The 70000-nt window shown below is 45.8% G+C and overlaps 1 protein-coding gene across 1 annotated transcript; it reads left to right on the top strand.

Moving 5' to 3' along the window:
- The first annotated feature begins 50350 nt into the window (after window positions 1-50350).
- Window positions 50351-62545, top strand: LRRC55 (leucine rich repeat containing 55). The gene is made up of 3 exons (XM_084797415.1): window positions 50351-50697; window positions 51635-53157; window positions 57117-62545. Exons 2-3 carry the CDS (start codon window positions 52458-52460, stop codon window positions 57350-57352), a joined length of 936 nt encoding a protein of 311 aa, XP_084653541.1. The 5' UTR covers window positions 50351-50697; window positions 51635-52457; the 3' UTR covers window positions 57353-62545.
- The last annotated feature ends 7455 nt before the right edge of the window (window positions 62546-70000 follow it).

Genomic DNA, 70000 nt, shown 5'->3' with positions numbered 1-70000 from the left:
GCCAAGATGAGCTTGTACATGGGCATTCTTTCCGGTGGTCCAAAGGCACACCATCCCCTCTGTGCTCCTCCACTGCCCCTCCCCCAACCTATACTTTTCTTCTCCTCTTACTTCTCACTCCCTTTCGTTACAAAACCATTCAATCTCTTTCTGACCCATCCTCATTGTGTACGTGTGCTTTGCACTTAGTCACTGTGGACCGTGGATGACCCAAGATGGCCTCCCTGAGATCTCAGTTCTACAGCATCTATATTATATGGGGTCGAAAATCCACAGAAAGCTAAACAATTCTATGTTGGCTAATTCCAAAACTTTTAGAATAGGTACAATAGGGTTGGTTTCCCTAAGTGGTGTGTCCACTCCTGTCCAATGGGCTATGGCTGGAGAAGGAAGAAAAAAAGAAAGGGACAGTAAAAACATAGCTAGTGAAGTTTATGTCTACGTGATGTGGATAAGAAGTGCAAGGCAGAAGGACTATTCTCAGGGTGCCTGACAGAAGCAGGTGAGACCTCAGACACCGCCAGCCACATGACTCCTGTAAAGTTTTCTTCCACCATGAAATTCTCTAAGTGGGTTTAATGCTGGCATTGTTTTACCCTGCCACTCCATTTCTGTCTCTTCTTTCTTCTTTTTTTTTTAATTAATTTAATCCCTTTACATCCTGATCATCCCAGCCCCCTCCCTCCCCCCTCTCCTCCCAGCCCCTTCATGCTCCCCTCCCCGACCCCCTTTACTTTTTCTCAAAGAAGAGGAGCCCCCAAGGGGTACCAACCCAGCCAGGCACCTCAAGTCACAGCAGGACTAAGCACATTTCTCTCCCACTGGGGCCTGACAAGGCAGCCTAGCTAGGGAAAAGGGACCCAGTGGCAGACGACAGAGTCAGAGACAGCCCCAACTCCCATTGTCAGGGCACCCACATATTGACCAAGTTGCACATCTACTACATATGCGTAGGGGGTCTGGGTTCAGCCCATGCGTGTTCTTTGGTTGGTGGTTCAGTCTCTGTGAGCCCCCATGGGCCCAGGTTAGTTGACCCTGTAGGTCTCCTTGTGATGTCCTCGACCCCTGCATCTCCTTCTATCCTTCCTCCCACTCTTCCACAGAACTCCAAGAGCTAGGCCTGTTAATGATGTTATGCTATGGTTGCAGACAGGAGCCTAGCTTAACTGCCTTCTGAGAGGCTTCATCCTTCATCCAGCTGCTGATGGAAACAGCTCTCTCTCTCTCTCTCTCTCTCTCTCTCTCTCTCTCTCTCTCTCTCTCTCTCTCTCACACACACACACACACACACACACACACACACACACACACACGAGATCACTGTGGCATTCCCCCAACTCCATGCTATTCACTGGAGCCCTCTATTAACAAGACAGGAGACCTTGCCATGGCCAGTAAGACCCTGCATAACCACTCCTGTAAACCCTTTCACTTTACAGTAAGCCCAGTCCATGTTCCTGTCCCTGCCTGACTGAGTCCAGTTCACTAAGGCACTGTGGTGCTTCCAATTCCAGTTCCACACTGACACGCCATGATCTGCACCTCTGCTCCTGGGCCACCTGTATCTCTCCGCTCCTGCCTCTGAGTCACCCAGAGAGCAGCTCTATGAATTCATAGGAAGGACAGACGAAGGGGCTCACTGACCCTAGCTCTGCCTCTCAAGGGATAAGGAGAACTCTGCAGTCTCACAGGGCAGGGAAACGAAGTAAAGAGAAATTGAGATCTGTGTGGCTGACAGAGGAAGGAAGGCTGTTTGGGCCTGTAGTCTGATTGATTATTATCTCAGCGCTCGTTGTAGAGAAGTTCTTACGGCTTTAATAGCTTGAGGAGAGAGCAGTCTGGTTCCCTGAGATGATTGCTGCTGTTCCAGGCGCAGCCTGGGTTCCCATCACAGGGTAATTGCCCTCATTTAGGGTGATCTCATCTGGGATGATGGGTCCTGTGACATCCACTGTTGCTTGGCAGTGGTCTTGGTTCCCTGCCACAAGATGTCACCAGTCAATCCTGTCATTTCTAGAACCCTAGGTAAATGCAGAAGAGGCTGCAATTCAGAGCCAGAGAGGGATGGCACGGAGCTCTTCACTAACCCCTGAATTTCCCCTGCTGGCTGACAGAGACCCTGGGTAAACAAAGGCAGGAGGTTTTCAAGATTTTGAACTTGTCATAGACTTCAGAGGCTTCCGGCGGCTCTTCACATAGAAAATTCTGTTTGGTCCTTACACCATCCCAGTTAGACAAACAGCACTTAATCTCGTTTTGAAAAGAAGAGACATGAGTGATTTGGAAAGATTCCCATCAGCTTTGCACCCACAACACAGGCCATCTTTCCTTCCAACCGAAGTCCATCCGAGGCGGCGGAAAAGAAGCCGGCCTTGCAAGGCAGGCTAGGGACTTCTGGGTTCTGAGGCTCCGCAGCTTGGAGGAGATCCCACAACCAGCAGCCAGCCGGGAGCCGGGAGCCGGGAGCCGGGCCTCCTCCACTCGCAGCAGTGTCCTGACCACTACACAAACATCACTCTATTCTCCTGGGGCCAGCAAGCTGACGCCAGCTCAGCTTCCTTCTGGCCCCAGTCTCTGTCCTACATCTGGGAAGACAGTGAATAATTCTTCCTTTGTTTCTGGAGCTTGTTGCCTTCAAGGTATTTATAGGCCGCTCCTGGCCCCGCTGAGGCATCTTTTCTCTCTGGTTTAAATTTAGCTCCCTTTGTCTTCCTCCCCTGACTTATCTGCTGGTGAAGCCTGGGTTTCCTCTGCTGCCTTTGTTCTCTCGTGTTTGTTCCTCGTCTGACTTTTATGTGCGGGGCAGGAACAATCTCTCCACACGAGTTTCTCCGGGGCCTTATATAACTTTCTCCTCCACGCTCAGGCCTCTCCCAGTAGTCCTCTCTGCCCACTTTCCACTTTCTCTTACAGCCGCCTCCACCTTTATCTTCCCTAGATCTGGCCCATTTTGCAGAATGGGAAACCGAGGAACGCCAATCTGCAAACCAAGTCAGAGCCCAGGCCTTCCCCGTCCTCTCTAGCCGAAGCCTCTTTGGCTTTGAAAACCTTCTGGTTTGACCCCGATTCATTTTTGTCTTGTGTGTGACAAAGTAAATCAAACACACATGTTTGTTCTCCTCGGACTCTGAAACTGACTAGTACTGGAGAAAACGGTTGTTGTCGAAATAAGCCAGAAAGTGAGGTGTTTAGTTCTTACAATTTAATCGTTCAGTTACTGTAAGGTGGGCTGAGGTGAGATGGCCCAAGTTCAAATTGTGAAGTCTCGGGTTCTGATGGCTCCAAGATTAGACAGACAAGCAAGCAAACAAACAAACAAAAAAATCGGCAGGCCAGGCCATGTTTAATTGGACTCTCAGCACACCTGCCATCTACCAGAGGAGTGTGTTACATCACTTGGTCTTAAGATTCAACCAGAAAATGTAAGCTATCTGGAGCTGTCTTGCAAGTTTATACTCAGGGTAAGTGTGTTCAATTGTGAAGGGCAGAAGCTGAAACTGGGCATTTCCGGCATCACTGCCCACGTTATTTACGGAGGCGGAATCTCTGACTTGAACTCAGAGCTCACTCATTCTGGCTAGTCAAGCTAGGCTTCTTGCCCTAGGGAATCTCTTGTCTCTGCCTCCCAAGTGCTGAGACTACAGATAGGCCACCATGTCCACCCAGGTTGCACACGGATGCTAGGGTTCCAAACTCTGGCCCATGCACTTGTACAGTAAGTATACATCCACTGAGCAGTAGGCCTAGTCTTGGACTTTTAAATTATGACAGTTGGTCCATATATTCATGGTTTTTTGGTGGCAGGGTTTCTCTGTGTATCCCTGGCTGTCTTGGAACGCAATTTGTAAACCAGGCTGGCCTCGAACTCACAGATCCACCTGCCTCTACTTCCAAAGTACTGACTGGGATTAAAGGCGTGTGCCACCATGCTCAGCCGCCAATATTTTTAAGTGTGTGAACGAAAAGGAAAAAGATGTGTGGTCAGAATAGAATACAACAGTCTGTTCTAAACATCACCCTGCACATTCCCCATCCAAGAGCAGAGCCTGCAGATCAAAAGGCCCTTCTGGTTCTACGGAGCACCGCTGTGAGTGCTCGATACTATACCATTTTTACGCCTCTGTCATTCCCAGCGTCTGATCCTGAACTGAACACAGCAGGGCTTTGCTTTCGGCTCAAGCGTGCCTTGCCCACATTCTATTTTCAAGGCCATGACTTGGGATGTCCTCAGTAGTTATCAGTCCGGATAAGGAGACTGTGCTGTAGAAACAATAAGCATGAATGCCCTATTAGTTTAGACAAACGAAATCCATTGCCCACCTGTGCTGTAAAGCCGGGACAGTGAGAGACAAGCAGGCCTAGGCTTGGAGAGGTCACTTTCGGGAACTATCAGGTATCACAGGGGAAGAGTGTGGTAGGGGACCCTTTTGCTCAGAAGTCACATTCCCATTCCTCCCAGCCATGTTTCACCTCCCTGTGACGCTTACAGTGCTGAATCTAATCACAAGACAGGTGAAGCAATAGCACTTTTTCACATGCCTGACAGACAGGGAGATAGAGGCATTTGCTGAGCAATAATACTTCTATATATAATATAGACCTGAAAGGATCCCACCACTGGCAAGTCATGTTGGGCTCAGCCATTTGTGCACTTGGCTATAATAGCTGAGCAAAGCTCTGGAGTAGGAAATCTGTTCATAGTGGACCCTGCCAAACAACTGTGACTTGTCTAGGGGACATCTTAGAAACAAGGCCCAACACAGGAAGCACCTGAGGTGATGGAAACAGTGAAGTGAGCACAGAGGCGTTGCTACCACAGAGAAGTCTGGTATCTGAGCAAACCTTCAGTGAGGAGGGGGCCATGAGCAATCCCCACATGTGAACAGCCACACTGAGCATGCTCAACCTCCCCATCTCTCTGTGACGACAACAGAGGATCAAAGGGACCACAAAGCACAACTTCCTGAGTAGTAGGGTCTTTGCCTGTACACAGGATACAGGCAAAAACAGATACACGTCACAGTCAAAGCTGGCCTAGGTATGGCCCCAAGCCCAGACAGGATCCTGCTGCTCAGATTCAAAGTTTACCTCCTCTGTTTACTTGCTAAATGACCTTTGGACAGTTTATTGAACCATTCATGCCTATTTCCTCATAGGTGAAATGGGGGGGGGGAACAATAACACCTGCCTCAAAGGGCTGATACAAAGTCAACCTAACAAGTAAGAGCAGGCTAGGCAGACAGCGTTCCTTGTCTAAGCTTTAGTTAGCTTCCTCAGTCTGGTTGTTGTCCTGTGCTCTTAGGCATTGGTTAACACAGTGTCTCAGGGTTCCCTGGAAAGACATTTCCTCTCCATAAAAATACCGGGTAGAGAGACAAGGTCTGGGTGCCCCCCAACACTAAGTCTGTCTGAGCTCCAGTCTGCCTTCCGTCCCCGGCTCGTCTCCGGTGAACTTCTTGGTAATCTGTCTCTGTGCATGTCCCGCCCCCTAAGTACTCTGTGAACTTAAATCAGTCCCATAGTTTTATTGAATATGCCACAGAATCCAAACCCTACAAGATGGGCTGCAAGGAACCAGAACCCTCCTCTTCTACTCTACGCAAGCAAACCTCCCTCTTGAGATTGAGCAAAGCACGAGGCAAAAATGCTTCGTTATGACTAGGGACATAGCCCAGCAAGGATGCCTCTTTTCTAGATTAAATTCTAACCATGATAACTTCTGTTTGCATCTGTTACACTTTGGAAAATCTCCTGCCCAGGAGAAAGCTATTTCTCATTCACCCACTTATCCACAGAAATATGAATAATGCTTGGGATATAATAGGCATTTTTAAAAGAGTCAATACATTGAACTGGATTTGTTATGTAACCTTGGGAAAAAATATTTCCTTCCCATTTTTTTTTAAGATGAGTGACTTGGACTGAGAGATGCTAAGAGCCTTCCTGTCCTTGGTAACCAGCCAATTTTTCATTAGATGTATTATCTCACCTTCTACCAGGTCATTATTTAGCCTCATTATCCTATTTGAAAAGGAAACAAAAGCAAGACAGCCAACCTTTACGAGCAGGAAGTGAGAGCATCTGAGCAAAGCTGACTTCGCGGTACACCAGGCACTGTTCGGGTGCCTCCCAGAGGCTGCTGTGCCGAGCGGAAGCCTGCTCGTTAGATAAGCACCATTATTATCATTATTTCCATTTTACCAGAACAACAGTGAGGCACAGATAGACCAAGCTAGTGCTTAAGCAACTCTTGCTTGACTCTAAACCTCAGGCCTTTCTTTTTTCTTCTTCCATTTTCATGCCTCTGTGCTTTAGTGCATGTATGGGCGTGTGTGTGTGTGTGTGTGTGTGTGTGTGTGTGTGTGTGTGTGTGTGTGTGCAGGCAGATGTATACCAAGGTTGACATTCAGAATGACCTTCAATAACTCCTCCACCTTATTCACCAAGGCAAGACGTTGTAATCAAACACAGAGCTGGTCGATATGCCTAGTCTGGCTTGTCTCAGTAGTCAGCTTGATCTGGGATCCATGTCCTCTTTCCCAAGCTGGAACTGCAGGCAGGCCACCTCCGCCCTCTTAGCGTTCTGCAGGAATTCTGGGGAGCTGAACTCCATTCTTCATGCAAAGCACTTAAACCACCCAGCCATCTCTCTAACCTGAACCTCGGAATGATTTTTCTGTTTTTGGTTTTGTTTGGGGGTGGGGGTTTGTTTTTGTTTTTCAATGCAGGGTTTCTCTGTACAACCTAGGCTGTCCTGGACTCACTTTGTAGACCAGCCTGGCCTCAAATTCTTGGTGATCCACCTGCCTCTGCCTCCCGGGTGCTGGGATTAAAGGCATATGCCACCACGCCTGGCTTGAACCTCAGATTTTTAACTATTATGCTACACAGCCTTCAGGGTAACGTGGGATGCAAGAAACCCATAGATTCAGGAACTAGACCACACTATTTTGTTAGACAAATGTGTGGTTTGAGAAGTCCTGACTATCGGTTTACTTTCTTGGTTAACCAATGTGATATTTCTCCAAACCATTGAGTCTACCTTTATTTAAGCCTCAGCTTTCATGAAAACATGCAGCGAACAATTGTAATACCCCATGCACTTGATTTTACCTATTACCATGATAACGACAATCATCTACAGCCATTACCATGAAGTTCTTTCCTATTCCCTATCAGACGTGATTTTCACACACACACACGTTAAGCACAGGAAGATAGAATACCGCGTTAATTTAAAATCAAGGAAACTGAGGCTCTAAGAGGTGAATGTGTTTGTCTAAGACTTTAGGACAATGATAAATTGTGGGCCTTGGATTTGAACCTCGAAGTCTCAACATGATGAAGGACACTGGCTTTCAGCATCAACCCAGGCTGAGAGTGAGGAGTTGGCATGAACTAAGGAGGAAACCTGAGGCAGGAGGAAAAACAACCTCTTTTTTCTTTCTTTCTTTCTTTTTTATTAATTTATTCTTGTTACATCTCAATGGTTATCCCATCCCTTGTATCCTCCCATTCTTCCCTCCCTCCCATTTTCCCCTTATTCCCCTCCCCTATGGAAAAACAACCTCTTAATCAAAGGGAAGGAGAGGGGAGCGTCACTGTACTCATCGGTGAAGGTGAGCGATGATGCAGAGGAGCACTCAGGCTCTAAGGTAGCTCACACAGCTGTGGGTTTGCTGATTTCTTCTCTCTAAAGTCCCGCCTCCTAACTCACTTGCCAGATGTCATCTTAGCCACTTCCAACTCATAGACCTGGATCAGTTAGCACATTCGCCCACAGACAAATCCCTGATAGTCTTCTGTATGACAGACCACTGTATCAGGCACAGGAGCCACCAGTAAGCATGAGCATGGTATGTACAAATCATGGAAACTGAGGCAGGCTCCGGGAAGACTTGCAGAGATGGTGGACATGCTCTAACCCTGGATACAGATGTAGGAGCTCTCAAGAAGCGCTGGCATGTACTAGGACAAAGGATGTTTTTCCGGGCCCAGCTACACATGTACATCTTCAGGAAAGAAAGAAAGAAAACACTCTACCAGGTCTTTAGCTCAGTCGCTGGGACACACGTGGTAGAAGGAGAGTGGTGAGTGATCCAAGTCACCCTCTAGCTTCTGTGCGTAAAGCCCCACCTCTCCACACACACTAAGTTAAGTAAGTAGGTAAATGAGAGAGAACAAGCACTTCCCAAGCATAGAAAACAGTGCAGAGATTTGAGTGCTTTCCCGCTGCACAATGGAGGGACACGGAGAAAATGCCAAGAGCAGGAACTGGAAAACAAGCCATGGCTAGGTCTAGATGGAGCCTAAGGGCGAGGGGCATAGCTCAGTGTGCAGCCTTTCCCAAATGGCGCCTGGACTGTGTCGCCAGCATCCAGAACTGTGAGCATTAGGGACAGCATCTACAAGCTAGAGAAAATTCAAATTTGTCTTCATAGTCTTGATCATCTCACGGTAAATGCTTCCAAGGCCTTGGAAACTAATTCACAACTCTCACTGAAGTTACAAAGGAAGACAGACAAGTTTTGTTTTTCTGTGAAGAAGGAGAAGAACAACAACAACAACAACACTACTTAAGGAGTGAGGTACAATGCATGGAGGGTACCCCATGGATATAGGCAGAGGTCTCCATCCATTGCCTGCAGCCCCGAAGGCTAGTGGAGGCATGTCTGCAGTGTGTCTCTATGTATTGAATAATGTGAGTGTTCATCATTATGAACAAAGTCAGCCTAGTCACATGAAAAAAAATTTTAAAAAAAGACTTAACACAGCCCAATTCTCTGAGCAATCCTTCCCCCCACCACTAGGGAAGCAGATATGCCAGTGCTATGCACAAACTGAGCACAAGGAGGCAGTGTGGTCCCATAATCAAACTCTCAGCCCAGCCACCGGGAACCAGAGAATGGGAGCAAACAAAAGAGGAAAATGGAGCCAGATAATAAAAGTAGGAGAGAAGAGTTAGCCTAATGCGTCCATCCAGTCCTCCCGATCTTATAAAAATCTGCCTGAGAGAGCAAAACTCTGTGAAAGTCCTTAGTTCTTGCTCTCCTCCTTGGACTGATGGGCTTAATACCCATGTTCACCTGTACCCACTTTACAGTTTCTACTCTATGCCCTTCTGTACACGTGGGATGCTAGGGAGCCCTTTTCTCTGTGGCGTTACTGTTCTATACCCAAAACAGCCTATTTCAAAAAAAACCTTCACTGGCCCCACGTTCTTCCACCTACCTTCTGTACTAATGATCTGTATGTACGGCCCAAACACAATTTCACAGTATTGCTAATCATTCTAAGCACAGGTGGACTAAACCCCTCACTTCTGATGGCAGAGGGAAAGGGCAATAAATTTTTGCCAAAGAGCAATCATAAATACTAAAAGCAGAGTTGTCATAGCAACCATTGAAGAGCTCAGGAAGTTAACCAAAGACACACATACAAAAAAGAAAATAAGGTAACTACTACATCTTAACTATGAACTACATGGGTTTGGGTCTCAGAACTGGCTTCATACACCCACTAGAGTCCATTCAACTTGGACAACAAAGTAAGTTGCTACAGCCCAGTGGGACCGGACACGAGAACCAGCAACTTAGCTGCTGGAGGAGGCTAACTTGAGACGGAATTATTGTTTACTGCATGTCCAAAGCATCTAAGCAGTCATAGAGACTTGTAAACACAGGAAAGCAACCTGAAATTGCAATCCTGACTGAGGTAACCAACAGACTAAAGGACTAATCAAGAAGTTAATAAATTGTATTATTATCAATAATAAACCAAGAAGTAGCAGTGCCTTAAAGGGGCTTGATAAAGAGTTCACATGCCCCTGGCTAGCCACGACACTGAAACACACACAGAGAAGACACAAGACTTGAAACTACCTAAATTTAGATTAACACCCACTGAGCTGACAGAACTGCGTAGGAGCTTTACTGTCCTGTGATAGTCGGTGGGCAGAAAAAAAAATGCCCCCCACCTGTCCACCTCACAGAGAGGTCCAGATCGTAACCCTAGAACATGTGACTCTGTTACCATGGCAAAAGGAAGTTTGCAGATGTGATTAAAGTTAAGAGCCTTGAAATGGAAAGGAGATAGTTCATCTAGGCAGGCTTGATCTAATTACATGATTCCCTAAATGCTCAGAATGTTTTCATCTGAGTCAAGGAGGTTCGAGAAGAGAAGGACTTGACCTCTGCTGGATGTGAAGATGGGGGAAGCGGGCTGGTGTTACAGAATGCTAGAGCTGCCACATAAACTTGAAGATCAAGAACATGAATTTTTACCGTATTGTCCCCAAAGAACACACCTTGGTGATGTCATGATTTTAGATGTGACCTTTATTTTCCAGCATATTGTAAGTAACATACTTCTGTCCCTTAGCCATGGGATAATAAAACATAGCAGCAGGAAACAACAGCACTAATGACCACACACTGAACTAAGCAGAAGTAGAGGAGCCAAGCTTAAATAAAATAAGACATTTAAAGACCAGAGAGAGAGAGAGAGAGAGAGAGAGAGAGAGAGGAGAGAGATGTGTCTGCAGCCACGCACCACCAGGAAATAATACTTAAGTCTCTCAGTCCAGCTCAGTGATGAAACAAGCCAACAGCAGCAACAAAACTCGGAAGAGATCAACACCCAGCGTTGCTACAGTGGATGACCTAAATCATCCAAGTTTCAACCATAAGAAACTAGAAGTGTGCAGAAATAGGAAGGCACAGGCCAGACATGGAACTGTTAGGACAGGGCTTGCCTAGCATGTGTGAGGCCCTTGGTCCAATTTCTAGAGCTGTGCAAACCATAAACCAGGCTAGGTGATGCTTGCCTAGCAAGCTTGGACGTGGAACTTGGAGGGGGAAGCAGGAGGATCCGAGGGTTGAGGTCATACTTGGCTAAGAGAGTTCAAGGCCAGTCTGGGATGCACAAGACCCTATTCAACCCACCCCACTCACACACCCCAAAAAAAGAAAATAGGGAGGTGTAAAGAAGGAAGAGAGGGAGGGATGGAGAGAGAGAAGGAAGAAAAGAAGAAGGAAAAATAATCTGTACCAGGGAAAGAAAGAATTCCATAGGCATGATGTCTGACTGGGTAAAAATGTTGGATTTTTATAGTCAAAGTTATTCAAATAAAGAAGTATATTCAAAGACCCACAAGAAACAATGCTTAAAGACTTAAGAAAAAATATGGTGACAAAGACTCACCAGAGAGAGAGAAGCCCAATAAAGAGATGGAAATTATTTTTAAAAACTAAATGATACCGTAGGGTTCTAAAGTTCAGAGATTTGTGTGGCATTGCACTCATTTCCTACAGTTGCCATATGCTGTACATAGAAAATGTCATATACTGGATTGGATTTTTCTTTTTAATTAGAAATTTAAGCCAGGCATGGTGGCACACGCCTTTAATCCCAGCACTCGGGAGGCAGAGACAGGTGGATCACTGTGAATTTGAGGCCAGCCTGGTCTACAAAGCAAGTCCAGGACAGGCAAGGCTACACAGAGAAACCCTGTCTCAAAAAACCAAAAAAGAAAAAAGAAAAGAAATTTATTGTTTCACCATTCTATAAGCTATTACAAAATCAAAGCTACGGGCAGATCCTTTCCTTGCCTCTTAGCTGCTATGGCTGCAGGCAATCCTGACAATTCCTTGGAAGTTCATAGCCTGATCTTCCCCCTGTGCTGTGGCCAAACTCCCCTCTCCTTACAAAAGCACTGACCATCAGACTAGAGTCCAAACTGATCCAGTATAACCTCCTCTTAAGCAGCATTGGAAAGCTTTATCTCCAAAACACGATCATGTTATTCAAGGAATGTTGTTTAACCCAGAAGAGCATCATCAAGCATCTTCCTTCTGTCAGTCAGCCCAGTAGCCAACAGGAACCTCTCTTGCAGACCTGTGGGCAGACAGCAATGACATACAAAAGCCAGGCTAGCCACTGTGGTGTAGCACCCTGTGTGCCTAGCTCCAACACCAACCAACCAGGCGGCCAAGATAGCAAGATGCTCAGGCCATGAGTGACTCCAGTATGGAAGAGCTTCCTCTTAGATAGAGCCAGCAATTTAGGAGACATATAGTCAGCAGATCTTAGGAAAGAGGTCAAGGTCAAAAGCCTTGTGGTACACATCAGGGAAGCAGATGAGACCAAGCCCACTGCCTTTTCCTGAAAGTCAACAAGATGTGTAAGAACCTGTGTCCTGGAGCTCCCAGCAAAGCTTGCTGATCTTCCTTCTTCATGGCTGAGGTAACACAGAGATGGTTAGCCAAGATTTGGGTCAAACTGTTAAACTTTGATTACATGGTCACTTCTCTTATTTCTGTGACCAAATAGCTGACAAGAAGCAATTTAAGGAAGAAAAAGCTTACTGTAGCTCACATTTGGGGATAAAAATCAACCATGGCAGAGAAGTGGTCAGCTATACTGTATCCACAATCAGGAAGCAAAGAGAGCTGAGTATTAGTGTTCAATTCATTTCCTCCTTTTTACTCACTCCAGAACACCAGCTCATAAAATGGCAGGATGGGCCTTCCCACTCCAATTAGCTAATCTGCAAAAATCCCTCACAGACATGCCCAAAGTTTCATCTCATAAAGGATTCTGGATCCTGCCAATATTAACCATCGCGTGGCCCATCAGAGCATGTACTAAGATATCAGGGCACAGCATGGCTGCTCTCTATGCAAATGTAGAGCAAAATCCATAAGGAGATAAAGAAACAAAGTAGAAAACATTTTTCAAGAAGTGATAGGCTTACCGAGTAAGTATGATACACAAAAGGAAATCCACACCTAGTCAAAGTCAAAGAGCTGAATTCAAAGACAAAAATCTTGAAAGAAGCAAGTGAAGTGATTTTGCTCATCAGACACATAGGAATAAGCTATGGGAATAGTGGCAAATGTCACATCAAAAGCAAGAGACAGACACTGGGGGGCTCTATGAACCAGACTGAAAAGGACACCCTCTGGCTAAAAGGACTCCCAGTGGAGGGAGGGGAACACCAACCCACCCACAAAAAAATTGACGCAAAATTTACCCTACCTACAAGATGTGCAGAAATAAAGATACAGTAGAGACTGAGAGAATTTCCAACCAATGCCTGGCCTAACCTGAGATCCACCCCATGGAAGAGAGCGAACCCCTGGCACAATTAATGATACTCTGTTATGTTTGCAGACAGGAGACTATCATAGCTGTCCTCTGAGAGGCTTCACCCAGTAGCAGATCAAAACAGATGATGAGACTCATAACATTGGAAGAAGTACGGAAAAGTAGGGGAAAGGTAGAAGGACCTGGAGGTGACAGGAGATCCACAAGACCAACAGAGCCAATTAACAAGGGCCCAGAGGGGCTTGTAGAGACTGAAGCACCAACCAAGACTGGACCCAGGCCCCCTACACAGATGTAGCTGATGGGCAGCTCAGGCCTCATGTAGGTCCCCTAGTAAGGGGAGCAGGAGCTGTCTCTGACATGGACTCTGTTGCCTACTTTTTGATCACTTTCCCTGCTAGGCCACAGGGGAAAAGGACCAGTTCAGTCCCGATGCAACCTGATGATCTGGGGTGCAATGGTAAGGGGAGCTCCCCTTCTCTGAGGCATAGGGGAGCTGGGAGGGAAAAAGAGAGAGGGAAGAAGAGGGAGGGAATGTGGAAAGGGGAGGAGGCTTCAATTGAGATGTAAAGGGAAGAAATTAATCAATCAATTAAAAAAAACCACTGAGACCTCTACATGTCATTCCTTATGACAGAAGGCCATTGGAGAGTCTTGATTTTGTTTGTGCTATAATGTGATGTGCATTTTAAAAAAGCCTTCTCATCTTAGGTAGGAGACTAAGGGCAACAAGAACAGAGGTGAGGTGGCTTCTTGGGAGTCAGGTTATGTGAAGAAAAGTAGACAAATTTACGATGGATTCTGTCAGTAGAGCTAACTTGGTAATGGGCTGGACTGTGTTGGAAAATGACAAGGAGGAATCGAGAATGATTCCTGGGCTTTTGAACCTACAAGATCCCTGGATCCCATTAATCCAACTCATAAATAGCAATGGCTGAAGCCCAGAGAAGAGAATTGACTCACTCAAGATCAATATGTATTAACTGAACAATAAGAGATAGAGAGACAACAGTGGTCTCTCCACTAAAGTCTGTTGTCTGGATCTTGAGCAACTGGGTTGATGATGACACTTTGCCAAATGGGGAGAGAGGGGAGGGGAAATGAGTAGTATCTATTGGGGAATAATAAATATATAAATGGATATGGCACCAGGGCGGGGGCAGGAGTATTTTAGATCTATGAAGTTTATGAGACTCATTAGACTTTTTTGTGTTGTTTGTTTGTTTGTTTGTTTGTTTGTTTGTTTCAAGACAAGGTTTCTCTGTGCAGCCTTGGCTGTCCTGGAGCTCACCCTGTAGACCAGGTAGGCCTTGAACTCACAGCGATCCACCTGCCTCTGACTCCCTGAGTGTTGGGATTACAGGTGTGGACCACTATGCTCAATTTGACTTCTTAAGCTATTTACTAAGTCTGGTCAACAACAACAACAACAACAACAAAAAAGATGGCCAAGACTTAGTCTGAGTCCTCCAGGAATCAATAAATATACTAGGGAAGAAGAATGATGCATAGGAGCTCAGGAGAACTTGCAGGTGACTTGTATGAAAGATAATAAGGGAAGGGTGATACATAAATGGGACCCAACACATTGACAAACAAAGGCGTCTGGGGAGGCTCCAGGCAGTAGCACAGTTTGCAGTTCGTACTCTTAGTTTACATGAATTTGAATTGGTCCCAGTGATGTATCAATAGACTCTAGGAATATGGCAAAACTTAAAACAAATTTCTCTAAAAATGAGCCGCACTCAGGAAGGCTGAGAAGACAAGTATTATTAAAGTTTAGTGTAGGAAGATGTGATACCCCAGAAAAGTGGGGCAAACCAAGTTTTGAAAACCTTCGAAAGTAACCTGGGGTGATGAGCTTTATCTGGTGGCCTAGAGTGGATGAGGAAACAGAAAAGACATTTAAGCAGAAAAGTGACTTTGTTGGAGGCATGTGTTAAGGCAACAGCTTCTGAAAAGTGGTGATAAGGCATGGCAGAGATGGAGGAGAAGGAAGAAACATCACAGGAACCAGTTCAAAGATTAGCCTAAGTGAAGGATAAGAAAGGACTGAAAGGAATTGAAAAATGTGAGATGGGTGAGACCATGGTAGTTTAGTGATAGGGTCTGACAAGTGATTGGATGTGAAAAATAAGCCCAAGATAATCCTAAGATTGGTCATGAGGGTCTGAGGATATCACAGTCTCATGAGCCAAGACAAGGAACCTGAGAAGACAAACAGGAGGGGTTAGGGAACAGGAAGTGAGTTTGGATTTATGTTTATTTGGAGGGTCCAGCAGGAGGACATTAGTTCTGAAGCAGAAGTGATCAGTCAATGGGTAGACATTGTCACCCGTGCTCTGGTGACAGATCTAACCTCATAGTAAACATTTGGAGCTGGTATTAGTAGCTAATTGTGCACAGGAGTTAAGTTAAATCATTTAGGTAATTAGCTCATTTTCTTCCTCATAATATCCTCATGAGGTAAATGCTATTATTGACACTTTACAAATGAGGAAGTTGAAATCCAGATATCTTAAGATCTCCCTCAAGGGGGTCCACCAATTGAGTGGCAGAGTCAAGATCTGAACCGCTGCTACCTAAACAATGAAACCAGGGAAGAAAGGCGAAGTCTGGGAGCTTGTGGGGGTAGCCCTTGTTGATTTTTCTCAAATGTACATGGAACTTTGGGGCCAAGTGGGCTTCCCAGATCTATGAATTTCATTATTTCACCTCATAAATAAGTATTATGGAAGCTCCCAGAGAGGAATCAGTAATGCAAGGATCCAAATGCATTAGACAGTCAGAGGTGGAATGTGTCCTCTGACCACCTTGGTGTTTTTTGTACTTGGCTTCATAGCTTCCATCTGACAAGACACACCCTGAACCTCAGGTTCCGACCAACTTTCTCTTTATGCATTATCATATACAAAATCTGAACTCAAAGTGCCTGCAAGCTCTGCCCCACCAGCCTCTCCAGTCTCATTGGCACAATGCAGTTCCACAAGCCACACTCTAACCCCCACCTCAGATCTCTTGAGGGTCCCTGTCCTCCTACAGGCGGTGCTGTCCCTCAGGAAATCATATGACCACTTCCGGCCCATCAGTAGGCCCCCATGCTAGATGGTCACATCCTGGGAAAGCCCTCTTTGACCAGTCACTACCCCACCACGACTCTCTGACATGGTACAGAACTCATACTTCATGAGAGTGCTGTCCATGTCAAAGCACCTCATTTATGTATTTGGTTGCAAGTCTTTAGTCTCCACCTCCTAAGCAATGTAAAGCTGGTATGTATGCACTGGGCAGCATGTTGTGTTTTATATAGGTGGTTCCTTTCAGGTATGTAACGCACGTTGACCATATTCACCTGCTCACATCCCTTCCCTTTAGTTCTTTCTATCCCATCTCTCTAGTCTCCTCCCTTGCCTTGCTCTACCTCCTGCTTGAAACAGAATTTTTCAATGCAATTATGGGAGAATGGAGTGAAAAGGGAGAAAAGGAAGGATGGGGGTTGGGTCAAATCCTTCCTGTAGATGGAGGGTGCAGGAGAGGATGGGGCCAGGCCTTTTATTCATGGGGTACTACAGCCAGGCTCTCTTCACAGAGTACAGCCTAGGGACTCATTTTTCACAGCAAAGAGATGGAGATGATGTCAGATACTCAGGTTTGTAAAAAGGCTCAGCCATCTGGAAACAGTGACCCTAACCAAACTAACTCTCCGAACCCCCCACCCCCTCCCTGCCTCTCTCCCTCTGTCTCTGTCTCTGTCTCTGTGCATCTCTGTGTCTATCTCTCTCCCACTGTCTTCTTATCTACATCTCTGATTAATGCCTAAGCCCCCTCCCCTTATCTGTCCTGTTCCTCTCCTCCATCACCCAGATCCCAAAAAACATTTTCATCTTCCCCATCCCCTTATCTCATCCTCCCCAACCAGTTACCCATGTCTGCTTCCCTTTGGCTCCCAGCTTCTTATCATATGCCCTCCTCTTCATCGCTGTGTCTTTTATCAGCTAACCTACACACACACACACACACACACACACACACACACACACACGGCTATCTTTTCCCCTCTCACTTCTGGATAGAGGCTACAAAGACTGAAAACCCTCAGCGTTTGCATTCCAGGTTCCTATGGACTGGCTGTAGGACAGAGTGGGCAGACCTCAGGATCAGAGAAGGAGCTTTTGGAACCAAATCCCTGACTCCACATAGGAATCAGGACACACACTTTGGAATCTACCCCTCCCATCCCTCTGGATGTTGAGACATTTTTCTGCCACTAAGAAACAGGCATCATTAGGCAAATGGCTTTCCTCACCCTAATCCTCATCTGTAACATAGGTTTAGGAATACCTCCCTCTAAGGATGACGCGTGGCAGATGGGAGTGTGTCGCAGAGTTCCCAATGGACTCTCACTCACTCTCCATCACCCTCTGAGTTCCTAATTTTTTTTCTAGAATAGCAAAGCCTACCCCCAGCAGGCCCTCTTTTCCCACACAGCAAAGTAGCAGCAACACAGGAGGCTCTTAGCACCTCACAATTTTCTATCCTGATCCTAAATTCATAGCCAAAGGCAATACCAACTCCATCCCCTTCCCTAGAACATCTGTTTCATGCCCAGGACAAAGGGGGAAGAAGGGAATCCAGCCCTCTAAGGAAATGGGAAGGCCAAACTTCCCACAGGACCTCAGGAAATGACTTCAGCGGCTCCACTTGGCCCCAAGTCCTGGTGTTAATCACTTTCTCACACCCAAGAACTGCTCATTGCCACCTCCTGGGCCCTACTCTCCTGGGCTATAATTAAAGATGTCACCTGGGTGTTGCTGCAGAAAGTGACACCAAGAGCCCTTCGCACACACCTGCTCTGGAAGGGGGTATGTTAGCTCTGGGCTCAGAACAGAGCCAGCTGCTGCCAGCTTTCCCAGCAGGAGGTACGGGTGTCATTGCACTGCATAATGCAGGAGCAACAGGCAGAAAGAGCTGCTGGTCACACTTCTGGGGCCTAAATGTAAGATGTCCTTAGGAACCTTCAACCAACCAACTGTAGCTAGGCTGGAGTTGTTACTGCTGGTGGTGGTGGTGGTGTGTCTGTGTGTTTGTGTGTTTGTTTGCTTGTTTGTTTTTTAAGATAATGCCTCAATATATAGCACAGACTAGCCTTGATCTCACAATCCCCCTGCCTCTGAGTCCTGAGTGAGCCACCACTCCCTGCCTCTGGCTGCCTCACTTTTTTTTTTTTTAATAAGAAAACTCAGGCTTGGAGGCAGAAAATATTTTGCCCAAAATCCTGTGACATTTAGTCAAGAGCATGGGAAGCCAAGTATCTTACCTCTCCAGCCTGTCATGAGCAAGGCTGGTTTGGCCACACTCAGGGGATCATCTAGCAATGTCAGGAGACATCTTGAGTCATCTCTCCTGAAGGTAGGAAGGAGGCACGGACGCTACTACACACTCAGATCGAAGGGCGCACGAGTCAGCTTTCCAAGCAGACACACCCTGCCCAGAATATCCACAATCCCAACGTTGACAGACCCTGGAACCAAAATGTCTCTACAGGAGCCAGGAGCCATTTACAACATCCATCAGGCCCTCGCTGCTAACTGTTACGGTTGTGCCACGAACCAGGGCACAGTTCGGTTCATTGGTAGCACTGGGCCCCAGGAGGCCCGCTGTGACCTTGTGGCTCTACGGAAGATAATTTCTGGCATTTCCTAATTTAGTGCCTTTTCTCAGACTGTCACCTCTCCCCTGACCCCATCTCCATCTGCCACATCCTATTATCCTTCCTAGTGTCACCGCCTCGCTTCTTTCTCTGCCAGGATCTGAGTTCCAGGAACATATCAGCAATGTCACCACTGGCGTTTGCTTTAGTTTAATCACTTTTGGTTTTTAATTTGATTTGTTTCTATTATGTAGAAGCATGGGGGGGCATCACAAGTGCCACAGCATGCATGTGAGTGGCAGGAGGGGGGCATCACAAGTGCCACAGCATGCATGTGAGTGGCAGGGGGGGGGGCATCACAAGTGCCACAGCATGCATGTGAGTGGCAGGGGGGGGGCATCACAAGTGCCACAGCATGCATGTGAGTGGCGGGGGGGGGGCATCACAAGTGCCACAGCATGCATGTGAGTGGCGGGGGGGGGGGGCATCAGTTCTCTCCTCCCACCTGCTCATGAGCTGTCAGGCTTGCACAGTAAGCCTGCAAAGCCACCTTGCTAAGCCCTTGTGCTTTTCAAATTAGCATGCACAGTACTGGGTTTCACTAAAGCATTTCCAAAGAAAATTTGGAGTTGTGCCTCCTCCCTTTCTTCTTCTTCACCCTTCTGAGCTCTGCTCATGCTCCCCCACCCATAACCCTCCTTTCCACTTTCATTCACTTATATTCTGTTGCCTGCCCCATTTTCCTGCTCTCGTGGTCTCCTTCCCAGTTTCATAGCCTATACCTGTACTCGTCCCCGCTTACATGTACACATGTAAACAACACAAGCCAGGTACCGCGTATGAGAAGTGAAATGTTAACTTCCCTCTATGAGTCTGAATTGCCTTGCTTAATGTTATACTTTCCAGATCCATCCATTTTCCTGAAAATTTCATTGTTCCATTTTCCTTTAGAGCTGAATAAATTTTCATTATGCATATGCACAACATTTTCACTACTTTCTTATCTGTTGGTGAATATCTAGGCTGCTTTCTTTTTCCCAATGTTGTAAATAGAACAGCAATAAATATGGAAGTGACAATACATTTTTGCTTTGGGTGTGTGCTTGGCAGTGGTATAGCTGGGTCATATGATAGTTTTATAGTTCTGACATAGAAAAGATCCCCTCTTGTGTTGGCATTAGGAAGCAGTCTAATTCAATGAGTCTAGAGCCCTGAGTTCCAGTTCCAGCCAATGTACTAGGTACTAACACAACTTTAAAGAAGTTACTTAAGTGCCCTAAGCCTCACTTAATCTTGTGTGTAGAGCAGGGGTGAGGGTTCACAGGACTGCAATGCAAACAGCATTCCTTCTTCCATGGAAAGTACATGTCGTGATAATAATGGCATGATACATATCATGGATGTCTGTGGAAAGTACATATCACTGTAAAAGTTATGCTAGGGACCATCATTACTGTGTAAGAGTTAACCTTGTTCCTAACTAGAATGTGATTTCTTTCCAAAAAGGATTCTGTAGTCCCCGTGCCCTGCTAAGGTTACCTAAGCCATGACCCTGGGAATTACAGTATTTCTGTTTTTAGGAAAATGAAACTTTTTTATTTTTGCTTATTCTTTGAGAATTTCATTAGTTTTGATCATTTTTTTTCTTTCCCTTCCCCTAACACCTCTCAGATCCCCCAACCACCCACCCAACCTCATGGTCTTTCAAATAAATAAATTTAATTCATTTATTTATTTATTTTTAAACACCACCTCCCAAAAAATGAATCCAGATTTGTATTAGCCAGCTAAAGTATCTGCTGTATTAGCAGATAGGACATGGCCCGAGCAATGGTACTGAGTCAACTGCAGTCACAGACACACCCATGATACCTGAGCTCTGCTCTGGGCTTCAGGAAGAGTTTTTGATTCACACTAACAAACAAAAATAAAAACCTGATTGAGTCATGGTTATTCTTGCTGTAGGTAGTTTATTGTATAGATGTGAGATAACATAAATGTATACGTAATAAATAAATAAGTAAATAAATAAATAAATAAATAAATAAGGAAAAATGAAGTTAAAAGAAAGGGAAAAGTGAGGAAGGAAGGAGGGAAATGTTAAGTTAGTCTGGACTATTCTGAGTATAAATGATATCATCCCCAAGAAAGCAACCAGTTCTTGATGGAGAAAATATCTTACTCATTTTATGTCCAAAGTACAAAACAGATATATGTGTATATACACATACTTATATATAGTTCATTATACCTAAACAGATATAGATATAATCATAATAATTAAAATCCATGCAGGGTTGGGCTTGGAAAGATGGTCCACCAGGTCAACCCTGGTGATCTGGGTTTCATACCAAGGCCCTACATTGTAGAAAGAGACAACCAATTCCTTTGGGTTTTCCTCCACACACACATATACACTACGGTGGACACACACAAACACCATATGCACAGAAAATAAATGTAATTTTAAACCTCTAATCCATGGAGTGGAGGAGACTGGAAAGAAGTAAAGAGGACCGTGCCTGCAAGGTGATCATGAGAAAGGGTGGGAAACACCGTTCTAGCAATTGACACTCTATACAGCATCATCACATGGCACTAAGGGACACTGTTGATGCAGTGGGCCTCCATGCTCCACCCTGTGTGTTCACTGCAGGGAAGCCTCAAGCCTGTACCAGCATGGAAGTTTACAGATGGACACCCTGTTGCCTATAAGTGCCTTTGATGAGACCTGAGTTATACAGCTATGAAAATACAAGGCCAGAAATTTGTGTTTACCTAGTGGCAACCCCAAACCATCTCTGGTTTTCTTTGGCAATCGATTACATAACATTTCCCAGACAGGCCCATGTCTGTTCACTCACTTATGTCTGGGCCTTGCCTTGGAACTGCACGGTAGTTATCTTTGAGAATAATGGCTGGTAATTGTTGGCCAATTCAATTTCTCCAAACTAGATATCTGCATCACTTCATATGTTCTTAGCAACCCTTTACTGTTGATGTTTCTGTGGGTAGAGCTGCCTGCCCAAGGCCGTGAGCTTCCTTGCCAACCTGATGCCCCAGCATAGGAACAGAGGAGCTAAAGCACCTCTGGATTCCTGCAAATGTCAGTGTGTGTGCTTCCAGGACCTGGTGGGCAACATCTCATGTGCCCACCCACATCCTGGTGTGGAAGGCAGCAAGAGCAAGAAGGTGCAAAGGAAATGCAGGAAAGAAACAGAAAAGAGGTGAGCAATGAGGTGGAGGGGATAGAGAGAGCTAATGGGGGAAAGGGGCAGGGATGGAGGATACAGGGAGGGAGGTGGGAGGAGGAATAAGAAGACAAAAGACACAGCAGGAGGGCAGAATGGTCCTGATGCTGCTGAGAGGGAGGAGGGGGCAGCTGAGATATTTTTAAGGACCTGAGAGCTGCTGCTTTGCATGCCTCCAGCCTCTTTGCATATTGAGGTCAGAAGGCCCCAACTCCCCGCGTGAGGAGGAATAGGAATCCACTAATGCTGCCTTCTGGGGAGCTCTTCAAGGTCCCTGTTTCGGTTCTTAGCAGATGGGGGGAAAGGGGGGAGGGGAGATCCAATTGACCCTGCAGAGGTGCTGCCCCTTTGTGGGCTAGGTGGCAGCTCCCCCCCCCAGCTCAGCCTCCACCTGCAGGACACCAGCACCTCGCCCTCCTCACCGCGTCTCCCTAGGAGGGCACTAAGCCTCTAAGGTCTTAGTTTTGTCATGCTCAAGAGGAAGGTAAGTGGGGTAGGGGCTCCAGAGACAGTCAAATCAACTCCAGGAAGGCAGTTAACAAATGAACTCTCAGAGGAAGTTCATATTCCAAAAGACTAGAGGGGGAAAAATGATTAGCAAAGATTTTGGGAGGGAAGAAAAGAGGATTTTGGCAAGCTAAACTTACATGCCCCTTGAGTTATTCTTGTGTTAGCCTGTAAAACAGGAAAACCTAGAAGCCACATTTTAAAACAACAACAACGATAATAATTCCATTTAGTAAATGGGGATCTGAGGTTTGACTTGGTCTTCTGCTCATGGCCTTGGTATTAAGGGACAGAGCTGTGATAGGACACCAAAACAGCCCAAGTCTATAATGCACTCACCTTTAATCTCTCCTAATTATTTCACAACGCTAAGCCACCAGCGGACATATGAAGCAATGAAGGAACCCACCATGCATGTGCATGGGTTGTCTCCCTTTCTTTCCTCCCTTCTCCTTCACACCTCTGTACATCTGCTCCATTAACCAGGAGCCAAGAAGCTTAGGGGGCTGCATTCCACATGCGCACATCTTGGGTAACGTGTAATGAGTTCCACCCTCAGTTCTATATAACCTCTGGGTTCAAAAATGACTTTTAAGTCTAAGCATTAAGTTCCAGTTCTCCAGAGACAGGATGCTACCTGCCTACTCTGCGGACCAGTTCCTCATGGGGGACCTCTCGGATATCCATCCTGTCATCTTAAGAGTAGCCTGGAGACTCGGATATAAAGAGAAATAATGGGAATTAGTAGCTGGGGCTAAGATTGGCTCTTATGGAAGGGTTCAGTCTTAAAGGCAATGGCCTCAGCTCAGGGGAGCCTCTGCTTAAAAAAAAAAAAAGACATTACAGAATCTTCCCTTTGAGCTCAGCTGACCAGAAAACAAAGAGTGGAAACAGAAAGAATATATGACTCCATGTGGAAAGACGCGCTCTGGGATGTTCTGGACCCTTGCTACACATGCTCAGCTCACTGCCAGCCTTGAACTTGAAGAACCCCCATGGGAAATACCTGCAGAGCCCGGTTTGGGTCGTGTAGCTCCTCTGTTCCTATTAGCAGCATGACTCAAGCTGGAAAGAGAGTCAGGAATGGTTTGCATGATTACAGACACGTTCGTGGATGCCATACAGAAACCATGGTTATCTGTCCTTCTCCAGGAAACAGATATCTGGACACTGGGCTAAACATTACCTTCCCCAAGACGCTGAGTCTAACTGTAGCCAAATTCTGAGCAGAAGCCCTGGCTCGGGCGCTTAAAGGGAAAGAGGTATGTTCTCTCTGCTTACTGGAAGCTTCTGTGTGGCATTGGGAACAGAACCAGCTGCGTTATTAGCTAATGGGGTGTGCATCTGGACCAGGGCGGAGCAACAGGCTGGATCCATGTGTCCAAAGCCACTGAGCTCCTTCTCATATTGTCATGTGACTGAGACACAGAGTTTGTCCTGTAAGCCTTCTTGCGCTGTTCAGCTTTCAGCCTGGCAGCCAGTGTTTCCTGGTATCAGTTAAAAGTGGGCCTTGTACTAGTTCCAGTCATTTTGTATGCACAGCTTGGTGGCCTTCACAAAGTAGGGCAGGCAGGACTTGAGCTCAGGTGGTCGGGGGCCCAGATATCTGGAGCCAGGCAAACCCCAGCTCTAAGCCCCTCCCTTCACTGGCCTTACTGTGGAGACTTGATTTTCTGATTCCCAAATCAGAGTCCTTACTCTGACAGAAGGTCTGGAGGCCACTGTGGGGAGCAGGAGCATTATAAGGGTGGGGAGTCCAGATATGGATGCTAAATATTGGAATGCATGGACCAGTTCAAGCAAGAATCCAAACACTAGGTTCTGGAGAGCTCCCTACTCTGGGAGAGCCTCTTCTCCATCCTTCACCTCAGCGCCTCTCATGCTTAGGTATTTATCAGGGATGGAAATCAAAAGTAGGAAAGCAGCTTCCTTGTAGAAAACCAAGCCTGCACCTGTCCTCAGATCTGGTTCAGTCTTCCACTGTTTCTCTAACCATGCCCACACCTCCTGTCACAGGGTCAATGCTCACAGTCCTGGAGAAGAGGTGGCTGTTTGGCTGGGATTAAACATGTGGCCCCCTCTCTTGGGCAAGGAGACAACAGTTCTCCATGTGTTCCCCAGAAATAGAAGAGAAATTCTAGAAGCCGTACCTCCATCGAGCAAGACCCGTGACAGTGGACAACTAACGTGCCAGGAGGATTCAGAGGGTGACTCTAGGGAGACAACGATTCCTAAGCAATTGAGAAGTGGAAAGCACCCCACCCAGTCCTACTTTACCTTCCCGGGAAGCAGGAGTAGAGGCGAACGGTACTCCAGTGAGAAGCTCCGTCTCCAAGACGATGCCCTTCCCCACAGAGACCAGGGCCATCATGAGATTTTTCCATAATGCCTGTGATTCAGCAAACAATAGGTGACACCCTGAGGAGCATAAACCACAAGAAGATATCATCACGGGGTGACCTCCTCTCTGTCCTCTGAAGGGCGGCCTTGGAAGAAAAAGATAATGCTAAACTCCTAGGTGTGACAGCTGGGGAAAAAAAATCCTCCTCCAATCGGCTGGTCTTGCTGTCTTCCCTGATCTCACACCTTCTGGTAAGAGTTCATGCTGCCCTCCTTCCACTTGGACCACATATGATGCCTCCAGACTTGCGTTTCATCTTACTATGCACCCAAATGCCACTCAGTTGTTCTTGTGGACAGAGGGGACCTTGTTTTTAGTCATTACCATCTGGCCACCTGCTGTGTTTCTCAGTAATACCTCCTAAAAGTACCCTTCTGCAGAATCTCCTGCAAATATATGAGAATGCAAAGGGTAAAAAACATTTCATCTCTCCAGGCTTTGCATCAACGCAATGCTTTCTGATGCACAGTGGGGTAGGAAATCATAAGTTTCAGTGACAGATTTGGATTAGAATAATGATAATAAGTGTTTTTGTTATTATAGCTAAAATGCTGGCTACTGCTCTTTTCAATCTATGAGGACTGTCTTGATCCTCTGAATGTGGTAATTTTATTATCCCTGCTTTAAAGATAAGGAAACTGAGACATGAGTAATTTGGCCAGTATCACTTTATCAAGAAACAGCAGAGTCAATCTGACAACAGAACAAACCTGCAATCCTTCTGCAAAATTGCTTCTGAATAAATATGCATTCCTTCCCCATCCTTCACGTGCTTGGTTCAGACAAACCCAGGTATAGGGTGGGAAAGGGAAGGGAGACATAACTTGAGTGTGTGAGAAATAAGAAGCAAAGCCTGGCTGTCGTGAGGCCAGACAGATGACACACAGGCGCATGAACAGAGAAGGCTGTCTGGCAGATGCTTACATTCAGAGAAAGCAGACATCCCACTAAATCAACAGCTCTGACCTCTGACAAAGGCCAGGCAAGGTGGCCAGGTCTAGCCCCAGCACCGATAGTCAGACAGGCACATAAAAGTATGGATAAATGAGGTGGGAGGAGGGAGAAAAACCGAATGCCTACCCACATTGCCATCTACGAAGAGATGGAAATACATGTTGGTGAGAATTCCCTCTCAATTTATTCTAGGCTGAACTTCTTGATAGGGGCGTTGTGGGGGGGGCGGTCCAGGGACAAAGGGCTTAGCTGGTGTAGTGATGTAAAACATCCCTTCTTAGCCCTTCCCACTGCTGGACTCCTGCCTGCCACCTCTAAGACCTATTCAGCATTTACTTCCTGGCAGGCTCTCTGTTCCCATTGGGTTATCACAGCAGGCACATGAGTCCTGTGCTCCAACCAGGACCTTGCCTCATTATCTTTTTCATTACCATAGCAACCTCACAGACCTCATGTCTCAGTCAGGAAGGGTTAGAAAATAAATAAATCACCCAACACTTTTGCACAAGAAAGAAAGAAAGAAAGAAAGAAAGAAAGAAAGAAAGAAAGAAAGCTTTGATTCCGCTAAGCTACTGAGGACTACTTTGTCACTGTAGCTTTAACCTAACTAATATATTATGGTCATGCAGGTTTGTTATGAGAATTGAGTTTACGCATGCATAGAATTTATGGGCCTGGTTGGTATATAGTAAGCACTCCATAAATACCAGTGGTTGTTAATACAAATCCCAGATGATTGAACATTGATACTAATCCCCAGAGGGCTTAAGGTCTTACTGACGTTGGCATTTATTGCTCCAACATGAACATCCGCTCGACGGCTTTTAATAAGAGCAGAGCACTGTCGCTGGGCCGCCGCATGTTTGCAAAGGGCTTTATTGGTTTCTCTAAGATTTATAAAGCATCCCAGACTTTCTCCGTTGGAAGAGGCCTTAAAGGCCACCTTGCCTATGCTCCAGTGGAGGCTTCCGGCCCTTCGCCAACATTCAGACCAAGGGGCGGACCCAAGGGTTCTTACTGCTGTAAGGGTCTTCCTTGGCTTCTGGTGGTATTGGGGGGCTAGGGACACTCCTCAGTTTTCTTTAAGGGGCTGGCCACTGGGAGTTTGACCATGCTCCAGTGAGTATATGGACAACACAAATCGGACTTGATTTTTTTCGGGAGGTGAGGGAATTCACAAGGGTGGCGTTGGACATGGGAAGACTGGGAAGTGAGCGATCAGGGTGCGTGATGTGAAGTTCCTAAATAGTGAATAGAAATATTATGTTGCGGGCGGGGGGGGGGGGGGGAGAGAGTCTTCTTACTGCTCATCTGAATCTATTCCCAGCAGCCCCTGTTCTGCCTAGTGTTTCTTCCCAGAACGTCCATCTTTCCTCATTCTGCCCATTAGATCCCCAAATACAAAGGACCCATTCGGCACCCAGGAGACAGAGACAGGACGATGGTACACTTCAAGAAATTCTGTGCTACCTCAAAAAAGGAAGGGAGGGTGCAGGGGTCAAACATCTACACGTCCAGCCCAGTCAGCCGCAGATGTGCAGCCCTGGCTTTACTTCTCGTCATGGCTCACTCCAGTGCCTCACGCGTAAAGTCAAAGTCATTCATAGAATTGTCTTAGACTCAGTCAGGTGTATCGAGTCTAGTACACACTGTGAGAGTAGTACATACCGGTTTTTGTTATTAGCTCTATCGTGGTTTCAGTGGATTGGGAAAAATAAGAATTGAGGCTATTGCTCAGTGGGAGAGCGCTTGCCTAGTACACATGAGGCCAAAGGTTCAATCCCAGTAGTGCCAAAAAACAAAAAGTACAGAATATTAGGAATGGTAAGTATCAAGCCAGTATTACAAATCTACTAAGCACTGCAAGAGAAAGAGTACATGAAGCTACAGAACAGAATTGATTTGTGGGTTTAATAGTTCCCTATCAAGAGACCTCCACCCCAATAAGAGAAATGCTGTTGGTTAACGAGAGCCATCCAAGAGGTCTGGGAAAGCAAGCTGAGGAAATCATAGCTGAGAGGTCACCAGGTTCCCGCTTCAAGGCCTCTAAACACCCGTGGTAGAGAGCTGTTCTTGGGCGAGCCGCGGAGCAAGGTCAGCAGCGTCAGAAGGATGAAACTGAGGAGCAGCTGAAGGGCAAAGGGGATCCAGGAGCAGACCACAGGCTCTCTCATTTTCGGCGGCACAGAGCAGCCCTAACAGACTGAAGGAACATGACAGGATTAGCAAAGCAGAGAGATGAGACAGCAATGCTTTGCATCACTGTCAAGCCTCCCCACGAGGAAGTAAGCACGGCGAAGGGATGCAGGACAGCAGGTGTGATGAAAACCAGACTCCTGGTTGCAAGCTGGGTTCCTGCTTCTGACCTACAGCTCCCTCTGGCTAAGGAAAGGAGGGCGGGGACAAAAGAGATGACTGAACCAGACTCTACTGCACCTCCCCATCAGGGTCCAGCCTCACAGTGACGTCAGACAAGCCGAATGGAGCTCAGGGAGTGGGAGGTGAGGGGCTCAGCCTTATCCAGTGCAAATCCGCAGCTTCCTTGGATGTTGTTTTATGTAGTCTAGCTGCACTTTTCTTCAGAAAGGGGCCTGGGAGGGAAGCTTTCATCTGCTCCCTGTTCGTGCTGCTCGCCTGCTGCTTCATTGATTGCCCTTCATCTGCCCTGGCAGCCACTGGGATGTGTCTAGGGAGAGCAGGCAGCCCTGGGCTGGATACCAGAAATCCCTCAATCTAGTCACAGAGGACATCCCCCTGCCCCGCTTAATTTTCAATAAAACATAAAAATGTTGTTCTTGCTGGAAAATGGCAAAGAAGCCTGCTAAACCCTGTTTAAAACACTGTTTTATCCTCCTGGCTTAAATGTTGTTTTAATGCTCAGTAGAGAAACACTCTCTATTTTTTCTTTAAGACGCTAAACCATTGACTGGAAGTTCCTTGGCCCTACCAGCAACCCTGAGCTGCACTAACTATAAACAGACATTGTTTTTCTTGTCTCTGTCTCTGTCTGTCTCTGTCTGTCTCTGTTTCTGTCTCTGTCTCTGTCTCTGTCTCTGTCTGTCTCTGTCTCTGTCTCTGTCTCTGTCTCTCTCTCTCTCTCTCTCTCTCTCTCTCTCTCTCTCTCTCTCTCTCTCTCATTTAAGTATGGGACCAAAGACTCAAGTGACAAAGTCATCATCAGGTACCCTGGGTGGCTCGGTGCTTCCCAGTGGGGTCACAGAGGAAGCTCTACCACAACTGTATAAAGACCTTCTGGGATCCAAGAGAAGATTGAGTTAAATGACCAATAGGAGTAGTGGCTGTCTCTGGCTCTGTGCCTGCATTTGGATCTCGTTCCCCTAGCTGGGCTGCCTGATCTGGCCTCAGTGGGAGAGGAGGTGCTTTAGGTGCCAGGGTGGGTTGGTACCCTTTGGGGGCCTCCTCTTCTCTGAGGGAAGGGGACATGAGGGTGGGACTGGGAAGAGAGGAGGGAGGGTGCTGGGATCAGGCCAAACAAACAAAAGTAGAACATGCTAAGCCGAGTATAGGCACTCCAAACCAGCAATCGTTACAAGTCCAGCTTTCACATTGGGTCACGGGGCTGGGGGTGTCCGAACTCAGTTCCTCCTGTTTGCATAGCACTTTTATCCTCTGAGCCGTCTCTCCAGCCCCCAACATGGTGACTTTTCTTAAAGACTCAGTGGAGAGAGCATGAAGCATCTCAGCTGACATTTGCAAACACTTCTAAAACGAGAGGTGCCACCTTTACCAACAAGGTCAGAGGACTCGTGCCTGCTAACCTGGAGAGGTGAGAATTACAGGCAGAAAAAAAAAATCACGTTGCCACTTGAGAACCTGCCAACTGCTACAATCAGGTAAAAATAATTAGAAAAGTGAGCTAGGTGTGAATCAGGTGCACCTCACCGAGGTACAGAAAACTGGTGCTGGCCCCTCCCCCTTCTCCATGAGCCCCACCCTGTACTGGCTTTTAGGATGTAGTCCCTACTCAGCTGTCCTCTTCTTTGCAGCCATCCCTGCCTCTTGCATCATCTTCCACCTTTTCCTCTAAGCCGGTGAGTTTTGTACTTGGAATTTTGATTCTCTTGTTCAGTGCTGTGTTCCTGAAAATTATCACTGTTCTCAGACTTAATCTCCCTCTGCCCGAGTCACTCTGCCTTCAGAAGGCCATCAAGCTAGACTCTTCGGCGCCGATTCCTCTCTCAGCTGCCCACGGCTCACGGACCACCTTTTCTAAGAGACCCTTGGACAAGCCATCTACTCAGTCACCAACTATTTACTGAGAACCAAATACTTACGGTGAACACACCAGGCACTGAACTAGGTGTCAGAGAATCAGAAATGAGGCTGGCGTAATTACAAATATTTAACGATAAAGAAAGAACATTTAAAGAAAAATTTTAGTTGTGAGAAATGTGAAAATAGGACAAGTCCTAAGATACATAAAATTGAGGGTATTAGAGGTCTAAACACTATTACTTATGGAGTGAGACTATACTGCATCAATATTGTTGAACCAAAGACCGAAAGAGTGGACAGGAGAAAGGTGTAATAAGAAAATCATTTTAGAAATATGGGAATCGCATGAGAAAGGCCCTCAGTGAGTAGGTGCAATGAGAAAATCATTCCAGGAATATGGATTAGCATGAGGATGACCCTCAACAATTTGTTTTCTTTTTATTTACGGATGTGTGTGTGTGCGTGCGTGCATAAGTCTACTTATGCCTACATAAGCCCCAACTACATCTTGGGGTTTTGGGTGTTTTTTTTTTTTTTTTATAGATTTCTATAATCAAACTCAGATTGCCAAGCTTGTCAGTAAGCACTTTTACGCACTGAGCCATCTCTCTGGTCTTATCATTTCTTTACTAACAAATTTGACTTGTGTGGGGACATGAAATGTACAGCCTCCATTTTGTTAATTGTCAGGCAAAGACTAAAAGCAGGCAGGTTGCAGCAACTGTGAGAAAAGGTATCCATTAGCCAGACATCCAAATAATTATCTAAATTGTTTCAACTCTGACATTTGTCACCATGTCTCTCCTTGGAGGTATGTAAATAGGGAAATAATGAGAAGAAAGATATTTTGTAATTACCCTGCATGAATTATGATTCCAAGAGTCTATTTCCAGTGGTACTTTAGAGTAGCTTAGTTCAACATTATTGAGGTTTAATTTAGCACATTATTGGTGCAGAGAAACTCTGAAATCAGACTCAGAAGAAAAGGATTCTCCACACACACACACACACACACATTTGAATCCGTCTTCCTGTGGACACCAATCTCATTAAGCCTTCGGTGCCTTCCCTGCCTGAGGGAGGAAGGAATATCTGCTTTACTACCTTCACAGAAGAGGTGAAAAGTCAAGTGAATAATGCAAAGATGCTGTGCTGATTAAGACTGTCCGTGGGAGGAAACCTTTCTCATGCCTTCATGAGTGTTGATAGACTCCCGTGGTCACAACTGATGAAAGAAAACACAGCCTAGTTTAAGACGAGATCCACAAAAACTACACAACGGAAAACATAACTGGGGCTGACCAGCTGTAGGCACTATTTGATTCAGCAAGTCAAATGCTATCATCTGAACCCTGACCTCTCTCTAGCTCTGACGCCTTTCCTGACTGTCTTGAGAGCTGCCAGTTGCTCTAGATTTAGACTACCCAAACTTCAAACCCTTGAAGAAAGTCAGTCAGCTCCTGACCTGCTCTCTGCATGTGTGTGTACGCGTGTCTGTGTCTATGTCTGTGTCTGTGTCTGGGTCTGGGTCTGGGTCTGGGTTTGGGTCTGTCTGTCTGTCTGTCTTTAGGTGAGCCATGTCTCCATAACATCAACTCTTCAGTAGGAAGCACCTTGGGGAAGGAAATCCCTGCTGAAGCTCAGTGATAAAGCATTTGAGTAGTATGTACAAGGCCCTTTGTTCAGTCCCTAGGCGCCAAAAGGTACATGTATCAAAAGTTAAGAAAGAATGGATTTCCAGAGGATACAAGAAAGGAATGAAAGGAAATCAATGAGCAAAAGCAGCAGATATTGACCTCCTTATCATAAGTTTCCTCACAGAGACTCCCAGGTCAGCATTCAGCACAGCAGCAGTAGCTCCAGACACAAGTAGATACTGGAGACGGCGCACATCTTGAGCGAGAGTCAAGTCCTGTGGAAACTCAATGTTGAGCCTTTGGTCTTCTCTTTTCTTGGGTGTCACCTTCTATTCGGATCCAGTCTGCATCTCACGGTCCCCAGGTCATCCTTGTCAGGCAGCAGCTCCAGCCAATGAGAACCTGTACTGTGAACCACGCCCACTTCTCCTGTTAGTCAGTTCTCCAACCACCTACCGGCAGTTCCGTGTCTTGTTGAGCCCTGGCTTTTCTCCTGCTCTACAGCTTTGCTTTCTGTTCATTCCCAGAGACCAAGAACTGTGATACAGGAGATACACAAACTATAATAATAATAATAATAATAATAATAATAATAATAATAATAATAATAATAATAATAATAATAATAATAATGAAAGTCTGGGAAGATAGAGAATGGCAAGGGGCAGAATAGTGGGGAAAGTATTCCAGAGAATTGCACAGACATGTAAGTAATGATCAAGGTTTTGCTCAAAGAAAGATGATAGGCAGCCATTCCAGGGATGAACCTGGGACCTAAAACCACTTTGTTCTCTCTTTTGAACAGCAGAAAACTCTTTCCTTAACTCAGAAGTTACGAAGCAGTGGCCCACAGGCAGATAAGCCTGGTTACACTTGGCCCACATAGCATTTTGTAGAATTCAAATTACTTGCCAGAATTTTAAAATGGTGAGATTTTTTTTTACATAAGGACCTGGATTTCCAGCTGCTCTTGAAAACTCAGGAGCTATGGCAGCAGTCCTGCACACCCAAGTTCCCAGTGGGACAACAGTTGCCTGAGTGGAGTAGCCATGGCCCCCATAGAGTAAGGACACAGGAAGACCTATGCCCTTGTACCTTGTGCCACCTGCCTGGCACCTACAGCGGAGTGTGTAATGCTGTGTCAACCTAAACACTAAGCGTTCATTCTTCAGATCAACTGCCATGATTACATTACTTGCATTTGCCTAGACTATACTATATTACGTATTCTAACAGTCTAATCCATTGCATTATTCCCTGACTTAAAGATTCCCCTGTGGTTCTTGAAGTCAACAGAACAAAGTCTAAACACCAAATGCTCTCTAGGTAGACCTCAGCTACTACTGTACTCTGTTTCATTAACTAACTCATAGGCCAGGAAACCCTCACAGACATGTTGAAACTGTACACATTAATGATACAGCTTTTCCATCTGCAAAGTTTATACGCAAGAACTGCAAAACTGAGTTAAGACCAAAGAAGAAGAAGAAGAAGAAGAAGAAGAAGAAGAAGAAGAAGAAGAAGATATCATAATGGAGGTGATGTGAAGGCTTGGTTGAGTACAGTGCTGGCCTTGCAACAAAAAGGAGGTGAATTTGATCCTCAGAACATAAAGCAGTCAGGTTGGATGATAGCGTATGTTTGTAATCCCAGCATGAGGAAGTGTAGACAAGCAGATCCCTGGGGTCTAATGAAGATAGACAGTGCCTGACAAATGACAACATGACAACACACACACGCCATGCACACCCTTGCCTACACACAAGCACACATACATACACTTCATAATGCTTTAGCTAAGTTTACAGTTTTGTACTGCATATTCTTTGTTATCCTGTGGCCCATGCAGCCCACAAGCCACAGGTTGAACATACAGTCTGGAAATATTCAAAACTTTCTAATTCATCCTTTCTGGTGATGGCATATTCTCAACATATGCTTTTTTCCGCACTGGTCCCCACTGTCAAGCATCCCTGGATCTCCAGAGTCCAGCTTGGAAGTCATGTCCTCTGTGTAGACCACCCTGGTTCTTCATAAAACCACCCCTCCTGGGTGCTCCTGCAACGGCACTAAGCTCCCGCTTTATTCAGTGTAATACCTGCCATGGTTTTCTCTAATTGTCTATTTACACGGCTGCCTCCTCCACACCCACTCCAGGCTGAAAGCCTTGAAAACAGAAACCGCAGCTGATTCATCTTTGTAGATTCAGTGCCTTTCTGTATACCTTGGCAGATATCAGACACTCAATAAATTCTTGTTAAATGAATGAAGAAGGGAACAAACACACAGAGAACAAATTGGCATGTGTTCATGGAATGTCACACCTCTGCAATTGTAATGAAAGAAATCCATTCCATTGAAGCTTTTCCATCTACAAAGAATCGTCTTGTCCTCTGGAGACCTTTAGAAGTAGTTTTGACAGATCCCAGGGAGCTATCAGAGAAAACATATTCAAGGGAAGTCCTATCTCTTGTGAAGTTTATAGAATGACCTTCGGGGCTGGTCTCCTGACATTTCTGACCCTACAAGTTACAGCCACTAAACGCTATGAAACCGTACCTCAGCTACCACCTCTACTCTGGTGCAGAGAGGACAAAAATAAGCTTACAGTTTGGACACCCAAAAGAGAAGTTCTAAGTTACCACTTGACCTCCCATCCATACTAGATGTACTTACCGTTCCTTAGAGATACTGGATAGCCAGCAAGCGTGCTATAGCACACACAGGTGCCACAAAACTCTCTGCTCCCTCTCTCCAGATCGCGCCTCTTCTGGTATTTGCCCAGATCACTTTCTTGCTTTATTTAAGCCTAATATCACCTAAAAAAAGTGTGTCCCACATCTTCCCACCCTTTGCTCTCCATTTTGCTTGAAGATGGAGCTAGAGGAAGAAGAAGCATGGGGACCAGTGAGAGTCCGGACTCAACATCATCAAGACTCTGCTCCTCTAGTCTTTTTCTCTTGTCTTTGTCTCTGCTTTGATTCAACTCCATTTTACCAAAACAAACGATGCATTTGTCATCTTCATGACTCAGTGAAGGACATTTCCCACCATCTGCCATGAGAATACACTCAAGAGAAATAGTCTTATTGGTCTATCTGAACCATCGACACCATGAGAGACAGTGTGTTTTTTTGTTGTTGTTTTCCCCCTCAGGGTTGCCTATGATAAGTCCTTTGAGATTTGGCTCAGCCTCCAGCTTGTCACTATGCCCAAAGCAAAGACTCATCACCCCAACATGCCCAGCTGGAGCTGGGACAGAGCATACATCTCCGTTGCATGGCTGGAAATGAGTAAAAGGTCAAGACCTGATTTGTCTCCACAACAGAAAAGACAACAGAACAATGGCTCAGTTGCACTTTAATTTTTGGGTCATCACCCAAAGTCAAGAGAGATGCTAAGACTTGTGCCTAACGAATAAAAAGAATTTGTAACCCTTGACACCAACTCCGAGGTCCCTTATCACTGTCTCAAGCAACTGTTCTGTCCTCAAGCACCATGGAGGTGAAGTAAGGGAAGCAGACAGAAGCTATTATGGTCCTAGCCACTTGGCGAAAAAAGCCATCAAGCATGCTATAGCATACACAGGACTGCTTAGCCGGTGCCACAAAAACCTGGAAAGCATCACCTGGCAGATGGCAGAGAGAGGGAGCAGCCAATAGGATGGGAGTTTGCAGCCAGTGTGGCAGATGCCAGGAGGCTGCAGCTATTCTGGGATGCAGGCAGCGGCTGCTCCATCACACCAGCCTTGACAGTCCTTTCTTCTCCAGGGCAGGAAGGATGTCTCCAAGCTCCTTCAAGGTCCTAACTAATTAATGTTGAGTCTGCTGCCAAAGACTTTAAGCTAAGCGTTCAGACCAAAGATAACCACCCCATTACAGAAAAGAAAAATTCTAAATAGCATCTCCAATCTTGGCAAATGCTTAGTCATCATCCTCACTGGAACTTGACACCTACTTAGCACTCATCTGGTCCAAACGCCCATGTTATTAGATAGAGAAACTGAAAGCAGAGAAGTGATATGGTTTGCCCCAACATTCCATAGAAAACTTGAGGGAGAGCTGGGGGCATCAGCTGATGTGTCAGTTCAGAACTCCTGAGCAGCTGAACAGTAGGATGTGGTCTGATTCCATTCTTGGTCTCATTCTTGTCCACTTCTTGAAGCATGCTTCCCTGGATGGATCAATCAAGATGTTTATGCCCACATTTCCCAAAAAAAAGGACATGCTAGACCTTCTAGCATGGCTCCCCATTATGTAACCCCTCTTTCCTGCACTGAGAACAGTGCAGTATACACTGTAGCCTTGAGTGTAACCTTGAGATCCCCACTTTTTTTCTGGACATAACTAGAGTTAACAAAAAGAATCTAGCCTCTTTCTATTCCTGTGACTTGGTCCTTCCTTCAGGTCACTTGTCTCTTAGGCAAAAATATATTTGCCATAAATTCTCCCCAGAGAGACATCAAAACAAAAGAATGCTTATGAAAAAAATCCTTCCTCCTCTGCTCTTAGCAAAACTCAGCCTTCTTCCCTCCTGTCCATACCTTCTTTGCCTGGTGGACAACAGAAGTTCACACATTGGCTCTACACATACCAAATAGACCAGAGTTAGACGCTATCTCTGCCACTAGTGACAACCTAGACACACCGACTTCCATTTGCCTGTTTCCCATCTGGAGAAACTAGGTATGGTGATGTCAGCCTCAAAGGGTCGGGAGTGATGGTGAATTTGGCTCCATGTCTAAGATATAGTAGGCTCTCAGTGTCTTTGAGTACCAAGATGAGGACCATGTCCACACAGCACAGGCTGATGGGAAGTGCCACCCATCTGCCTCAACTCCTGCTGCTCTCAGGCCCTTTAGCCCACTTCTCCCAGGAGACCTTCCCTAATTGCTCTTGTCTCTCCATCACTTTTGTTTTGCCAAACTCCACATCTCCACTCCCATCCAGAGAGTGCTAAGCTGAGTTTCATGTCTGATCATTCTGAGTTGGCATTAGTCATGTCTCCTCACCTAAAAATCTCAAACTACTATCAGGAAACACCAATGGCTTTTCTCCTGCCAGCCCTGAAGAACCCAGCATCAGATACATAGAAGGTTCTGGAAAAATGGCAACTGAGTGAAGAATCCGTTAAAGCAAAGTCATCTCAAACTCTTCTATATCTACCTTCTCTTGCTCCTTCATTCCATTGAGTCTCTGGCATCATGACCACACCTAGAGGCCTTCAGTTGTGATCCAAGAGAGAAAATTAGCAAGATGTGTTCAAAGTGCTCAAACCCATAAAATATTCTTAGAAATTTACTAAGGAAGGAAGTGCTTTTTTTTTTAACTTCCACAAGATACCAAGGCTCAGAGAGGTTAGGAAAGTAGCTCATGCTTGGACCAGAATAGAGACGAGCTGGAGCTTTATGTGGCGCTGCTGACACCCCCTCTGTACAGCTGCTACAAACAGAAGCCATGTCGATATCTCTACTTGCAGCCACAGTAGACTCAGCAGTCCTTTCCGCTTAGCCAAGCAGCAGAGTGAGGTTTTTATTTGGGGGGGGGGCGGAATTTAAGGACTGGAACTCAGTAGGTAACAGTGCGTACTGCTCTTATAGAGGATAGAAGTTCTATTCCTAACACACATATCAGGTAACTCACAGCCTCTTGTAACTCACTCTCCAAGGGATCAAGGCCCTTTTCTAGCCTCCATGTGCATGCGTCCTTGAACACCCTGTGTACAAACCCCCACCACAGACACACACATATCCATATACTCAAAACAATTTTAAGATAAATAAATTAACATTTAACTTATAATCTAAAAAAATGAAATAGTGTTCCTTAATAGGAGCACTCTTAAGACTTAAATAAAATGGCCCATAGTCCCTGAGTAGCACTTAATCTCACGCCTAGCATGGAAAGTGCTTAACAATGTTAGCTGTACCTTAATGTTCTCAAGATTAAAGAGCCAGAGGCCTGATCTCCAAGAAAGATGGCGGGGAGGCTGTGAATATACATATGGGGAGAGGTTGGGTTGTACCAGAGCCTATAAAGTTTGGTACAGAAATGGTCTGGACAGCTAGGTTGGGTTTTCTTAATTATCCCAACGCACTTCCCATCAGGAAAAATTCTCTGTTACATTTTGACTTCTCATGGCAAAACATCTGACAGAAGCAACCTAAGGGACTAAGAGTTTGTTTTCATTGGTAGATTCTGGAAAATGCAGACCATCATGGTAGGCCATGATAATGGGGGCTTGGGATGCTGCTCCTCATCACACCTTCCTTGGTAGATCAGGACTTGAAGAACATGGCCAGGACTGGGCCCAGGATAGACTCTCAAAGGCCTGACCGTAGTGCTCCACTTCTGACAGCTGTAGCTCCAAGTCAGACCTTGTGGTTCCAAGCCAGCTAGGACTGGGTGAGAGCAACAATTGTGATGATGGGGAAAAAATGGCAAGGGCTTCACACCAGGAGGCAGGAACAAGGCACCCCAGTCATCTCAGGTTCCTCCACCCTATCTGAATGAGGGTCAGCATGCCTTTCTCCACATGGGCAGGTCAGAGAGAGCAAAGGGCGTAAGTCTTGGAGGTAAGCACGTCATTCTGTCCCAGGGTATTTCTAGAAAAAAGAAAAAAAAAAACTTCCCACCTGGCAACACCTAGTTGACAATTGTCCTATAAATAGTCCCAGAAGGAAGCCTGATGTTCATCCTGATTCCTGCTTCTCGTCCCTTTCTTTCTTAGACACCTAAGCTCTCTTTTCCCAGGAAATCTCTAGGCAAGAGTTGGCCTCCCTCCCACCATCCTGGTCCCAGACTTCTCAGGTTGCCTGGGAGTGTATGTTCACCCTGAACCAAAAGGGTCATGCACACAATTCAGAGTCAGTGGCCATAGGAACAGCTTCTGGGTCCGGAGGCACCCTGAATGCCGTCAGAATCATAAATGAGAGATGGCTGTGAAGGACTCAGCCTCTGCAAACACCCACAGAGGAAGGAGGGAGGGAGTGAGCCAGGAAGAAAGGGTTTCTCAGCAAAACCAACAAGCCTATGACCAATAGCACCTCCTAGGAAGGAAGTCCGGGACGAACATCTTTCCTCAGAGATATAGTCCTCCACCACCCAGCTGAGAATAGTTTCTCCATCTCCTGAAATTCTTATTTGCTTCATTCGTTTGCAACATGCCTCCTTCCCAACTCGATGTCTTCATCTTTTTTTCTTTTCTTCCTTGATAGTCTACTATGCCTAATTAGGGCTATCCTGTGTGCAAGGGTATGGTGTCATCCACCTGATCATAGGAAACTTACCAATGACCGCATCCTCAAAAATGAACGATTCCCCTCCCCTTCTGCCAGTGGTTCCTCAATAACGGACAGGGTCTGAAGGGTATCTTCCTCCAACCTCATCTAGGCCTGAATTTTAGTTGGCTTAATCTTGTGCAGGTCTTATGCAAGTAACCACAGCTGCTGGGAGTGCATGAGTGTGGTAGCCATTCCATTATTTTTGAACAACAATATTTCATATTTATGCGTATCCAACATGATGCTTTGTCATATAGTAAAATCATGAAATAAAGCTGGCAAATGTATCAATTTCAAGATATTCAATTTTTATGACAACTATCTGATATATAATTTCTTTGCAATTTTATTAAGTATAGTTGCAGTACAGTACAATAGACCCCCATAATTTATTAGTACTAATGGAAACTTTGTGCACTTTGGCCAACATCTTCCTGTCCAACATCCTGTCCAGTCCCTGACAACTAGCACTCTACTCCCTGCTCCCATTAGCCTAGCATTTATATATTCCACACAGAGCTGAGATTATGTGTCATCTGCCTTTCTCTGTGTCTTCTTCATTTATCATAATGTCCTTCAAGTTCATCCACGTTGTTGCCAATGATAATATTCCAGTTGCACATGTGTGTACCACACTTCACTTACCCATCCATTTTTCAGTAGACACTTAGATCAGTTTTGTGTCTTGGCTTTGTGGATAGCACTGCAATGCATGTGGGAACGCAGGTAAGTAAACTGACTTCATTTTCCTTAAGCTAGCCTTCCTTTTCTCCTACTCTCCCATCCTGCATGCTCCCTTTGAAACAGTTTGTACCTTTTCAAGGGTCTGTAATCTGTCTTCTATGCTTCCAGCCTCCCAGAACAGGAGCCTATCTGCTTTACCGACTACTGCATCTCCAGCACTCAGCATGGTGCCTGATGAATAGCAAGGGCTCATAAACACGTGATGACTAACTCATGAAAAGCTCTCTTTTTCTGGCATCCCCTTAGGTGGAATGAAAATGAGATTCATGGCCAGAAGCTCCACAGTCTCTTGGTCGCAGATCAAGCGTGTCAGTCAGCCAGCCCTTCAACGTAAGAGGCACTGGTTCTAAGATACAGAATATCAGGCTGCTGACTTAACCTCCATTCTTTTTTTTTCCCTCCTTTATTAATTTATTCTTGTTACATCTCAATGGTTATCCCATCCCTTGTATCCTCCCATTCTTCCCTCCCTCCCAATTTCCCCTTATTCCCCTCCCCTATGACTGTTCCTGAGGGGGATTACCTCCCCCTCTATATGATCATAGGGTATCAAGTCTCTTCTTGGTAACTTGCTGTCCTTCCTCTGATTGTCACCAGGTCTCCCCGTCCAGGGGACATGGTCAAAGGTGAGGCACCAGAGTATGTGAGAAAGTCATATCCCACTCTCCACTCTACTGTGGAAAGTGTTCTGTCTATTGGCTAGATCTGGGAAGGGGCTTAAGGTTTACCGCCTGTATTGTCCTTGGCTGGTGCCTTAGTTTGAGCGGGACCCCTGTGCCCAAATCTGCCTATCATAATGTTCTACTTGTAGGCTTCTAGGACCCTCTGGGTCCTTCTACTTTGCCTTTCTCCCATGATTCTCTCATCTAGAGTCCCACTAGAATGTCCTCTCCTCTGTCGCAGTTTCCTGGTAAGTGAAGGCTTTCGTGGGACATGCCCCTTGGGCTAATATGCAGATATAAGTGAGTATATACCATTTGAGTCTTTCTGCTTCTGGGTTAACTCACTCATTATGATCATTTCTAGCTCAATCCATTTATCCACAAATTTCGGAAATTCCTTGTTTTTAATAGTAACCTCCATTCTTGTGTTTTACTTTGTTTTTAATCCACAGCACTTATCATCCATCAAATCACTGCGTGTTTGTTGTCTGTATCCCTCAACCAAGAATGAAGCAAATAGCAGTTCGTTTGGTTTACCACTAAAGAGAATGGGCAGTCAAAACAATTAACTAGGCCTCCTGGAAACTGACCAGTCAGAACACAGATGCGCACAGCACTTGGGTTATCAAAGTTGACTGTACTACAGCTCCAGAGATGGTTCCACATCTAGTGTCTGATAGGCGCTCAATAAGTAGATGAAGCTAAGCCAGCCTTTCTGAACAGTGGCTGTGTGTATATTGACTCCTTTCTATATCCAGCCTGACTCCTCCAGAGCAAAGATGGCCTCCTACCGGACAGCAGACTGATAGCATGTGTCATTGCTACATCCCACCATCTCACTATGAACCTTTTCATTTATCCCTTCAATCCATTTCTCTTTCCTCTAGATATGATGGAGTCCATCTCTCCTGTCCACCAGTGGGTAACAGTAGTACCACTACATAAACTCTTGGGCACCACATCTTCTGGGGCTTTCTAAGCTCCACATAAAGAAGAGACATGCGTGGATACTGCGGGCCTGATGTTCAAAATGGATTCACTCATTACTGCAGCAAACGCCTATGGTTTCTGTGTGCTAAGCCAGGGAGAGAGAAAATAGAAAGAAAACCCCTATACCTGCCCACAGATTACTCATAGTCTAGAACAGTGGCAGATAAACAGGCAATCACACTGAGAGTAATGTCTTACTTCTGTGTTAGTAAAATTAATTCCTCAGAGAAACATTTACCAGCTCAGATTTGTGTCACTGGGAACATTTCTAAGTCTCAGAGATACCTGGGGTTTACAAGATAGTGAAAGTGGTTCCAGGAAATATTTGGCCAAAAGAATACTTGGCAGTGAAAGAACCTTCCAGCTGCTTCTCATTTCTCGTCTAGCCTTGCCTCCTGGGGAGAGAGACAGGCCTTGGTTCGTGACCATACCTAACACATTGTGTGTGGATGTACCTTTCCTTGAGACAGGTAATCATGAAACGTTGTTTATGCTTCCAAGACAGCTGCCGGGAAAACTTAGAGGGTTGGCAAAGCAGGAGCAAGGGAAAGCATTAAAAAAAAAAAAAAAAAAAAGACAGAGAACTACACCTGGGAAGATGGTTAAGTGCTTACTCCAAACATAAGACTTCAGTTCCCACCTCCAGCACATAAAAAGCAAAGAGCAACAGTGCAAACCCATAATCCCAGTGCTGGGGAGGCAGAGTCAGGAGCATCTCTAGGGCCTGCTGACCAGCCAATCTAGCCAAATTGCTGAACCCCAGGTCTCAGCAAGTGAGATGGGGAGGGATAGAATAAAACAGTTGTCTACCTGTGGCTTCCGAGCACACACGCATGCATGTGTGCTAACACATACACCACACATGCGCATGCACACAACAACAACAACAAAGCCAAAGAACTAGAGTACAGATTCAGGAGCCAAAGAAAAGCAGGAAATTGGAAGTTGGTCACGAATAAAAACCAAGGCCTCATTTGGGTTTTGGCTCCCTGGTCACTTCTACCAACTTCCTCTCCCAAGGAATAGCGACAGTGATAGTAACAATAATTACAAAGATTTGTTGAGAGTGGGCTGTGTGCCAGACACTATGCTGAGTGTTTTGGTGGGTCATTTAATTAATAACCCTGAGTCAGGCATCATCATCATCATCATCTTCGTTGTTGTCGCTGTTGTTGTTATCAGTCCAAAGCCTTTACTTGTAACCACTATATGGTGAGGCCTACCACCGTGTTCTGCTGCCCCCCAAGGTGAAGCAAAAGGCTTTAAGGAATCAACAACAGACCCCCCACACACACAGACACAGTTCAATTCCAAAAACAAATGATAACTGACAAGATGATAGGAGTGTTTGATTCATTCAACTCTTCTAAAGAGCAGAGAACTGTGCCAGGTAGGTGTTGCCCTTCCAGATTCTCCCAGAAATCCTATGGGATATGTACCAAGACTATCCTCATCTTAGAGATGAAAAGAAAATTGAGTAGTAAGGACAGGTCCAAGTTTCAGAGCACGGAGCCAGTACATCGTGAAGTGAGTAGTTGATTGCTGCTTGGTGCTGTTTCATCAACAAGATTCTCCACATTTTTGTTCAGTATCCACTCACTGGCTACAAGTAATTTTTAACTGGTGTTTCCTTCAAATAACCAAAATGTGTGTTCACAGAAGAGAGGGCAGAAAGAATTTAAGACAGGAGGGTAGGAAGAAATGCCATGAAATGCAGCCATCCAGGTAGGACATTAACTTTGCAACTGAGAGCATACAACAGCACGGATGCCTACTCAGACTGATACCCAACTTTCCATCACAGACTGAAGAGATGCCCATGAGGCCACACCCCCTCCTGAAGAGCTTATGAGTGTTAAGAGCTGGCAAAAGGGAGTGTCATTTTCTCTTATGGTGTAGACACAGGGTGGCTAGGTGAGAAGTGTGTGTGTGTGGGTGTGTGGGTGTGTGTGTGTGTGTGTGTGTGTGTGTTTGTGTGTGTGTGTATGTGCACTTGCACACGTGTGCCTGAGAACACATAGAAGCCAAAGGTGAATGTTGGGTGGCTTCCTTGATCTCTCTACACTCTGTTTTTGTATGTGGACTCTCTCACTGACCCTGAAGCTCACCAATGAAGCTGTATTAGTTGTCCCTTGAGGTCCAGGGGCCAGCCTGTCTCCACCTTCCCAGTACCTGACATTTTCCATGGGGTCAGATCCTTACGCTTGTGTGGCAAGTACTTTACAGACTGGGCCACTTCCCTAGTCCCCACCACCCCTCCCTTTGATTAACATTAAGTCTACTTTACATGAAAGTCTACTCTAATATTAAGTAACTTAAACAGGAGTGACATCCCACAATACTCACATATCCCCACCCAGAAGGTGGGCATTCTGAGGACTGGCTTAGTTTTCTATGACAATTGTGACAAGTGACTACAAAACTGATAGCGTTAAAAGTGGAAGAGGGTAGTAAGGTAGGACCAGGAGGAGAAGAAGGAGAGGGCTGTGCTTGGGTTGTAGTGTGAATAAATAAATAAACTTTAAAAAGTTAAAATAAAGTAAAAAATAAATTTACTTTCTCACAGTTCTAGAAATAAGAACATCTGAGAAGAACCTATTTCGTGGTTCTCTTCAGCCTCTAGTGATTACTTGCGCTTCTTGGCTCATGGTCCCTCCCTCCATCTGCAAGTCAAGGCATGGGATATTTCCAGCCTCCACTTCCACAACTCTCTTCCCTCTTCTGATCCTTCTACCTCTTTCTTTGCTCTGTCAGGATCCTTATGCTTTACATCGGAGCCACATGGGTCACGCGGAACAATCCTCCCACCTTCATCTTAACACATTTGCAAAGTCCCCTCCTCTGTAACAGGTCACATATGCAGAGGCATTATTCTAGCTGCCATAAGGATAGAAGGCGGCACCATGCATTTTATTCTGTCTTTGCATTACAGCAACGTGAGTATTGCATCCATTTGTTAAAAAAAAAATACGTGTGGCATTTCTCAATATATTTTGCATGTGTTGTTTCAAATACTTGGGCCCAAAATCCATTTTCCATCCGGCTTCTCTGCACTCCCTCTTGTTTGTCACATTTCCCTCTGTAAAGTCTTGTCATTCAGTGCTGTGTGTTTGACAAACGTAATCTTGTTCCTGATGACACTATTTCCTCCATGCACAAGACGATGCTTCCTCTCACCGGGATTAATGTGCTGCTCTCTCTCTCTTCCTGACTTGTGTTTGTTGTTGTTGTTGTTGTTGTTGTTGTTGTTTTCCCGGTATAGAGAAAAAACTGAAGCATGGGACTGGTGTCTCGATAGCATTTCTTACTCTGAGATTGCCTTCGGCACTGTTAGCTTGTTTTTCATTTTTCATATTCTGCCTGCCAGTAGCGAGAAGCGTGGTACATCTGCGGTCATTTCTTCAAAGCGTTCATACTGAATAATGCCCTTGAGTGGTCTTTAGCGTGCAATCTGTACTTTAACCTTTCAGTTAAGCTAATCCCCCTGCCATTACTCTATACATGTCCCAGTATCTTCACCATTGTCTTAATAACATTGTCATCGTCACCCTTGTCTTAATGACATCATCTGCGAGTCCCTGACCGGCTTTCCCCCAGATGGCTTTGATTTCCAGCTCCCCAGCTTCTGCTTCATTACGTTACGATAATCTAGCAAGAGCCATCTTTTCCCAGCAATATGAGAAATAAGCTCTGCACTGTTCTCCTCTATCCTCCTTCTCGTAACGTGTCATAATTCTCACTGAACGAATTTTGTACATGGTATATTAAATTAATTCTCATCTGTTTAAAAGTTTTCTGTCATTGTTAGAACTAATTTGCCATGCATTCAAGAAATCGTAATAATGAAAATGATGTTCCATTCATTTCATTTTCTACAGCTCCCAGAGTGATTACTACAAAATTTCACAATAGGATAAGTATTCTTTTTCCTTTTCCAGAAAAGGTCTCATGTAGCACGGGCTTGATCTGGTAATGGCTTTGGGATTCTAATCCTCTTGCCTTCACCTCCTGAGTGATGGGATCACAGGCAGGTATTTCCATTACCAGTTTGTGGGGTGCTGCGGAGCAAATGCAGGGGTTCATTCATACTTCTCAAACACTTTATCAGCTGGACTACAACCCGTTGATTGAGTACATTCTTAGCAGTCCAGAATTCCCGCAACTTGCAAGAAACCCTGAAAAGATATGATGTGCAGTGATTCATTGTTTTCCCAAATGAGCACCGACTTTACGCTGTGTAAGAGACTTTTGCCTTGACAGAGAAGCGAGTACCCACCTAGCACAGTGTCTCTGTGTGAATTTGTTACGTATGCGTAGAGGAGTCTCATTTCAGTGTGGAGGGAGAAAGGCCCCTTTTGGCCATTGATAAACACTTGGCAAGGGAAAGTCAGTGTCAGTTGTGTATCCACTGGTAAACTCAGCAGGTTCCAATGAGCAGGTTCACACTGGTGGTGATGGAGATAGCCCTGGCTTAAACTCTGTGGGTTCCACACAAAACAGTACTTGTATGAGGAAAAGAAAAAGAAAAGAGAGAGGTATTGAAGGGATGGGAGAGAGATTAGAGAAGAGGGGTGAGAGATAGATGATAGATAGATAGATACATAGATACATAGATACATAGATACATAGATACATAGTATAGAGATAGATATTCTTAGTCAGGGTTTCTGTTGCTGTGGAGAAAATGCCATGACCAAAAAGCAAGTTGGAGAGAAAAAGGTTTATTTGGCTTACATTTCCAGATCATAGTCCTCCATTGGAGAAAGTTAGGACAGGAACTCAAGCAGGGCTGGAACTTGGAGGCAGGAGCTGATACAGAGGCCATGAAGAGGTGCTGCTTACTGGCTTGCTTCCCCTGGCCTGCTCGGTCTTCTTATAGAACTCAGGACCACCAGGGATGGCACCACGCACAGTGGTCCAGATCCTCCTTAGCTGACCAGTAATTGAAAAACTGCCTCACAGCTGGATCTCATGGAGGCATTTTCTCAGCTGAGGCCCCTTCCTCCCTGATATAAGTAGACTTATATCAAGTTGACACGCAAAACCGGCGTATACATGTGAAATTGGTTTGCTATAACCACATAGGAGAATGAACCATGGTAGATAGGACAGTGTCAGTGAATAAATAAACCTAATCAAAATTAAATAACGAGTTCTATATAAACCATTGCTGAGGCTAGATTGAAGACAAAAACAGACTTCAACAAGCTACAGTTCAGTATTTCTGAAGCTATTTTCTACTTAAAACTGTTCCCATGGTCGACAGTACTGGAAGAAGAAAAAAGGAAGGGAGTGAGGAAGGAGGAGGAAGGAAAAAGTAGGAAGGAAGGGAGGGAGGAGAAGAGAAAGAGCATAAAGAGAAAGAAGGGAAGAAAATGAGAAACAGGAGGGAGTCAGGGAGGGAGGAAGGGAAGGAGAGAGGGAAGGAAGAAAAAGAAAAGAAAGAGCGAGCTCTCACACAAAATTGGGAAAGTCTGGACATGACATGCACTCCCTGGAAGTGTCTCCGCTGCTCTCACAGACTGTACGCTAAGCTTCAGACACATCCTCCAATAAATACATTCGTTTCATCTTGTTGAAGGCACTATTTCTTAAACTTATTTGAGAACAAGCATTTCCCTCCACAGCACACTGTGTGCCACAGAACACCAATTTAGAATTCACAGAATCCCTTAATGAGTCAAAAAATGATTAAAAGTAAAAAGACACTCAAAACTTTTCTACTTCACTGAGCTTCGCCGTTACAGAAGATATATTACATGTTGCCATCGTGCTTGCTAATCAAGGCTTGTTGTAAATTGTGAGCCTTACCTTGCACAAGGATATTTTTGAATCATCAGCAGACATAATTCGGTTTTTTTTCCCCTTTCTTTGTCTCCTGCTTTGGTGCAAATTAATGTTTTCCTTTCTGCAGTTCGGCAGTGTTTCGCTGCTCTTTGTTTTTTATTTGTTCACTTGACAAGCCTATCTGTTGTGAGTGCTGTGTGCTGTTTAAATGCTTTATAAGTACAACATGCCTGTGAGATGCCTGCCTGGCTCAGGTGTCTTATTATCCTGCTCCACAATTAGAAAAACTGAATTTCTCAAAGACAACAAAGCAATCTCGCCTAGGTCATGGTGTGTGTGTGTGTGTGTGTGTGTGTGTGTGTGTGTGTGTGTGTGTGTGTATGTGTGTGTGTGTGTGTGTGTGTGTGTGTGTGTGTGTGTTAATCATGTGTGCCTCTGTAGGTGTGCTCGCCCCTGTGTGTTCATGTAGAAGCCAGAAGTCAAGAACAGGTGTCTTCTTCTTTCTTTCTCCACCTTGTTTTTGAGACAAGGTCTCTCACTACACCTGGAGCTGACTAAGATTTGAACAGACTGGCTGGCCCGCAAATGCCCAGGATCTGCTTCTTTCTCTCTCCATCACCACCCAAGCACTGGGGTTACAAACATGAGCCTTATTTTTTTTTTTTTACATGGGTACTGGGAATCTACACTCAGGTTCTTGTGTTTGCATGGCAAACACTTTACCTATTGAGCCATTTCTCATGGAAGCCCACTATGGTCTCCCGTAGCCACATCTGTTCTTACTGTAACTGTAAATTTCATACCATTCAAAGGAAGAAAATTTTAAATTTTTGTCTTAGTTTTAGTCAGCACTAAACGTTCATCTGTGAATACCGTTTTCTACCTTTCAAAATTACCTTTTACACTCTGCCCCGATGAGATTATGTCTGCAAGCATTTTTTAGTTAATGAAGTGAGATGCTAGCTTTGCTTTCCAGAGGCAAACCATCCTCAATTACTATTGGGTTTACATTTGCATTTTAGCTTGGCCATGGTAGTGCATGCTCTTAAATCTCAGCATTCAGGAGCCTAGGCAGGTGGATCTCTGTGCATTCAAGGCCAGCCTGATCTAAAGAGAGAGCCAGGGCTACACAGAGCAATCCTGTCTTAAAAAAAATAAAATCAGCATTTCATGTCTGCAATTATAAATGAGACTTAACAACCACCACCACCCCTTTAAACATGGAGGAGATAGTAACTCCAATTAACACAGAGCATTAGTGGGTGTAAACCAGGTTACCATATTGCTCTGAACTAGACACTATGAAAGGTGAAAGGCTGCATCATAGGCAAGCTGGGGAGCATATTTGAGGGGGAACACTGGTAGACAGGATGAGGACAGTGATCTAGAGAACACTGTAAATACCCAGAACCTGTGTAAATTCACAATTCTTCTCTAGAGCATCATTTTGTTTCCCTCTAAGATATATCATTTAGATATAAGAAGCCTCAGGTCAGTAGACTGAAAGTATAAAGTCAATGTCAGCCCGATAAGGGTGTGTGCGCGCCCCTGTGTGTGTGTGTGTGTGTGTGTGTGTGTGTGTGTGTGTGTGTGTGTGTGTTGTGGTGCTAAACATATGTGTATATGTTCATATGTGTAGGGGCACATGTATGTGTGTGCACATTCATGTGGAGGCCAGATATTTTGCAATAATTTTCTACCTTGCTCATTGAGGCAAGGTCTCTCTCTCTCTCTCTTTTTTTAGAAGCTTATATACTTTTTTATTTAATTAATTAATTCAGATTACATCTCAATTGTTATACCATCCCTTGTATCCTCCCATTCCACTCCCTCCCGCTTTCACCCTATTCCCCTCCCCTATGTCTGTGACTGAGGGGGACCTCCTCCCCCTGTATATGCTCATAGGGTATCAAGTCTCTTCTTGGTAGCCTGCTGTCCTTCCTCTGAGTGCCACCAGGCCTCCCCATCCAGGGGACGTGGTTAAATATGGGGCACCAGAGTTTGAGAGTCAGTCCCCACTCTCCATTCAACTGTGGAGAATGTCCTGTCCATTGGTTAGATCTGAGTAGGGGATCAATGTTTACTGCATGTATTGTCCTTGGCTGGTGAAGCAAGGTCTCTTGTTTAAACCCAGAGCTCCCCAATTCATCTATTCTTTTTTATCTAGTTGTCTGTGGGATCCCATCTCTACGTTCCATGCACTGGCACTACAGGGAGACCGCCACAAGTGCCAGGCATCCACGTGAGTGCTGAGGAGCAAGACCCCAGCCTTTGTGTCTGTACTGCAGCACCTCAACCTGCTGAGCCATTGCCCCAGCCCAGGGTCATAATATTTTGCTGGCCACTTCCATTCCCTAAATACATATCCGAGCATCTGTGGAGGCCCAGGCATCTTCACTTGAACTAGGCAGTTGTTTCTTTGCATCCCAAGGGCTCTCGGATCAATTGGTACTCCAGCTGAATCTCCTGGGTCCCAGATAATTCATGGGTAAGGTCTTAGAGACAAGAAGCAGAGAAAATAATTCACCTGTAATTCTTCCTCATAAGGCTTCACCCAGTCACCTGGTGCTCAGACCTGCAAACAGATATCACACAGCCGCTAAACAAAAAGTGTTTGCCTGTGGGGTAAGCAAACACTGAGAATCAACCACGTTCCTGTCTTCTTTCCAGCTTTGGTCTTGCCTTAATTGCTCTCATCCATTTTGCTTTCCCCCACCCCCATTAAATTCCTTTCTCCATTTTATGCCTTCTCTTCTATCCCTTTGGGGTCTGATGCACTTAAACTCTCCCTACCCCACCTAAGCTTTCAGACCTATGCTCTGCCCATTCTATTCTTTCCCTCTTGCCTGCTCCTCTCCCCTCACCCCTGTTCTGGGACTACCTACCCTCCCTCTCCTTTCTTCCCTTTGCCCTACTACTAGGACCCTGAGGGCGGCTGTGAATTCTCCAGGAGTAGTTCATTCTCTAGTCTCGTCTTGGTGGGGTCTATAGCCAGTTCTCCTGTTGCTCAGAGATGTGGAGGCAGTTGCTAAGAGACAGTGAAACGTCATTACCTGGCCCTCGAGGAAAAAAAAAGGGAGCGAAAAACGGAGAGAGGAGGGGAAAGGGATGGAGGGAGGGGGAAAGAGGAAAGGGAGGAGGAGGGAGGGGAAGACCTGGCTCTGGCGGAAGCCACACACCAAGGCAGCCTCGGCACCAGCTGAGTTTCCCAAGAGGCATTCAGATTCCGTGAACTTTCTAGGCATCCTCTCTCCGATTTCCCTTCAGCGTAAAAAAAAAAAAAAGAAAAAGAAAACAACCACAGGACAGGAAAACGCAGAAGATGCTGGCCTGGGATCCAGGAGACATGGAAGAGGAGAGTCGGGGGAGGGGAAGAGCCGGATAGGCAATCTGTTCGGAAGCTAGCAAGCAAAGGAGCGGGGGATTCCAGCATGCGAGAGGGAGAGCCGTTTGTCTGCTGCAGATTGATGTCTGTGTCCTTGGAACAGAGTGAGTAGTCTCCTGGGGGCCTGTGGGAGTATAGCAGGAGACCCTGGGGCTGAGGGAAATGACTCTGTATAAGGGGGTGCGGGGTGATGTCCCAGTGGGTGAGACTGAAGCTCTGAAGCTCTTAAGCAGTAGGGGAACCGGTGGGAAAGGACTGATGGGATAGAGGGGTGGGGGTTGGGGGGGGCAAGTGAGGACAGCAGGTGGGTAAAAGAAAAGCTGAGGGCACAAAGAATGAGGGATGAGCAGCAGCGGGTGAGGCCCTGGATGCGATGTAGTTCTCAATCCCTTTACCAGACCAAGTATGTGTGTGGGCTTAAAAGGGAGGCTGGGAGCTGGAGAGTGGAAGATAAAGGGATGCTGGGGTTAGGGCTATGCTGTGGTGTAAAAGATGCTAGGAGCACAGCGGGATGGGGGGCTCTGTAGGAATGTATGTAGAAAAAAGGGGGGACTGTGCTGTGAACGTATCAACGTGTGTGTGTGTGTGTGTGTGTGTGTGTGTGTGTATGAGTGTGTGGGTTCGTGTGTAAGAAAGGAGGGGGAGAGAGGCTGAAAGTGTGTGAAAGGGATGTACAAACTGCCAGAGGTTGGGTGCATGTTTTTCTTGGGGAGTTGTTCAGGGTGGGGTGTTTGATGCTCACGAGGGTGGAGCTATGAGCAGTAGAAGAAAACGCATCTGACTCAGGACAGATACCTGAGAGAAGGTTGTCAGGTCAGGTGGATACAGTTAGTCATCAGCTGGAGGCTAGGCTCTGCACTCACTGTGGTCCTCATCCGGAAGATAGTGAGCAGAGAACTTTGTAGTCCGAGGACAGAAACGTTCAAAGAAGAAAGCAGTGAGAAATAAGGGAGGAGTGAGGTAAGACAAAGGAGCTGGGTAAGAGAACAGGGATGTAAAGGACCCTGGATTCCTCTGCCTGAATGCTTTTCTCGTTGACAGTGGTTTCCGCCTCTGCCTGCAAGCGCACAGCTACCCTGAGTATGGTGGCTGCTTGAAAACACAGATAATGTTTTCCTGACTGACCCTCTACCTGTGCCTCCAGACTCGTGGCTTTTTCCAGATTCAGTGCCCACTTCACCCCCCGACAGTGGGTGTCACTTGGGAGCAGAGAGCATCCCTGAAGATTCCAGAGACCACTAAGACTGAACAGTCGGCCTTTCAAGAGGCCCATGGGAACATCCTTCTCCCAGGCCCCTTCCTAAATCTCTGGCCCCAAGTCTTTTGCGCACTCATGTCCACTGGACCACCAGAAGGAACGGCCTCTAAGACTTTGAATGTTGGCGGTCCGGGCACCGCTGTAATGACTAGTCAGTCCCAGACCCGGGACAGAGCTTAAGCTTTCTTAGAGGAAGTGCCAGGACCTTTAAAGGGCACCTTTCATCTCCCTCACGTCCGCCCAGAATCCCTCAGACACAGCACCAACAGGAAGCATCCAACAGGCATGGGTGACAGGGGCACAAGATGTCTGCAGGGGGCCTTCCAGGACCTACTGGCAGCTGCTCCAGCTCCATCCTTGCTCCCCTCCTTTCTTAAGCTTTGATCATCCTTTCAGACCCTAGGGTATCTCCCCTGGGTCCTGGCTCCCCCAGGCTCCACAAAGGGACAGCCTGTGGATCTTAGGAAGTCCTTGGGTGCTTAGAGGTTCCCAAGGAAATGTTGAGCCATGATAGCACACTCTCAGAAGCTCCACCTTCCAGACTCAGGCCTCTAATGTAGCAGCCTTCCCTGTACCTGGACTGCTGGGCCTAGGGACACAGCTCTCATGGGCTCCCTACAGCACTGCTGCTGCCAACTGCCAAAGATGGGTGATACCTGGGCCCAGCTTCCCTGGCCTGGACCTCCCTACCCAGCCTTGTTGCTGGTCTTCTTCCTCTTGGCAGCTGGTGTGATGCATTCCGAGGCGGGTACCAGCTGCCCAGTCCTTTGTACATGTCGTAACCAAGTAGTGGACTGCAGCAACCAGCGGCTGTTCTCTGTGCCCCCGGACCTGCCAATGGACACCCGCAACCTCAGCCTAGCGCACAACCGCATTGCAGCCGTGCCACCAGGCTATCTCACATGCTACATGGAACTCCGCGTGCTGGATTTGCGAAACAACTCTCTGATGGAGCTGCCGCCCGGTCTCTTCCTCCATGCCAAACGCTTGGCACACCTGGATCTGAGCTACAACAACCTCAGCCACGTGCCAGCCGACATGTTCCGGGAGGCTCACGGACTGGTACATATCGACCTAAGCCACAACCCCTGGCTACGGAGGGTGCACCCCCAGGCCTTCCAGGGCCTCGTGCATCTCAGAGACCTGGACCTCAGCTATGGTGGCCTGGCTTTCCTGAGCCTCGAAGCCCTTGAGGGCCTCCCGGGGCTGGTGACCCTGCAGATCGGGGGTAACCCATGGGTGTGCGGCTGCACCATGGAGCCCTTGCTGAAGTGGCTGCGGAATCGGATACAGCGCTGTACAGCGGGTAAGGAAGGTGATTGGGCAGCAAGGCTGCAGGTCACCAGGGAGAGGGTCTCCAGAAGTAATGTCTCAACCTTTGACAACAACAAGTATTTGTTGTACAACATTTTTTTTTGTTCAACAAGTATTTGTTGAATATATGAGATGCATGCTGAGTGCTAGAGAAACTCATATGCTAAAGAATCAGCCATCCCTTGCCTCTGTGGTGCCTATGATCATAGATATAAAGGCACACAGCAAGCAGAAAGGTAGAAGCTGGAGCATTAGTGATATCTGTTGAACTTTTGCGATGAACTGAGTACCTTAGCATGCATTGTCTCAGTGAACCCCATTTTTATTATCCCCATTTTACAGATGAAGAAGCTGAGGTATAGAACCATTAAGAAGGCTCTCGCCCAGAGTCACTCCCTTAGAAACTGGCAGAGCCGTAGATTTTTTTTTTTATTTTTTTTTTTACTTCTACACTACTCTCTTGTCAGTGCTGAGAAAACTCAAAGAAACAATCATGACTAATCCTATTTATTTTAGTACTTACTATGTGCCAGTCCTTATTCTAAGCATATTTCACGTGTCAGCTCCTCTTATCCTCATAAGAACCCTGATGAGGAGGAAAAAGAATATAGAAAATTTTAGTAGCTTCATCAAAATTACACAACTACCAAGCGTTGGAGTGGGGATTCAGATCCTGGCAGGTATACTGTCAAGAGAGTCAGATCCTGAACCAAACAACCCAACTCTGAGCTGGCCACGCAGCTTTAGCAAAGTCTTAGAGGTTTACTCCTGGGGTGGGCATCTGGGGAGAAGGGCTAAAATGAGGCCATTTAACTAGAGAGTGCCAACCAAAACAGACTGAGGCCTGAAAGAGCCGGTGTCTTGGAGGTTCCTGGGTCCTGGTCTCACCCAGTGGTGTTGATGCCCTGACTCAGAGGCAGGAAGCTTAGCCATGGCCCCGGCCACCAACTCAGTTACAGTATAGCACCAAGCCTTGACCTGAGCAACTGGCATCAGAAAAGTAGGAGTTGCCAGATCCCCATCCCAGGGATTCCCTAGGGCAAGCTCAGGGGGGAAAAAAAAGTGCTGAATGAGGCAAGAGAGAAAGGACTGAGTGGGGAGTCCAAGACCAAAATAACTTAAGGGGGCTGTGGGTCACGATTCCAGTGTTTCCACAGAGCTGTGGGAGGAAGTTCTCCAGTACCAAAATAGCTGGAGGCTGAGATAGGGTGATGGTGGGAGCTAGGATGGGGAGGCTGCCTAGAGCCATCTTCCTACCAACCCAATGTCTCTGAAAGCTGTGCCTCTCTCTCTCTCTCTCTCTCTCTCTCTCTCTCTCTCTCTCTCTCTCTCTCTCTCTCTCGTCACTGTTGACAGAAAGAGCCTTGCAGGACATTTAGCTCTCAACACAGTAGGGATCCCTCTTCTGCTGAGATCTCCAGAGGCCCTGCTGCCCCATGGAAGGCCTGGCTGCCTCAGGGAGAACGTGGGGCCAGCTCCCTTCATTGTAGACTTATACGTCAATCCAGGCAGGGGCCTGAGCTCTCAACAGGAGTGAGAGAAGCCCCAGTTCCCACACATGAAGGCTTACATATCAAGGCAGGCGAGGGACTCAAGCTTCCAGAAGACAGGAGAAGAGCCTCAGGTCCTAGCACTGCAGCCTCACACATCACTGCAGATGAGATACTTGGGATCCAGAGAGCAGTGGTGGTCCTCGGTTCCCCATCCTTCCCCACAGACGACCGGTTACGTTTCTTCTTAGAAGCCAAATCTCGCCACAGTAGGTAGAAGTGGATGATGTCATCCCTCCAGACATTTTTTTTTAAATCTCTTCCTTTCTTTTCTCCTTGTGCGATGCTCCTATTATCTATGCTGGGAGACAGGGTTCAAACGGAGGCTTGCCAGAGCTACTGGGATGCAATCTGATTTCAAGATTGGTCTCTTGACTCACCAGAGAACTTTGCCAGCCCTTGCCCTCCCATCCTGTGTGCCTCCTGTGTGCCCTCGGCATCCTATGGCTGGTCTGCGCTATCCCGCTGCAGTTACCTATGTATGCAACCACTTCTGGAAGTCAGTATCCTCTAGTTTCCAGCAGAGAGCTTCTTGTGAGTCAACTCTGGACATGACCAGGTCCCAGTCAAAGACTAGGGTTCTGTGCAAACACCCTACTGGGATTGACTCAACCTGTGTCTTGGAGACAATCGTATCCTTAGCCCAAACATGAACACACACTCATGCTTCTAAGAATAATAATACTTATGCATATGCATATCCACCAAGAGGATCAATCTAAGCCCATAACTTTGTTCTTTGCCCTCAAAACTTGAATAGTGAACAGATAACATTGACACAGGCTATGGTTTGTATTCTGTAATTTTTAAAGCCTCACATTGAGTCGCTTGGAAAATTTAGATTGGATTATTCCCTTTATATAAATGTGACACATGAGAGACAGAAAGGAAAAAAATAAACAGGATTTGCTGAAGGTTAGAGCTCAGTTAATGCTTACATTCTCACCAAGGGCATAGGGCTTTACTCTGAAGCTATGGCCCAGATCTGTAGGCAGAGCTGGCCCCAAATGCCATTCTTACTTCTGAGAGAGACTAAGGTTAGACCGCTGACAGCCATTGTGCATTTGTTGAGTAACCCCTAAGCGACAGTTCCACAAGGCTGGGTAGGACCAAACATGTAGCTGCTGCCCTCAGATGTCTGAGTACAAAATATGACCCTCCAGTTGACACTCCAGAGACCCAACTATGGTCATTATAAAAGGCACACAGGTCACCTAATGCTAATCATGCACCTGAAACAACCATGCACTTTAACTCTGTGAATCCTGATCCCAGTTCCAGAAGGCAGATATGATCATTGTCACTTGACAGAGAAACCAAGACACAGAGGGACTAAATACCGTCAGTCACTCAACTGATGAGAGATAAGAGAGATCCTCACTCAGGTGATAGCTCCAGAGGCTACACTCTTGACATTGTATTGTGTATATCTTGGGGGAGGAAGGGGGCAGGGGGGGAGGGGAGAACACATGAGTTGAGAGAAGTCCCACATTCGTTTAAGAAAGATGCCTTGAGTGCTTACTACAAAGGGATGTTGTGCTGGTGCTAAAGATGCCAGGCGTAGTGGCGCACGCCTTTAATCCCAGCACTCGGGAGGCAGAGGCAAGCAGATTGCTGTGAGTTCAAGGCCAGCCTGGTCTACAAAGCGAGTCCAGGACAGCCAAGGCTACACAGAGAGACCCTGTCTCAAAAAAACAAAAATAAATAAATAAATAGACCTCGGGAGAAGCTTATCTTCAAGGGAAGAAAGAAAGTAATAAAACTGTCACACAAGGAGACCATAGGGAAAAACAAAGCAGAGCAGATATGACAGAGAGACTGTAGGAAAGCAGGCCTGGGATGCTCCCAAGGGAACTCATCACTAAGCAGATTGCACTGAACAAAGCCACAAAGGAAGTGAGAGGGTGAGCTACACAGAGACAGGGAGTAGAAGCTCCATCACCAGGGCCAAATACAGAGGCACCCCCTTCCTACATAAGGGGAGACATGCCTGGGGCCATGGAGGGATGATAGAGACATGTGTCTCTGGAGCAGAATAAAGAAGCAAAAATAAAGGGCTGGGAAGGTGCCCTTTTCACGTTAAAGGGTCCTTTGGCTTCCTCTCTGTGCAAAAATGAACGGAGAGTGACATGTCCATACTTACGGCTTCACGTCTCACAAAAGTCCCAGATCCACCATTGGAAGTGACTATAAGACTTTTCACAGATACTAAACTCTATGAGCAGCATAGAGTTTATATCTATAAAACTAGGTTGCGGGGAGGGGGTTTTGAGGGTTACCGAGATGATGAGCACGTTTGAGGCACATAGAAGAACCTCAGTGACTCTCTGGAAGGCATGGGAGACCTTCCCATCCCTTCTCCCTCACAGCAGCTTCACTCTGCCTGGCTTCTGTGTTGCAGATTCTCAGCTGGCTGAGTGCCGGGGACCTCCTGAAGTTGAGGGTGCCCCCCTCTTCTCTCTCACTGAAGAGAGCTTCAAGGCCTGCCACCTGACTCTGACCCTGGATGATTACCTCTTCATCGCATTCGTGGGCTTCGTGGTCTCCATCGCTTCTGTGGCCACCAACTTCCTTCTGGGCATCACGGCCAACTGCTGTCATCGCTGGAGCAAGGCCAGCGAAGAAGAAGAGATTTGACACAGGTGCCTCTCCTCCCGCCATGCTGCTGACCACTGCTGCTGACCACCACTGGACACCTTGGCTCACGCTCCATGGCCTCTTCCGTCATAGCTCAAACAAGGTTGGAATGCTAACTTTGTATGAACCTCTATCCGCATTGGGCCAGGCACTGTGCTAGCAACTGGTAATGAAACACAGATCCAACACCTGGTACCTACCCTTGAGGTACATCCTTCTCATAAAGGAAAGAGACTCCAAACATCCTGTGATGACAAAATGCCAGTGCTCTGAGTACAGAGTTAGGGAAGCAAACCAAGCCAAGGGTCCATCATCTGTGCCTCAGGAAGAATTGCAAAAGTGATCGGCTAAATAGATAGGGAAGGGCGGACATAGGAAATGACAGGACATTAGTATGCAGGGTGTGGTGAGAGCATCGAGCTATTCCTTGTTGCCTGTGTGTATAGAGGAGGTGGATACAAACAGAACTTTCCCTCGGACACTCTATTTTTCAGTTCCCACTGCTGCCTGACACTGCCCTTCCTGGAGTGAGATGGCCTCCATGCCAGCTCCTTCACCTTCTCCCACTAGCAGATTTGAGGTAAAAGGACCTCCCAGTGACTTCCTGATACTGCCCCTCCCCAATTGCAGCTTGATTGTGAGGCCCCAGACAGCAGGCTGAGGGTAATCTCCCTCAGCACCTTTCCTCCTATCCCTGTCTCTGCCTCTGACTCAAGCCTTGTCTTCAAAGAGAAGGCAGGAGTCCCCACAATGAGGCAGCAAAAGTCTTGGCACCCTGGGACCCCAGTTTATGTGACTGTTCTTTCCGTGGTGCTCACACCAAAGGAACTCACCAGGAAAGTGCACTGTAGAGCACAGATGCTAGCAAGGCAGTAGTACCCAGGGCAGGAGGACAAAGCTGCCACATTCACAACCACAGGAAGGTATATATTTTCTTCTAAGCAACTCACTCATTTGAGCATAAAGGAAGGAGAGCTATTAACCCCTGATTCTTGCTAGTGTCAGGCAGTATGATAAGCTCCCTCCTCAACAGTTTCCTTTCACACGTACAACAGCCCTTTCAGGAGGATTTATTGTTCCCATTTTGCAGATGAGGTCATCAAGCTCAGAAAAGATAACGTAGTGTGCTGTGCCATGATCAAAATAAAATCCATATTCTTCATCACAATTCTTTCCAAAGCTATATAAATGTCAAATTCAAGCCATGCTAACAACGTTTCTGATAAGGACCAGGCACTCCTCTCTGGGCATGGCTATGTTTTCTGACTCATCTCTTTCCATCCTCACTGCCAGGTAGTTTTTATTGTCCCCACTCTGCAGTTGAATTAATTGTCAAGAGCTGGGCGGTTTATCCAAGTTATCTATATAAACAAAGAGTTTGACTACTGAGGAAGCCTGTATCTAAGCAGTCAGAACTTATGGACACTGAGGGACATGACAAGCAGCATCTGTGTCATTATCTTCATCTTCCTCATCCATGTCATCTGCTTTGTTGTGATCTTCCCTGTCTCCTTGGGCACTAGAAAGTCCAGGAAGATTCTTTCATATTTCTTCTCCTTGGCTTCTCACAACTCCCGTGTGGGAAGCAAATCAAAGCACTGTTTTACAAATGGGAAATTAGAGGCTCAAGAGCGTGGCTTCAAACTAAGGCTGGACTCAGTGCTGCCATGGTTCTCTTTCTGGTGCCTCCTTGGGCACTTGGCAGAAGAGAATGTCCTGGAAGCCTGCACAGCGGGACTCTAAAAATTCAGCGCTCGTTATAACAATAATAATCACAAAAATCAATAAAAGGCAGCAAATCCCAGCTGCACCCAGATTGTGCTCACAGTGGGGCAACGCCAGGCTCTAAAACATAGAGGTACCACAAGTGACATCTAAACAGAAGAACACCTTCTTAACAATGTATTAGCTCATCCTTAGGAGTGGTGGCTGTGATGACTGTCATTTTTTTTTATCAGATATTTGGAAAGCAGGAGACATAGCTCCTACTGTGATGGATCGAAGAAAATGATAGGTGAGAGAGCCTCTGTAGGAGATGGGGAGACCATCTGGGTATGCCCAGTCTTGTTGGCAAGTCTGGCCTGAGTGAGAATGAAAACAGCAGCTTTCTATCTTGGCTCCAACCCTGGTAACATCCATCATCCATCCCCCAGGTAACCCTAAGATGCATGAAGGAAGAGGAAATGTCATCTTCCAACTCACCCGCATTGATCTAGTCAACCAAAGGAGTCCCTGGAAGCTCTCCCCAATACTCTTGCTTATAACGTCTAGGACAGAGCTCTGCTCCTAGCAAGTATGACATAGAACTATGCCCTGCTCTCCATGGCCACCCAACTGTGGCCGACAATGGTGGGCTCCAGCTTTTCCACCACCTCAGCTTATTGCCTAAAGTGTTTTGGGAAGGAACTTCTAGAAATAGTATTCCTAATAAACCATTTACCTTTCCATAGAGTAGCAAACACCATGCTCACTTATAGTAATCTCCTGGACACTACTGTTTGCTGAATTATAGTTAACATAGTCTAAGATATGCTACTCTGTTTTGCATAGAAATAGAACCAGACAAGATGCTAAACGCTTCTTGAGATCAAGTGTCCTTTGGAGTGGCACAATTTGATCTCCATTAATGACAAAGACTTCTAAGCAAGATACAATAAGAAAATGTTTCTCCAGCTTCTAGACGGTCCCCCAGTTAACTGAGGCACAAGAAGACAGACATCCAGCCTCCATACTAACACGGAATTCTACTGCCACCACCATCCTGTTCAGGCTCTCGGAGCTAAGTGTCTAGAATATCAAGTAATTCTTGCTGCAAATGTTTGCATATCCTGGTGACCACAAACCTGTTATGGTGTTCTTATGAAGTTTTGTTTAATTTTTCAACACTGGCTAATGTGTGTGAGAGGGAGCATTTGTTTCTCTATATGTGTATCCCTGGTCTACTTACATTGGTTATCTGCCAACTTGGAGAAGACTTCTTTGGAACTCGGGTTCAGTTCTCTGACATAGTCCACTCAGCTACCAGGTTGATACACAAATATGGTTCCTACCCATAGCTGCTCAGGAAATATGAAAAGAGCCAATGCTATAGTTGAAACAGTCTAATGAAAACCTGGCTTGTCCCTACTTCCTTCTGTCCTCCTCTGTCCCCTAGAGACTTGTCCCCTCACAGAAGATTTCTTTATGCTGGGTATGAAGATATCAGGCCATAACTAACCAACAAGATTGTGATGGTCAAAGCCTGGCCAAAAAAAACAACCTGTTCTTTAGAAAGGATAGTACATCTGCATCACACGCTTCTGGACCACGCACCTCTGATTATCCTCAAGATATCACCTCCTTTTCCATTTTCACCAGAATCTCCCATGGAAACTTGAAGAAATAGGTTGCCCAGAGATGCATTAAAGTTTCGTGGTCTCCATTAAGAGCTTGATGAAATGGATTTGAAGATATCAGGACATGTGTTTTATTCAAACGTTTGGAAAAGGCCAACAGCTCCATTTCTCCATAGACATATTTGATGCCATTCTTTTCCATCATAGAAGAGCAGAAGAGGATACCTTTGTTCACTACTCAAAGCTCGGGAATCTTGTCTGCTTTTGTGTACCCAGGAAGGAGGCGAAAAGAAGTAAGGGAGGCAAGACTCAAGGGCCTTTTGTAGATCACAGCACTGGTCAGGAGCTGGCTCCATAGACATCTCAGTTTTCCTAAGCCCTGATGTCTGGTGGTGGGAGGGTTAGGGAGAAATAGGGAAGATACCAACCTTTGTATGAAAATTATTTTATAACCATGCACTTTTGTAACTGTGAAGAATTTTTCATAAATGCACATTAATAATAAAAAAAGTGTATAGTTTAAAGAAATTTTCTAAAGAGTTGTGAGGAGGAGGGAGAGGGAGGAGGTAGGAAAAGAGAGATAGAAGGAAACTAGGCAGAACCAAAAGAATGTGTGCCAAAATATACACACAAAAGGTCTATGGGGAGAGAGTAAGTGGGAATAATTAGATGTGCCAGCAATGGAGGGGCATGTGTGGGAGGAAAGACACATCACAGAAGCCTATTTCTACCAGGCAGAAAAAAAGTATATGTGTTTCTTTATGCACATACCCCTGTGTGTAGGCATATTTTGGTATCTGAAATTAAACAAAGCAGAGAGCATATGTTTTAGACATGTTGGTGTTTGCAGTTTGGGTCATCCATAAAACATGCCAAGGCAAGTGGGCGTGCTTGCCTAATTAGCATCACTGGGGAGCATGTGCTAGGGAGATGGTCCATGCCAACAACATGGATAGAAAGATAGTAACTTAGGTATACAGGTAAATTTACTATGTGACAGCTTCTGTGCTAAGCACTATATGTGGATTCATTCACAATAATTCTCAAAACCCCCAAAATAAAAGCTAAGTGCCATGGTACACACCTGCAATCTCAGCATTTGGGGTCATGAGTTCGAGGACAGACTAAGCTACATAACAAGATCCTGTCTCAAAACAAAATAAAGAAAACAGCTAGGTCCTAGTATCAAAACCACATTACACATAGGGACACTGAGATGGAGCATATTAATAGTCACATAACATATGTAACTAGCGCAAGTAGATCTGAGCTTAGACACTGACATATTACACATGGCTACTTGCTCCCTAGGATAAGAAAAACAGAAAAAATTTAGGGAGTTGCCAAAGTAAGCTGTCAGTCACAAAAGTCCGCTACTGTAGCTGACCCCTCAGTATGCATGGAGGATTAATTCCAGGATGCCTCTTCTTGCATAAGGAATCCCACGGTTGTTGAACCCCTTAAATACATCCTTCTTGTACCTTAAGTCTTCTCCAGATTTTCTATTATCCCTAATACAGTGTAAATGCTGCACAGTCACTATGATGTATTGTTCGTAGAATGACAGGAGGAAATCCATACATCACTCAGTTCAGAAGTAATTGACTTTTTGACATTTCCGGTCCTTAGTTGGTTGGGTCTATAGATGGGAACATGCAGCTAGAGAACACCAACTCCACACGGTGATGGAAAATTGAAGAGCACGGACCAGCAAGATGGCTCAGCGGGTAAAGGAGCTAGCCACCAAGCCTGAGGCCCTCAGCGTGATTCCAAAGCCCCACACAATGGTGGAAGGGGACAAATGACTTCCACAAATTGTCCTCTGACCTCTGCACACATTTGTAGCACACAGACACACACATACATACATACATACATACATACATACATACATACATAGAGGGGGGTAATATGAAAAAGGACATTGAAGTGTGATGAGTAAAACAACTAACATCCTATGCTTTAATAACTGCATTTCCTCCTGGATAATGTACATACAAGGTATATATCAAGTATATACCAAAATCTCAACATAATAAACATGTGTTTACTAGGCAATTTAACACAATAGACACTTAGACCTTACTCGTGTCATTTCAATACATGTCAGAGGATCTGTTCCACAAAGTCATTCAGAGACCCAGGATCCTTCCTTCTTGTGAATCCCCCATTTTTTGATGCTTTTACCAGACCCTCGGCATTGTGGAGGATCTCTGGGGAGATGTGGAAAGTCGGAGGTGAAAGTATTGAACAACGGTTCCAGCCACCGTTAGTCATCCAAACTCAGTCCACTGACTATTTACTTCAAGGACATGAATGTTCTATGTATCTAGAAGGCAAAGAAAAGACTTTGGTCCACATTGCCTGTTCCTAACATGGTCTGCAGTCACCAAATACCTGTTTCGGTGCCCTCCACACAACACACCCAGCTCAGAGCAGAGCAACAATCATCCTGTCCTCTCCGTCAAGCCAGTCACCTGTGAACAACACAGGAAGGTTACTTTCCCCCAACCCAAGGTCTTGCATCCTACATATACCCAACATACACTGGGAGCATAGGAACATAATAACAGCAAATTAAAACCATAGTTGGAACGGAAGAGCCACAGAGCATCTTTAGGTCTGTTGCAATCACGGGATCATACTGGAAAAGCAGCTTAAAGGCCTAAGGTCTCTCCGTTAACAGCCAGCTTCCTGCTGGCGCTCACATCCCAGAGACTCATTTTAGGCCTCTATAGCTAAAATATTTTTGAAACCAGGTTTATGCCTTCTTAGCAATTTACTTCTCTTAAAATGTTAGTATATTTTGTTCTGCTTGTTTTCTCTAAGTTGTCTGTTTCAACACATGTGTAAAGGTGTTTCCAGAAGGTGTTTCCAGACCAACCTTGATATTCTCCTTCTCATCCATCCCTCTCCCTCTGGCTGTCAACACTGCAGTTGTCTGAACCAGTCACTCAGAAGAGAGCACCCATGTTCCTGGTCCCTTCCAAATGGCTAACTTGCTCTAATTGAGTATCTGTTAGCTTTGATCTCATTTAGTTCTAGAAACGGCCAGCTTTTCTGTATTTCCAATGCCTTAGCCTGGTGACCTGAGTTTGGGAAGAACCCATACGATGGAAGGAGGGAACGGAGTCACATGTGTACCCTAAATAAATTAATATGAGAGGGGACGGAAGAAGGGAAGAGGAGAGAAAGTAATGAGAGAGAAAAAGGAGTCCACCATGAGGATGAGTCTGCACTAGAGTAACTATCAACGGGGTGGACATTAAAAGGTGGCCTGTAGGGGAAAGTATTGCTTACCCTGACTTCCAACTCACTAGACTTGGACAGCAAAGATCAAAAAGAGGTTTTGATTTGTTTGAGATAGCGCCTTGCTATATAGTCTTAGCTGGCCTAAAATTTGCTGTGTGGACCAAGCTAGCATTAAACCTTCAGAGATCCCCCTGCCTCTGCCTCCCAAGTGCAGGAATTACAGGTGTGTGTTACTATTTCAGGAATCAAACTATTTTTTTTTTATGAATGCTAGTATGACAGGGTTCCAAGAAAAAAAAATCTACTGGAGTGGGAGCTCATAAAACATTCAAGAGGAAATAGCATAAAGTCCTACAAATATATATACTAATGTGGCTGATATTTGCAATATTAAGGACTTTGTTTCTATAGCTAAGCCAATATGTCTGTATATATAAATTAAGACCCCAATGCAATTTAAAGACTTGGCATAGCAAAGCTAGCTGGCCAAGGGTTTGATTTCCCCTATTTGAGGTAATATGTTGCCTTCATTAATCCAGTACATCGGTCATGGCTTCCATATGCCAGGGTGAGGTTTCCGGTGATCGACATGATAATGTCACTGCCCTTTCACACCAACTCCCTATACCAGGTTTGGATAAGAGAGCTGCTAATGGGGATGGGTCAGGCAATAAACAAAAAAAAAGAAGAATACTCTCACATAACGACAGGTGCTGCAAAAAGGAGGCAGGGAGCTGGGGTAAGGTTGAAGGCGAAGGCTTTCTTTGAGTAGGATATTGTAGACTCTGGTCTAGCATTGTTATTTTACATTAATCCAAATGGAAACCATTGGAAGACTTTCAGCATGATCACGGTTTCTTTCCCAAAGACTATTTTGGATGCTTAACAGAAAGTATTCAAAAGGTGAGGAACCATGTAAACTGGAGAACCAGGGAGGAACATTCAGTGTGAGTCCAGGGGGAATGTGTTCTGAAGAGGTGCAGGGGTAGATGTGAATGGGGCACTTTGGAGATACATCTTAAAGAGGAAACAATGGGATTTTGAGGCATGAGAGAGAGAGAGAGAGAGAGAGAACACCAGAATAATCAAAAATACTCGCAATGTTTCTTTGTCTTTAGCTCAGCTACAATCATACTCAGAAAAAACTGAATGGTGAAAAGATAGCTTAACTCCACTTTTAAAAATGCGACCAATAGATAGTCAGCAATCTCAATGAGCAAGTTGGACGCGGGTCGGGGAAAGGAAACAGATATGCAAACAAATGCCTAGTGTCCAGAAACAGCCCAAACCGGAGCACTCAGAGATGGGGGTAGGAAAAAAATGGAACATGCAACCGTGGTTTAAACAGAGTGCAGTTTTACTCTGATTGTCCCAGTGGCCATCAAGCCGAGCACTCCAGCTCTGGGGAGTTTGTTACAAGAAGAGGAGCGATGCGCCAGAGGCAGAATATGAGCCTAAAGCTGACTCACAAGGAAGAAAACCCAGGAAAGACACCGCTGAGATTGGCCCAGTTGGGTTTGAAGTAGAAATATTATTGAACCGCATAAAGAAAGATGGGCACCTCCTGTCCTCACGAGCGTTAAGGAACGGCTGGGATCTCGGTGATCAGGTCCTCTCAGGGCGACAATACTCTAAATACACAACACCGCTATAATTTTTGTACCACACACAACACTAAGTACTTTACTTTCAGTATCTCACCAAAATTTTACAACCATCGTGGGAGCCAACTACTATTGAGAAACACAGTAATTAAGGGTGAGCACTAGGCCGCACGGCCTGAGTTCAAGTCCCAGCACTGCCAGATATGTGACTCTGAGCAGGAGGTGGTATCTTTATGTGTCTGAGTCTGTCCACTTGTAAATTTAATAGGGTAGGATATGGTATCAACTTCATGGGTCCTCTGGGGAGTGTAAAGAGATTCTGAATGGGAAGGACAAAGAACAACAGCCTAGCGTGGAGCGGTACTCAATTAGCAACAGCGGCTGTTGTGGTCATCCCTCTTTCCCCGGCAAACCGCTAGGAGCCGTTTAACTTGCCTAACGTCAAAGAGCTGAAATGTGTGGAAGCCAGGGGTCTCAGCCACTCCTGTCTTTAACATCCAGTGTCTAAAATGCTTTCCTATCCCAGATGGGTGACCTATCCCCAACCTGGGACTGACAGATGTGCTTCAAGTACCCATGTATGTGTCTGGAATGGTCTCTTGCCCTTCTATATTGAGCGGGCCCTGTAGGTCAACTTAAACTAAAGGAAGGGACAGGGTTGAAGCAGAGACAGTGCTAGACCTGGTCCAAAGAGGGGCTGATAGCTCTGCTGCGTGCTCTCAGCCCTGATTATCACATAGTGTTCTCTCCCTCCCCCCTCCTTTTCCCCCTCCCTCTCTATCTTCCTCTCCCTCTCCTTTTCCCTCTCCCTCTCCTTCCCTCTCTCCCTCTTTTTCTCCCTCTCCCACTCTCCCTCTCCTCTTTTTCTCTTTCCCTCCCCCTTTCCCTCCCCCTTTCCCTCCCCCTTTCCCTCCCCCTTTCCCTCCCCCTTTCCCTCCCCCTTTCCCTCCCCCTCCATCTCTCTCTCCCTCCCTCTCCCACTCTCCCTCCTTCTCCCCCTCTCCCTCTCTTTCCCTCTCCTTCTCTTCCAGCCTCCCCTCATGTGTGTGCATGTCTGCATGTGCACACACACAGGTGAACCTGTGTGCATATGCACGTGGAGGCCAAAGATCAACCCCAGGTGGTGTTCTTTGGGAACTGTACGCCTTTGCAAGGGGTAAGGCCTCTTACTATGCAGGAATTTACCAGTTATGCAAGGTTGGCTGGCCGGTGAACCACAGAGCTCTGCCTTTCTCTGTCACCTCGATGTTGTGATTTTTAAATGTACCATTACACTCTTGATTTTTTAAAGTGCATTCTGGGGATCAAGCCCTGGCCCATATGCTTACACAGCAAGTGCTTTGCAGACTGAGCCATGTCCCCAAACTACTCCAGAAAAGTAAGTTTTGTTCCCATGAAAGTCCACATAGGCAATCCACACAGAGAGGGAGAAAGTCTCAGCCCATCAAGTGTGCTGGCTTTCCCCACCATCCCCTGAAGGTACCAGATACAGTAATAGATACAGCTTGAATATTCTAGACCTAGCCACTCTCCAACCCCATCTAACCAAAAAACCAAATCGTGAGCAGCCAAAGAACTGTCCACCAAAGCTACAGTGACAATCGTTTCTTCATTGCTTAAGCCTCTGTGTTTAGGGTTATTTGTTCAACCACAATATAAAATTTAAATACTAGACTGTAAGGAAAAAAAAACTTCCTGGGGACAAAAAAGTATGTCAGCAACATAAGCCTAAAATCCAGAGTGACTGTCCAATTCTAGGCAGAAGCTGTGTAGAGGGTAACTGCCCAGACTTGGAATAGAACCACACAGGTTCCAGTCCAGCCCCCTCTGACGAGCAAAGTAGGTTACTCAATACCACAATGCCAGGAAGGTATGACCTACCTGCTAGCACTGTGGCAGTGGTGCAAGAAATAAACCCTGTTAATGGGCTTAGAATAGCTCCTGACACTTAGTGAAAATTCAACACAAGACTGGCCTTTATTGTAATTCAGCGCATGCTGGTTGGAAATGAGTCAAGCTGACTTGTGAAGGACCAGGTAGAGGTGCCAACCTATGCCCTGTTTCTGCCTTCCTAAGGCTGCTGCTAGGAATCTAATTTTTCTTTGCCTTAAGAAATCCTTGTGTGAACACTTCTTCATTGCTGGTGGGAGTGCAAACTGGCACAACCACTTTGGAAATCAATCTGGTGCTTTCTCAAAAAAAAAAAAATCTGGGAATAGGGCTTCCTCAAGACCCAGCTATTTCACTCCTTGGGATATACCCAAAAGATGCTCCACCACACAACAAGGATACATGCTCAAGCATGTTCATAGCAGCCTTATTCATAATAGCCAGGCCTTGGAAACAACCTAAATGTCCCTCAGTTGAAGAATGGATAAAGAAACTGTGGTATATTTACACTATGGAATACTGCTCAGCTATTAAAAACAAGGAAATCCCAAAATTTGCAGGCAAATGGGTAGAACTAGAAATAATCATACTGAGTGAGTTAACCCAGACCCAGAAAGACTCACATGGTATATACTCACTTATAATTGGACACTAGCCCAAAAAGAATGTCCCATGAAAGGAGATTGGGATAGATGCAGAGACTTCCTATTGGGACTCTAGGTGAGAGAAGTATGGGAGAATGGGGAAATAGAAGGATCCAGAGGGTCCTAGAAACCTATAAGAAGAACATCATGATGGGCAGATCTGGACCCAAGGGGTCTGCCCAAACTACTGTACCAACCGAGGACAACACATGCAGTAAACTTTGAACCCCTATTCAGATCTAGCCAATGGACAGGACATTCTCCACAGTTGTGTGGAGAGTGGGGACTGATTCAGACATGAACTCTGGTGCCCTGTATTTGACAACTTCCCCTTGGTGGGGAGGCCTGGTGACACTCAGAGAAAGGACAAGCAGGCTACCAAGATGAGACTTCATAGGCCGTGATCATATGGTGTGGAAGGAGGTCTCCTTCTATCACAGACTTAGGGGAGGGGAATAGGGTGAAAGAGGGAAAGAGGGAGGAATGGGAATATTCAAGTGAGGGGATAACAATTGAGATGTAATCTGAATACCTTAAATTAAAAATAAAATAAAATAGTCACAACTTTTTAAAAAAAAGAAGAAATCCCTGTGCAAAACATTGCAAAGATTGGTGAGAGACTTTGGCAAGGACAAGAAAATTAAGAAAGATGAGAGAATGGCAGCTCTTCTCACGCAGGTCTTGAAGAACACTGGCATCTCCAGCAGCTGTGCAAAATAGCATTGTAACAGAACTGCATCATGTGGACATTTTCCCCCAGAGGAAGTCTTTTTCAATTTGGGCCCAGAGTAATATGTGACTTCTTCCATGAAATGAAGTTTAAAACCCTCTTTCGCCCTCGCAGCAGTGAAAGAAAGCTATTGAGCTACTAGAGATTATAAACTCCTGGACATAAGGCAGCAGCCCACAGAGACATAAGCACAATACTGAGCCAGTCTGTCACATGCAAGAGAGAGCAATGGCACTAGCCAGCCACGGCTTTGATGGACAGAAGAGAAGCAAAGCCTTCCTTAGAATAAAAGGAATGGCTAAAGTTTCCTTTAAGCAGATGCTCAATCAATAATAAAGGCCTTCAAGGGAAGAAAAGACACAAACAAAGTCAGATCTCAGAGCAAAAGAGCAACAGTGGAACCAGTCTTGACAGAATGGACTTACTAGCCACCACTAGACATTTGGTAAGATAGGAGTGGTCACTGTTCTGTTTTTTAACCTGTTACATAGACTGGACTGATGCATCAAATATGTGCAGTCCATGGGCTGGGGATGTAGCTTCGTTGCTACATGCTGAAGCCATTGGTTCAGTTCCCAACACTACATCATGAAACTAGGCTTGGCAACACATGCCTAGAATCTTAGCACTCAGGAGATGGAGATGGGAAAGTGAGGAGTCACCCTTAGCTATGTAGAGAGTTGGAGGCCAGAAAAGCTCCCCTTGTACCATGTATGACAGACAAATTACAACTCCAGGAGCCCAACTTGCTTAAATCTTGGGATTCTGCTGCCAAGGCCTGGCACAAAATGAGGACATAGCCTACTCTCTCAGAAAAGATGTTCTGTTGCTCAAGGATGCTGGTAGTTACAGGAGGTAGCTATAGTGTTGTAGAAGAAGCCATAGGTCAGAATGCAAAAGATTAATTCACTCAACAAGTGTCTGCTGAAGAGACTTGTGTGAAACAAGCCTATGTTGAGTCACATGAATTACTGAAGACTAAAAAAACCAGATGCCTACTCTGAACTGTATCCACAGTGCTGAGCTTAAAATTAGTGTGTTGCTTTCTACAAGTGTCTAGAAAACAACATATCTTGCCACTAGTCCATAAGTTAGTTTACCTCTCTGGAGTTTCTATATGTACCCTCTTACTTAAGAAAGTAATTTAAGTGGATTATAGCAGTAGCTCTCACACTTCCACGGGCACAGCAACT

Source organism: Acomys minous (genome assembly GCF_964271855.1).
Source record: "Acomys minous genome assembly, chromosome: 10".
Lineage (NCBI taxonomy): Eukaryota > Metazoa > Chordata > Mammalia > Rodentia > Muridae > Acomys > Acomys minous.
This window is presented reverse-complemented; position numbering and strand designations above follow the sequence as displayed.

Bases quoted from the DNA above. Each gene is read 5' to 3' on its own strand.
- LRRC55 (XM_084797415.1), top strand. From the start codon at position 52,458: ATGGGCTCCCTACAGCACTGCTGCTGCCAACTGCCAAAGATGGGTGAT. The intron at 53,158-57,116 runs GTAAGGAAGGTG...TCTGTGTTGCAG, and splicing joins GATACAGCGCTGTACAGCGG to ATTCTCAGCTGGCTGAGTGC.